This window comes from Pleurodeles waltl, chromosome 9 (genome assembly GCF_031143425.1).
Source record: "Pleurodeles waltl isolate 20211129_DDA chromosome 9, aPleWal1.hap1.20221129, whole genome shotgun sequence".
In the NCBI taxonomy this organism is placed as follows: Eukaryota; Metazoa; Chordata; class Amphibia; order Caudata; family Salamandridae; genus Pleurodeles; species Pleurodeles waltl.
Window position 1 is genome coordinate 174,809,004 of NC_090448.1, and position 72,089 is coordinate 174,881,092.

Genomic DNA, 72,089 nt, shown 5'->3' on the forward strand with positions numbered 1-72,089 from the left:
TCATGGTAACAAAGTAAATACTTTTGAGGGGTTATGCAATCTGATCATGAGAGAGCACATCTTGACCAATTGTATCCAAGAAAGGTTACGGCAGCATCTAGTGGACTCTAAGCTGACCAACCCTGGAGAGCTGGGGGAGGCAGCTGAGTGGTTGAGAACCAGGGTGGTTGTCAAGTCCCAGGGGAGTGACTCCAAGAAGGGGGGGGGCAGGTCCCCAAAAACCTAAGGCGGGATGTGGTAAGCCCACCACAGAGACTCCCTCTGTACCCCAGAACCCTAAGAAGGAGGAGAGTAAATCAGACTCCCACTCTGACAAGCAGAGACAGGGAGACCCAGGGTTAAAAAAGCTCTTGGACAGTATGGCTTGCTTTGACTGTCAGCAGACAGGTCACTTCAGAGGAGATGCAGCCTGTCCAAAGAAGGTGGTTAGCACTGGACTGTCCAGTGTAGCCATGGAGGAGGACTTCTCAGATGATAAAGTCCTCCTAGCATTGGGCTGCGAGACGTGACCAGATGGTAAGCTGGTGATCCCTGAGGGTGGGAGTAGGCACTTTCACCCCATTCAGGTGAATGGGATCCCTACCACTGGCCTGAGAGACACCTGTGCCAGTCACACTACAGTGAGTGACTGGTTAGTGACCCCAGACATGTATGTCCCAAGAGAAACCAGGAAAGTCACCTCCAAACCTGTAGCCATAGTGCCCCTAGAGAGGGAGGGTATCCTTGGCTGGTTTAGGGTGGTAGTCAGTGCTGACCTCCCCCTAGATTGTATCCTGGGCAATGACCTCCCAGAGGTGAGTCTGGTCCCAGATGGGGCGGTCGCCCAGGGCGCCCCCCAACCCAAAGTCCTGGGGAGTCAGTCCCTACATTTAGGAGACGGGGTCCCCAAGAAAAGGAAAGAAGAAAAAGAAGGGTGGGCCACTCTTAAAGAGAGTTCCAGGGAGTCAAAGGCCTTCTGCCCCACTAGGGTGGGAGCCCAGAGTTGGCACTGGTGAGGCCTCACCTGGCCCCAATGAAGTCCTGAGTAGTCAGACAGCTATCTATATGCAGGGTGTTGAACCTGCACTGACAGAAGGGAGAGTAGAAGGACGGTGTCTGCCACAGGCAGTGGTAGCCCCCCACTCTAGACAGCAAGAGGGGTGTCAGGACCCCACAGTTTTCCCTAAAGCAGCTCAGCCCCTGTCAGTGGAGAGCTTAGGGTATGGTTCTGGGTACTGACAGCTGTCAGTAGCCACTGCTGGGTGCTACCCTTCCTGGCAGCACTGCACTTGGCCTGGGAGGCAGACCCCAGGGCCAAAAGCAAAGTAGGCCCCCTGACCCTGTTGGTCATGGTGAGTTTGCTCAAGTGGTGGGTGACTTCTTTGTGTAAGCTAGGTGTTGCTCTAGCAAAGTTAGGGATAGGGGAGGAGGGCACCTCACTACCCAAGTTGACAGAGAGAGAGGAGGAAGACCCCCCTAGAAGGAAGTTTCAGTTTGAGATGGGTCCTTTCACTGTTGGGATGGATTCACTACCCAGGGGGAGTGACCATGGCAGGAGGATGTAAGGCAGAGTAGGCCCTGCAAAAGGACAGCCTGTTCTCTTCACTGTCTTCCTCGTCTGACAAGGCAGGAAGACTCTCCCAGGGTTGGGCTGAGTCTCCTGGGCGTGTGGGCTGGGGGGGGCTTGTGTGAGAGAACAGGGCTGATTGCAGAGGCCCCCTAACGTTTTGCCCCCATTTTCCACTTTTTGCTGGTGTTTTCCTGACTCTGATGGTGCCCAGGGTACTGCTAACCAGTCCCAGGGCCTGTGCTCTGTGTAAACCCAGCATGCAAATTAGGCTAATTATAATTGGCTAAGTCAACGTACCTATAACTCCCTAGTATCTGGTAGGGCATGTAGGTTTAGGGACCCCAGCATAGGTAGTGCACCCATAGGTGCACTGCTGAAGGGCCCAGTGTCATTTTAAAAGCAGGCCTGCCTTGCTGGCTGCTTTTAAATAAAAGTTACATGCAAATTCGACTTTGGAATTAAAAGTAGTTGCAAAGTCTTAAACTACCTTATTTTTACATATACGTCAACCCCAAGGTGTGCCCTATGTGCCCCTAGGGCTGGGTGCCATGTAACTATAAGCAGGGACCTTATAAAAGTCGTTTTATAAGCCCTGGTGAGGTAAAACAGCCAAATTAGTTTTTCCCTCATTGTAGTGAATGGCCTCCATAGGCTAGAATGGGGAGACTTTATTTAATTTTAAAAGTCCCCTTAAGTAACAGATACCAGAAGTTTGGTATCAAATGAATTGTTATAATAAATCCCACAACTTCTAGTTGTTGGATTTAATATAACTTGTTCAGATAAAGAGTTTTAAACTTTACCTGAAAAGTTGCCAACTTCAGCCCTGCAGTGTTTTTGCTGCTGTGCTCTGATTGGCCAGCCTCTGGCAGCCTGACCAGGCTGCCTTGAGGAGGTGTGAAGTGGCGTGGCTCCACACAAAGAGATGTGCCTGGGGGAGGAGATCTCCCCTCAGCAGATAGTGAAGCAGGAATGGGGAGAGCTGCCAAACTGGTCTTCAAAGGCAGGGAAGGACATTTGGAGCAACCCAGCAACTACATCACATCCTACAAACCCAGACAATTAGGTGCCCCCTTGATTAGATTAGGAGAGGGGTGCATTTAGGATTTTTAGCCACACCAGTGGGTAGGCTCAGTCAGATGTAACCTCCAAAAATCACTTTCAGCCATGATGGATTTTTGAGGAATGTTGCTCCCTGGGGTTGATTTTTGCCACACTTCCCAGGAAGTGGTCATCACAAGGGAAAGGACCCTGCACCTGATTGGAGAACCAGGACCCCCCTTTTTTTCACCCAGGAGCAGGGATTAAACTGGCAGACCTGCACCCCCACCTCAGATCTCCATCAGATTCCAACAAAGAAGAACTACAGGAGAAGAAGGACTGCCCTGCTGGAACCATGACCTGCAGCTGGACACTGCACTCTGGAGGACTGCACCAGCTGCGCATGTGGGCTTCCCCACTAAAAGGACTTTACCTGTCTTCTACTGCTTCAAGAAGGGACTCCCTATTTGCTACAGATACAAAGGAGCTGCCCAGAGTCCCCTGCATCAAGTCCTGCAAGCAGAGCCCAGCTGACCAGTGTCCACTGGCCATTTGAGGATTCTGACCAGGTGCATTCTGGGAATTATAGTTCCAACTACTCCCAAGGAGCAACTCAGAGCTTCTGGAACCTTGGATCAAGTTGTGGACACTTCAAGGACACAAAAAGGACCTCTAGAAGAATATCCATAAGTTTGGAGACGTTTGAAGCAACTCCATAAGTTGAAGAGGTGCATTGTAGGAGTTGTAGTCCCAGACCCCAAGAGGCACACAAGAGCCTCTGAACCCTTGGCTGGTGCTGTGGACCACTTTCCTGAATCAAACACTTCTGAAAGTAAGTGTGACAGTGTTACGTCGTGGGTGGCCTAAACTCTGGACTTTGTTCCTTTCCAGTGTGACCTTTTTTAACCCATTCAGCACTAGTTGCTTCTATGCGCTAGAAAGCATTAATTCTTAAAAATTCATATCTCCGGTTCCCCTTATCCTATTTTATTCGTTTTTGTGTCATTTTAAACATAACAATGTAATCTATTTTTATAAATTGATTTGGGATTTTTAAACTGTTTCCTGTTTTTTATTTAATTACTGTTTTGTGATATTGGAATGCTTTACACTCTGTCTCCTAAGTTAAGCCTTGTCGCTTGTTGCCAAGCTACCAAGGGTTGAGCTAGGTTTAATTTACTGAGACCTAACCGGACCTAAGTGGAGGTTAGTGGCCTATTGCTAAGTGTAGGTACTTACCTGCCCTTACCAATAGCACATTTTCCAACAGGTACCCTCATTCATCAACAGACATCAGGGTTTGCATGACCAAAATGGAGAAGTAGCTTCCCATTGGGCAACATGTTGAGGGCCTTCTACAAGTGCTTGCAAATCTCTGGGACTTCCCAACATACAGGGGACTAATAGTGTCTACTGATGCAGTCAGGGCATGTCATTGTAAGGGGTACCCAACATTAGTGGTGATTTCCCTCAAACTTGAAGATTCATTGTGTTGTGGCTTTTAGGGGCATGTCACCCTGACATGTTGCCCATGATGTCTACAGCGTACATTTCCTTGCCAAATGTGTGGCATATCTGAGCTACATTAGTAGTACCTCCATGACTCAACTGGGACAAATTTCACTTGGTGAAGAGTGTATTCGTTATTTGTTTCCAGAGTGACATGGTATTTCCATGTTACCTTCTCCAGGCTACTGTACTGTTGTTAGCAACATGACATGTTCTGTGAGCATCATTTCACATTGTTGTGGTATTGTGTATGTGGCAAATGTATGTCTGCATGACCTTGGGTGGCGTCTGTGGGAATGCAGTTGGCATTGGCCTACTATTGCATGACAATGGGTAACTGATGTATGCTTCATGAGGCAAAGCATTGAAGTTACATGGCCTTCTATTTGTTCATTGGTTACTGAGATTGCACAGCTTCAGCCATGCAATAGCAGTTGTCTGGGATCCTGATTGGCCTGTGGGCAACTGTTGGCAGTCCATATGGCATGCATACATATGGTATTGTACATGGAGGGGCCACTTAGGTGGAGTTTGTTACTGGGGCCTACTTGACATCATAGTAATGTCTGGTAATCACAGCTGTTCTTCAAGTGTGATCATGGATATAAGGAGATAAGCAAAGGAGACATGGAATAGCAGAGTGGGAAAGCATCTGGCCACGAGACCTCGGGTCAAGACACCACTGACATACAGGGACTCAGTGGCCCAGAGGGTGAGGGCTATGCCACAGAAGAGACTGGATCTACATCCTCATCACCGGATTCTTTCTCCAGTGGCCACTCCCTTGTTGTGGTGGACCCATTGGAGCATACCCCTGTACCATCTTTGTCTGCCACCCCTGGTACTATTTCCACCCTCCCTGTTGCTCCCTACCCAGTAGGCTATGCCCAGTCAGCCAAGAGGGTGGGCATCTCCTTTGCCGCATGCACCTTCAACCAGCCAGTTACCCCTGCTGCCCTGAATGAGCAGGCTCTTGACCTCCTGAGGAGTATCTCTGTGGGTCAAACTGCCATTGTGAACACCATCCAGAGATTTGCCTGCCATGTTCAGCAGACCAATGCTTTCCTGGAAGGAATTCATAGTGCCATCTCTGGACTACAGAGATCTTTTCAGACTCTGGCCTCTTCACTGTCAGCAGCCAGTCACTCCCCACCTTCCATCCCCCTCCACCTCCCTTTTCCCAGTCCAAATTCTCCATTTCCCTACCTATACCAAGCACACAGACAGATCTGCACGCATGACCTCAACACAATAAAGCAGCACACATAAACTGTGCAAGCACTCAAAAAACACCCATACACACAACATCAGCCACCACTCCCTCAGAAACCCTCACCACTCCCACTGGCCCACCCACCACATCTACCATACCTGCAGACACCACCCCAACAGACTCACAGACATCTACCACACCCACCACACCCACCATACCCACAGACAAAACCCTAACAGACACATAGACATCCACCCCATCAGCCATAGCTGCAGATACCACCTCAACTGGGACACAGACATCCACCACATCCAGCATACCCGCAGACACCACACCATCAGACACACACACATCCACCAGTCCAACATCACCCAGCACCTTCACCTCCCAGTCCCAAGACAGGTAGACACCCACACTCACACACACAACAGACACCACCCAAACAGAAGCATATCTCACATATGCACACACCCAAGGCATCCACACTGACACATCAGACAACCAGTCCCACAACATTCAAAATCCAACCACTTCTGATGACCATCCCTGTGTTCCAAAGAACAGTTTCCTTTTTGAACTTGCCCTTTCCCCTGTTCCCTCCATCCCGTCCCAAACCCAAAAGGCCATCACCCACATCCCAACCCGTCCCTTTCACCTTCAAGTCCCCCTGTCACACCTGACAACTCTGCAAGCACACATATCCTTCTCCCTCAATAAAGGCCATCATTACCTAAGAAGAGCCCCCCTCCCCTCCCAGACCTAGCCATCCCAAATGGGACCCCCTCCAAGGATGATCACTGAGGTGCCTACCTGCCCAATTATTCACCCTTCCTGTGGAAGTTCCCTGGCAGTAATAGGAGTCAAGTGTGAACACAGTGATGTGCATGGACATTGCAATGTAGACTGGCCAAAGACCTTTGCTTTTGAGCATTTCAAGTTAATAAACCCTAATGGTTGTTTTTTGCGTACACATTTGTCCTGCAATTCCTTTTCTACCTTTCTGTTGTTCCTCATTTACTTGTGTTGTCTGTCTACAGTTTTATGTGTTTCAGCCTGCTTGCTGATCCATTTTCTTTTGTTTGCAAACTCTGACTTTGTGGGCAGTGCTGGTGTCACCCAGGACAAGGATAGATTTTGACTGTATGGATATGGGGGTGTAAGTGCAATTATGGTGTCATAGCATTGTGTATTTTTTGGTATAGTAAGTATTTCATTGTGTGTTTTCCAATGTGAGCATTTATGGTGTGAGACTTGTCCCCCTATTATGGATTGTAGATTTGTCATATGTGTGGCAGTTTGAGTTTTGTTTGTGCAGACATGGAGGGTGTTCAATTGTGCTATCTTTCTTTGCATTTGACTGAGCATATTTCTATTTTACTGTGTGTACATTGCAGCCACTTCATCTAGATGTCCTGACCATGCAGTTTCTGTTATATGTATTTTCTTGACTTGCACTTTCACATTGTGCAGATAGGCATGTCACTTGGCTCTAGTATTATTTGTCCCAGAGATACCTGAAGGACTAGTTTTTATGCAAATGTTATTTTATGGGCAAGTGCAAAGTTATATATGTCCCAGTGCAACATCTTCCCCTGAGTGCTCCTGAAGCCACCACCTTTATTGTGCAGGTATTGTTTGCATAGTGAGCTTTGGATATTTGTCCCTCTCACTATTGTGCATCCCATTGACCTTCCATTGTTACAATGTGGGTGAAGTGTGTATCCATTACAGGGCTGTTTCATGGAAGTGGTTTTTGTGTTCTTTGACACATCCATACATATGTGTGTTGACTGTGGCGACAGTCCTTGGCATGTGAGGAATGTGAGGGTCCCAATTGTAGTTGTAGATGTGATGTTGCTGTGTTGTTGGTGTTGTGTGACACAATGTTGTGTACACTTCGCTGTCTCTGTGCCTGAGATGGTCCATGTGTTTTTGTGAAGTGTTGCAGTGCAGTGTGAGTGACCTGCCCTAAGGTGGTGTTTTATGGCTGTGTATGTGTCCTTCTTTGTGATTGACTCAGACTGTGTGCACAATGACACATGTACTTGGTGCCCATAGCGTGACCCCCGCATGATGTGGATGACGGCACCATGATCTGTTGTTGAGTGTAATGACACAACACAGATAGGTGTGTATACTAATGGTCGGTTGTATCCATTAAGCATGAATTTCGGGCTCCATCAATGAGCAGCAACAGTGGCAGGACATGTGTGATGGGTTCCATGGAGGCTTAGGATGTGTAAAGCCGCCTGCAGGTGAGTTGCTTCCTTTACACTGTCCATTTCTGCCTGCTGAGACACCGCCACAGTCACATTTGAGGTGTGCAACCTCATAATGTGTCCGGAGCAAACACTGTCTCCACTAGCCTGTTTGTGCTGCATCAGGGCCACAGTGGTCTGTGCTGCTTTGCCCTTCCCGCGCAACTGCACCAGTCTTTGCTCCATAGGCCTGCCTGACTCATAATACAGTGGTGTGACCGCCAAGTTGATGGCGGTCGGACTGCCACCGTTGCGGTGCATGGACTGCCAAACTTGTAATGAGACCATATGTGTCAGACAGTAGACTACAATACAAACTAAACTAAAAAAACTTAGGGCCTGATTTATGAAAAGTTAGCGCCACCTTTGTGTCATTTTTTTACTCAAAAGCTGCGTAAACTTAAAATATAATTATCACGTAAACTTTCAAAATATGATTATATTTTGTACGTTTACGTGGCTTTTAGTGAGAGGAAAAAATGATGAGCATGGTTGCTAACATCTATCCCTTTTTTATATGAATACCCTTATGCAATGAAAAAATCATAAAAAAAATGTTTCTGAAACTATATTAGCAACAACTTCAACTAAAAAAACTTGTCGCCAACAAACTTAAAAAAATACTTTTTTATCAAAAAAGCTTCAAATAATGTTAATTCTGGTTTAAAAAAAACTCCTTTATTTAAAACTATTTCAATAAAAACAACCTGTCCAATGTGAGCATATGAAACCAACTTGCTTGAGTATATAAAAAGTGTATAAAACAAACAAAACACATACATAAACTCTCTATACTACATAATAATCTCCCCCACCTTTCCATACATAAAGAGACAGTTTACAAGGCTGGCGGTCTTGAGACCACCAGCCTCGCAGTGGAGTTCAAACTGCCACACTCCCAGCGGTTGACTGCCATATTACCACCCTGGCGGTTGGCCTGCCAGGGGACCCTCGTCCCCACCAGGAACATGACGGGCTAACAGTAGCTAGACTCATGGTGAGCCATGGCAGCACTGACTTCAGAGCTGCAATGCTGATCACCAGTCCCTTTTCCCCCAGACTTTTCATGGCAGTTTAACCACCATGAAAAGGGTGGCAGAAAGAAAGTACCCCCCTGCTAAGTTCCCTTGAAATGTGCACTGTCTGCTTTTCATTATATGGTGGTGGGCAGTGCAGGGCGCCCCCTGTGGCCCCCAGCACTTTCTTTCCACAACCTTTTTTATGGCGGGCACCATGCCATGAAAAGACTGGCAGAAAGAGTGGTTGGAATCAGCCAGGCAGCTGAGGCCTATGCCATTGCACAGAGGGGGCACCCTCGGAATGCGCACTTTTTGCTGCAGCAGACAGTGTGTGTTCTGAGGGTGCTGGACAGGGGCTTCCTTGTGGCCCTCAGGACTGCCTTTCCCTTAGCCTTTTCATGGTGGAAAGGGGACTCGTAATCAGCATGGTGGCGCTGAACTCAGCTTTGCCATGGCTGACCACAACTCCGACCACCACCAGCCCACTGGGAACCATGTTCCTGGCAGTGGTGGCGGACCCCTGGTGGTCCGACCACCAGGGTCGTAAAGTGGCAGGTGGACCGCCAGCACTGTGGCGGTGTGACCACCACCACTAGTCTGGCGGTCTTGAGACCACCAGACTCGTAATGAGGATCTAATTCCACACATGTGAATCTTCACAGCAGCTTTGTCCAGTGGCTCTCCGATGATGACACTTCCTCCTCAGACACCACATGCAGAATTTCCCCACTAAACTTTACAATTTCAAGACATGTTTTCAGGAAATTTCTTTTTATTCTGAAAGTAAATGACAACTGGCTCCAGTCCTTTTCTTGTATCTGAGTTGCGCTCCAGTGTGGTCGGCCACATTTTTTACTTTGACCTAGCCTCACATGACTGGATGTCCACCATTTGGGCTTTTATCTTTTAGGTGGTAGTTTTTACCTTAGAATTGAAAAATCATAATTTGGGTTCAACTAATTAGATTTTTGTTGTGAAATAATTCATTAAAATGTCCTCCATTTTTCTAAATTGGTGTAGGCTTTTTCTTGCATGGTGCTTTTACTTCATTACTTCTTTGTGTGCTGAATAAATACTTCACTGATGACCTCTAAGTTAAGTGTGACTGCCTCTGGTTCAAGCTACCAGAGGGTTAATAACATGTTCATTTAATGACTTCCGACACAGAATTGTGATATATGAATCATGTTTAGGACAAAGATAAACACAATCAATTACAAAGGAAAAGTTAGTAAATAAATATTACCTTTTTCAATTTAGGGTAAAAATTAAAGTAGTATTAATTTATTCAAATGTGAATAGTAAAACAAAACAAACAATGGTTCTAAGCAGCTGTGTAAAATTAAGAAATATTATTTCCAAAGTAGCATACAGACAAATAATTATTTCTGTGACCTTTCAATTAAAGTAGCTGTAAATGCCCTTAAGACTGTTTCAGAATCAGAAACAGAAAGAAATATGGCAACCTTCATAAAATGAAATATATTTAAATGAAGTAAAATTGTCGAAGATTGTTGAGATAGTATAGCATCCCTTGAACATAAATCATGGAAACAATTATGTCAAGTATGTGCCCTTTAGGGACAGTGTGGTTTTCTAATTAGTGGCCCAGTTTTGTCGACTGTATCCTATTCAGATGCAGTGAACTGATGAACATTACCTTGAATGTAGAGATATTCCAACTGTTAAACATGCTTCTATGAGACAATTCTAGTAAAATGCTGGAAAAGAATATTGCAAATAAATTGTAGCATATATTATTTTTGCTGGGACAGGTAAACCAGTCCAAAAAAAAGATGTTCATTGGAGTACTTTTGCTGTGTTGGAGCTACTCTGAGAGCCTACACATCATGCACATTTCTAGGTTGAAGCAACAAACCCTTGATTTCTGATTGCCGAGTAGTTTCACACCAACTACTCCTTATAGACATTGTAGTCTCAGTGACTCGTAGTTCTTATGTATAAGTAGGGTGTTATCAACTATTTCCATAATATTCAAGACATTTATTGTACGTTGCAATATTGACTCATCATTATCAGTTCTTTGGGATTTGATTATTTATCATTTAGAAAAATGAACACAAGGCATTAGATTAGCAGGAGTCTATAAGAAAATGTATTGGTTAAAACCACACCTACTCAGCTTTGTGAATGGCATTTCAAGCAATTGTATATAAATGTGATAAGAATTTTAGAACCTGCAACAGCTTTGCATCCTTTGGGCTTCTTTCTGATACACTGGTATTGCAGTTACAAGTATTCATTGTGTGCATAACCGAAGATTTTACAGTCATTACAGAATCGTTTTGCAGTTACTATTGTCCACTGGGACACACATACTAATTCCTCAAAAGAAATGACATTCTTAATAGCTGAGTCAGTTCACAGTTGTATGAAATTGGGTTGTTGGTTGACTGGTGTGTGAGCCCGGTCAAGCAGCAACCACTTTTCTTGTCAGGGTGAGCCACAAGCTCCTTGGTACCTTGCCACAGGGTAGTCAGGCTTAATTCAGAGGTAATATGTAAAGTATTTGTACAACACTTCAAATAGTGATAACGTGAAAAACATACACAAAATTGATCCATGTCAGTTTGGAAAGATCAAGTTATTTTAAGAAAATAAAACAAGACCAAAATGACACAAATCCACTTACCAGAACCCGAGATACCTAATTTTAAAACTTTTCGTGATAATAGAGCCAAAAAAGCACATAGCACCAACTGTGGATATCTGGTTGTGGGGGACCAGGAAAAAGTCACAATTTCAGGTTGACTGAAATGGAAGGAGGGCTGGTTTCAAGGACCCAGTTATTTCCACTGATCAAACTAAATTGCATCCTGGTTTGTGGAACATTGGGATGAGGCAGTTCCGAGGTCGAACAAGACTGCAATGCAAGGTCCTGCATCACCTTCGAGAATCCCATTGACAAGGGCTTGCGATATGATGTCTGGTGCTGAGAATGTACCTCACAGTTAAGGTGATGAGTCTGTTCTGAGGAGCTATGAGGCTGCAATGCAGAGTCCGTCAACATTGTCAATGCAGCCGACAAGGAAACTGAGGGTCTGCAATGAACATGCCTCATGCAGAAGCAGTTCAAAGGAGGCTGCAGAGGCAATTTGGGTCTTTGCAATGGGCCCAATCCATGCAGCAGCAGCAATGTCTTGGTTCTGCTTAAGGTTGGGCTGCGCAGCAGAGGAGATGCATTTGGTCTGCTATATCCATAGAGGCGGCAGCGCACCTTAGGTCCACTTCCAAGGTACCAATACCGGGGCGGTACCACTTGGCAGAGCAGACTCAAAGATGTTCATATGGTGATTCAGCAAACTTGCTAGTCAGCTGCATGCTGGACTGCTACACACAGCAGATTTCAAGTGTGAGAAGGAAATGCACGTTAGAATAGGGTCCTCACATTGTGATGTGTGGCTTCAAGGAAGAATTTCCATAATTAAATCTGCATTTGTTCAGGTTGATCAATTCAGCCTCTGCTGTTGTTTCTGATGAGGCATTTGTGGGCCTCAAAGGATGTTTATATCCATCTAGCAGTGACAATATTTACCCTTCAAAAAAGTGTCTACATCGTGAAATGAAATGGGATTTCTTGGCCTGGCTGTTTAAAAGAACATCTGTACCAGAAGGGGAGTCAATCAGAGCAAGCAGAACTTCAGCAGACTAGGGCATAATATCCCATCCACTGTATTACAAGTTCATTGGGCTATAATGGAATTGTAATATGGCAGACAGGATATTGGTCACAGTGATGGAGTAACTGCCTCCACCAAATTCTAAACCAGTTCTAAGCTGTGGAAAATTGGAAGCATCTCCGCTGCACAATCTGCATACACTTTATTGCTGTAACACTCCATGGAGGTCCAAATCCTTAATGAGCTTTAGGAAACACATAAGTCTGTACACACTGCCTATGTGCAGAGAATTGGGTCTGTCCTCTAGGGCATATCACATATGCAATCTTCTCCACAATTATTCAACCAGTAATCTTTTTAAAATTCAAAGAAACCCTGAGTATCTGGGTGGCCTAAAGCTCTGGACTTAGTTTAACATTGAGAAGCTAAAAGGAAACATCCCTGGGTGTTTCAAAGAAGCAAAAATAATAATCATCTCTCCCCATTCAAGGCTTGCAGAGAATGGGCAGGGAAGTTGTTATGCTTCAGACAACAAGTAAGGAGGAATATCCTGGCACACACTAGTTACTAGACATCTCAAGAGGGCCCAAAGACGCATCAAAGCCTCTGTATTAGGAACCCCACAAAGTCTGTAAAAAATTAAACAAAAACAGGGAACCAGCCATGGGCAAACAAAATATGGCAGGGATAGCAAAAACAGCTCTATTGATACTCGCAGGGGGCACTAGGGGAACCATTGTTTAGTGTCCCTTTCCCTTGAAAATTCCATGCAAATTTTTATTGAAATATATTTGCTTGACCACCGGCAGCACCAGAGTCAGTGCCACAGCTATTGTTGTTGAGATGATTACAATCCCCTCACTTCAGTCAATGACTTTCCTGAACAATTAAACAAACCCTGCTTTGCCTTACGTTTAGGTAGAGCCAGATTGGGATGTGTGATGATTACCTGAGTTCCTTCTCCAATTTAGTGGTTTGTGTCTAGAGTTTTGGGAGGATGGACAAGGACCTTGACCTCTCTCCCCTGTTGTAGTGTTGAACAATAGATTTAGGGCCTCATTATGAGTTTGGTGGTCCCACCATGGGACCGCCAAGATCACGGAGAGGACACCACCGCCATGGCAGTGATATTCCCCTCAAGTGTTTTAGAATGTTCTCACTGGGCTGACTGGAAGGAACACTGTAAAGCGCGTTCCCGCCAGGCTGCCCAGCGGGAATAGTGTCAGAATATTTGTCTTGGCTCCTTTAAGGGAGCAGAGACCAATATCCTAACACTCCAGCACCCTTAAGAATGCAAACTGTCTGCAAAGCAGACAGTGCGCAATCCGACGGTGGTGGTCAGAGAGGCCCCTGCACAGCCCATGCCATGAGCAGTGGAAGGGCCCCTCTCTGGCCCCCAGCACAGGCTTTCTGCCAGCCTTTTCATGGCGAGCCGACCACCAAACTTGCAGGAAGGACGTTGCCATCATAGCACCCCCACTATATTACAATGTTCCCGCTGGGCTGACTGTTAAGGAAGCCGAGGCAAATACTAGCACACAAGCACCCTTGAAATCTGCAAAGTGGACAGTGCGCATTCTGAGGCTGCTGGGCATGGGGACCCTGCACTGCCCATGACATGGGCAGTGCAAGGGCCACCCTGCACTGACTTTCTGCTAACCTTTTCATGGTGGGGTTCCTTTGCAGACAGTGAGCATTCTGTGGGTGCTGGTGTGCTACGGTATAGGCCTCAGCTTCCTTAAGGGAGCATTGACCAATACTATAGCACTGTTCCCACCAGACTGACCCGTGGGAACATCTTAATACAATATTTCCACTGGTCAGCCCGGTAGGAACATTGTAATATGGCAGGGGGTGAGGTAGCTAGGTTGACAGCCACCTCATCCCTGCAAGTTAGGCGGTGAACTCGTCTGACCACCAAAATCATAATGAGCCCTAAAGTCTGCAGAATGATAGTGTTGAAAGACATGACTTAGAAAGAATGGAAAATGAATAGCTCAAGAGAGTCAAACATCATTTATTCACATGTGAATTGTGACTGACAAGAGAGGTAGAAGCTGCTCATCAGCTTTGGGGCTTCGTTGAGCTTGTCTTAATGGAGAACAAAATGAGATGTTGGTGGCCTTGAAGGGATTTAGAAGCAACTGGAAAAGGTGGGGACAGTGGCGTCTGACGTCAATGGAAATCTTAGAAAGTAAAATGTCTGGTAGAGAACCTACAGCAACTACAATGGAGACCAGAATGAGCATGGCGGAATCTGGAGTCAATGGAGGCATAGTTTTGATCTCTGGCAGATATTTAAAAGGTGTAATTGGGTGACATTTGAACTGAATGACAGGATGGACTCCAAGCAATGAGAGAAGGACTGTAAATATGCCTTTGTTGTGATTTCCCTCCAATTACAACAAGGACATTTCACTGTTGTGATGTGAGCACTGCATGGATGTCCTGTTGCTCCTGAGGTATAATGGCCATACATTTCCAGGTCCACAAGAGAGTCTTTGCTGCTCTGTATTATGTGAAATTTATGTTGAGGTTCTAAAGTGGATCTACATTATATTACCCCATAACATGCATAGTTGTCTTCATGAAGGACTGTCAGAAAACTGAAGGTCCTAGTCTTCCCAGAATTTAGCCCTTACACAATACAGAAGACAATAGCTCCTACAGATCCGTAAGAACATTTAGCTGTTAGGATGCAAGCATTGCTCTGTAGTCTATTCAAACTGAGGAATCTTGAATGGTGATTCACCAGACTGGAGGCAGCCAAGGAGTATTTGGACTGTCTTCTTTTTTGTACATGTGTTTATCCATTGAGCAGTGACATAATAATCAAAGAAGACAGTCTGAAGATAGCATAACAAATGTTCCTAGTTGGAAGAATAGCATTACACATATACATTTCATGCCCATGAAAGGACGAAAATAACCTGTATACATGGGCAAAGTGCAAGTGGATTAAAAGTGCTTCTATTAGAGACAGTCTGTAAAATCTGTATAGATGTAAATAAAGTGTATGCATACCGAAAGATCTTATCTATTCCCCCCCTGAAAAAAACAGTAAACACAATAGCAGCAGTTAAGACATCAATAAAATGCAGAAGAGAGCAAAAGTGCAACATCTTGCAGACAAAAAACACCAATTCACTTTATATTCATGGCCAACAATGGAAGATTAAACTAGAAGATCTTTACCCAGATCTATGGAATTGAATAAGCAGCATTTGAAACAGGAAAAGGCAAGAGTGCATAATTTCAAGCTGGTGTATATTACACAGATAGAAGTCATCCATTACACAGCATTACAACCAGTGCGCTTCCAGACTTAAAGTGCATCATATGACCATACTATTAACGTTTGTGGCTAATGGTTCCCAGACAGCTGTGTCCCTCATTAGGGCACCAATCCACCAAGCATATGCCTCCTCAAAGTACGAGGATCTCCTAAGCTTATCAAGCCAGCCTTTAACCATGGGAACATTTGTGGACTTCCAGTATTGGAGGATCAAAGAATGAGCAACAGATAGAGCAGCAAATAGGAAATATTATACCTGCATATTAAGTTTCTGGGTAGCAGTAGATACCCCAAACAAAAATTCAGTTTTAGTCATAATCTGTAAACATTCACTAAGGGTTAAAAAATACATCTTGCCAAACATTACCCAGTTTGGGACACAGAAAAACGTATGCAACCAATCGCATTTAACCTGTTGCATGCATCTAAAACACTGATTCAGAATAGTCGGAAATATTTTATGGATAATGTCAGAAATTGAGTTGTTGGTTGACTGGGGTGTGAGGTGTGGGCAAGCAACAGCCACAATCCCTTGAAGGGTGAACCACAAAAACGGACTATTTTAACCTGTGCTTAACCCTCGGTAGCTTGGCACAAAAAGCAGTCAGAGACAATGTGTGAAGTAATTATGCAGTACACAAACAGCAACAGTGAAAACACAACACAATAGCCAATTACAAAAATAGAGAAACTTTTAATAGATTACTTGGCACCAAACCTATGAAACTCCAATAATGAGAACCAGAGTTCTGAATTTTTATAGTTTGAGGTTCAAAATAGCAAGTCCTCGTTTTGGAAACTGGCCATCTGGGCTCTTTTAGCACCACAACTAAGGGTACAGGAATGGGTGGAGACCTCTTGTGGGGTTCAAGATTCACTCCGGTTGGGTCCAAGTGCAGGTTTAAGATGGGAGGCCTGTTATGTTCCTGTGGCTCAGAATAGGGGACCAGCTAAACTAGCCCTTGAAGTCACTTCTGAAGTCCTGGGTGCAGTTGGTGATGCAGGGGTCTACAGCAGGGCTGGCCTCTGAACGTTCCAGCAGGCTCCAGACAGCAAAACAGTCCTTCTAGGTGCAACAGCAGTTTGGCAGAGTGCACAGCAGGTCACAGCAGCAGGCAGTCCTCTGAGAGTCCTTCTGAAGGTCCAGTAATCAACTGAAAAGTGGGTGTGGGAGCCCTATTTTATACCCTGATGTTCTGCTACTATAAGTTGGGAGAAGTTTCCAGAAGGGTTCTCTAAAGTTCCAGGAATTGCCTGCCTCTCCTGCCCTGGTTACTAGCTGGCTCCATTGACAAAACAGGGTTGTTAAGCCTATTGTGTGGTAGCAGAGCCCAGCCTGTTCAGTTGCAAGTGGTGCTGTGCTTACCCCCGCCCCCCCATCAAGCCAGTTAATGGCCTATTCAGGCTTTGCTAATCCACCTATTGTGTGACTGTCTGGGGTGAATTCACAAGGTCTCAGCTGTCAGTTACACCCAATCATGTGACCTAAGGCAGGTTTACAGGCGCAGGGGGCTAAGGGCAGGAAAATGCCAACCTTTTAAAAATGGTATTTTCAAACTTGTGATGATAAATCCGACTTTACTATTAAAGAGGGTTTATCATTACAAGTTCATGGGTGTCAACATGGCATATCTACCACATCTGGTTTAGGAATTGCAACTTATTAACCTTAATAAGGAATCCATGTGTTACCATATGGGAGGGGTAGGTCTCTCAGTAGTCAGAAACTGAATGTGGGCGTTTTCTTTTAATTACTAGGGCATGTAAAACTAAGAAGTACATGTACATGCCCTACCTGTTTAATTACCCAGCACCCTGCCCTATGGGCTACTTAGGGCCTACCTTAAGGGGGACGTATATATAATTAAAGGTGATTTTATAGCTTGGAAAGGGATTTTAAATGGCATGAGGACATGGAAGTGGGCCACTGCCTTCAGGCTGTAATGGAAGCTCTGGGGGAAGTTTTAAGATGCTACTTAAGTGGGTGGCATAATAAGTGCTGCAGGTCCACGGTTAGCATTTAATTCACAGACCCTTGGCATTTAGTATACCACCATACAAAGGACTTACATGTAAAAAAAATACAGTATGCCAATCAGGTAAATGCCAATCAATCCATTTTTTAGGGGAGAGAGCACAAGCACTTTAGCACTGGTTAGTAGTGGTAAAATGCAGAGTCCTAAGGCCAACAAGCAAAATCCAGCAAAAATTAGAAGGAGGAAGGCAAATACGGTGGGGGTGACCCTGTAGAGAGGGCCATTTCAAACAGATAACAAATGGGGTATAGCAGACCATCCACCTAGAGAAGAATCCCATTCTTTTAAAATTTGCAGCTCTGAAGGATTTAATAGAGATATGTTCCCATTTGCCATGGGACACCTGACATCCAACTACCTCTGCAAATTTCTTCAGATGGTCTTTAACTGAGAGTGAATAAGAGGTGTTCCTTATCACCTTGTATCAATTGCCAGTCCCCCGCAATTCAATTTGATCTTGCAGCTGTACAAGGGCCTGAGAGGATTCACTCATCTCCTGACTATTACTAATAAGGACTCACAAAACCTGCAAAAAGCTATGTCAGAAATGATGACATTCTGGCTCCAAGCGTTGTTGCATTTCTACCCAGGTTAATGGCCCATTTCCAAAAAGAATGTCACCTAGTGTTACATACCCATGAGAGTTACAGACCCTGAGCGACGGCTTGAAAATAACAATACCTAAAGTTTTACAATCCTGTTGCTAAACAAAGTTGTGACAAGATGGCAGTAGAAAAAATCCAGCTGGCCAAGTCCTCCCTCTTTCCTATCTGGTTGCAAGATGGAATACTATACTCGCGAGGCCCTGCCATTCCTCGTAAATCTAATAATAAAAGAATCTAGCTCCTTAAAAAAAACCTTATTTATTTTCATGGGAGATTTGAAAAAATAAAAAGGAATAAAGGTAAAATAGACTTCATAACAAAAGGCACTCTTCCAATTAATGTCAGTAGGAGAATCACCCATCTTGGCAACAGGGTTTTAACTGTAGCGATTATAGCTTTATAATTAGGAAACAAATCTGAATACTGATTTTTTACATAAATCCCTAGATAACGGGATGGCCATTGTCTATTGCATTGGTCCTGTAAATTGAAGGGCGGCACAATTGATGAGGCATTGAATAAGAGAAACTCGTTTTTTCCAGGGTTGATCCTATATCCTACTACCTTTGTATATTCCTGAATTAAATGAATTGCATTCTCAATATTTACCCTGTCTGCTTTAAAATGAAGAACCATATTGCCAGCAAAGAACTTGACCTTGAGCTTCCCTTCGAGTGGGGTTTAATCAGACCCTCCAGTTTTCGGTGATTTTGTGAATCAGGATTTTAATGTGAAATTTTGGGAGGCACATGATAGGTGCTATTTTTCACTTTTCTGCCGCGATAAAACAAGTTTGTTTTATCATTGTATCTGACATCGTCCTCAGGGACGGGATAAATCACTGTCTCACAGCCTGGCAGACAGCAGCAGAGAGGCAGTCTCCTTCCACCCTCCTCTCTGCTGCAGTCATTAGGAGTGAGAGAAAGGATTCTAGTGTGTGAGAGATACAGCTTGGAATCCAGGCCTCTTATATTAGTGAAGCAGATATTGCTGCAATTAGTACGTGTACCCAGGTTTTCAGGTTTATTTGTGCAAACTCTCTCTCTTGTTTTGCATCTAAGGTTAATACTTTGTCATTAACTCTTCATTTATATACATCCTTCAATTATCTTTATTTATATATATATATATATATATATATATCCGAAACAAATCGCGCCAACAAATAAACGACGCGCACAGCAGCCGGTGCGAGGCAGGAGGGCTGGCCGAGCCCTCAGTGATATATATATATATATATATATATATATATAAATAACATATTGGCGGTCACCAATAGGAAGTTATAGTTAGGAACTAGTTTCTATAGAAATAAAGTGTTTTTTGTTTAGCTAAAAATGTTGGTGCTGTCAGACGAATCTTCACAAAAGTTTCCAAAAAACAACAATGGTCACTTCAGCTACTGTCTGGAAATTTTCAGAGGGATCCGTCAAACAGGGGCTGAAAAAAAGAGGGTCCCAAAACTAATTTTCCCAATTTATTTTTCCATGGAGATATTGAACAATGATAACGTCCAAACCACTGGACGGAATTACACCAAATTTGGCAGAAAGGTAGCTCTTGGTCCAGAAAGAGGCCTTTTTGTTATTTAGTGTAAATCAGTTCAGTTGTTTTAGAGAAATTAAAGAAAATCCAAATTTTTATTTATAGGGACGTAAAGGCTTTGCGAAGAATCACGATCTCGTGTTGAGATCTGATTGGCTGTCAACAATTCAGTGATGAAGAGTTGGAAGCCATGTTAAAACACAGCTTCAGCCAGTCCCAGAAAAAAGGGTAAAAAGCACAAAAGGGTCAGGGTAGAGTCAACCTGACCCCTTAGCTCTGGTGCTGGGGTCCCAGAAGAACCCTTCCCAGCACCCCAGAGCTAAAAAGCATTTTATTTTTACATTTCCACCGTGATTCATGGCAGATCTTCGGATCCAGCAAATTAAAAAAAAAAAAAAAAAGCACTGGCTCCAAACCTTCATTTGTAATAAGCCCCAGGGTGGGCCAAGTCCTTGGGGCATTCCCATTTTGATGTGGGGGGACAGCCACCTCCCCAGGGCAATTAATATTATGTGTGCGGCGGTCTGCCTGGCCCTACACAACCCCGGGGACTGTTACCTCTCCCGGCAATAAAAATTATGGGGTCATTACAACCTTGATGGTCTTCAAACCGCCAGGGCTGTTTTGACGGAAGCACCGCCAACAGGCTGGTGGTGCTTCCAGGGGAATTGCGACCGCGGCGAAAGCGCCGCTGTCACACCGCCGGGAGCGGTAGTTTCCCGTCACTTTAGTCCCAGCAGTTTAAATCCCCCAGGGCAGCGCTGCCCAGGGGATTACGAGTCCCCCTCCCACCAGCCTTTTCATGGTGGTTTGAACCGCCATGAAAAGGCTGGCGGAAAGGGGACTTGCGGGGCCCCTGGGGGCCCCTGCTGTGCCCCTGCCACTGGCATGGGCAGTGCAGGGGCCCCCTGCCAGGACCCCCTGCAGCTTTTCACTATCTGCATAGCAGACAGTGAAAAGCACGATGGGTGCAACTGCAACCGTCGCACAGCCGCAACACTGCCGGCTCCATTTGGAGCCGGCTCCCGTGTTGCAGCCGAGATCCCCGCTGGGCCGGCGGGGATCTCAAAATAGACCCCGCGGGAGTGTGGCCGCATTGGCGGCCGCCCGGCGGTTCAACCTTGGCGGGCAGCCTCTGCCGCCCGCCAAAGTTGAAACGAGGGCCTATGTGTTGGGCCACCTTGCACCCTCACCTTGACCCCTGCAGCCCAGAGGACCGCCTCCGCCCTGGGACTTTTCACTAATTTGATGCACAGCCCCTCCGCAGCCCCCGGGACCACCACCTCCCTGGTATGATAAAGAATTGGAACAGGGGGCCATGGGGACCGCCACCTTCCCCGGGCTTTAAAGTAATATGCAGGGGTCCGCACAGCTCCCACCCCAGCAGCCCTGGGTACTACCACCTCCCTGGGGCTTAAATACAATTAAATGCAAGGGGACCAGATCCTGATATGTCCCAGGGTGCCCACCCCTGGGACATAGCTGTTTGTTTTCGCTTGATGGGAGCTGACAGCTCCCACCATCCAAAAGCAAACAAAGTTCACCTTCTGCAAGAGAGATCTGTTGAACAGCTCTCCCTTGCAGAAAGTTGAGTTTTCATCTGTCTTTCCTGCATGCAAATATGCTATTAAAAGCAGCTCCCTGCTTGGGGGAGCAATAGCAGCTCCCAAAGGATGTGAGGAGCTGGCTAGGACTGTGGGGCCTTGAGGTTCCCACTAAGGTCCTGTCCTAGTAATTGCAATGGTCCCTCCATGCAATGACTACAGTAAGTAGTCACCTGTGACATAATGGTTCAGTTCACAGACCCTCACACTGAAATTTGTGGGGTTCAAGTCCAGCTATGTATGTTGTCATTTCTCTTTATTAATGTATTTAAAACTTTAAAAGTTTAATTTTCATTCTAAAACGTGATCTCATTATTTTTAATTGACAAATTCTGTCACGGTTTCGGGCGGGTCTGATCAGGACTTTGGTTGGGACACCCCTTGAGGTCACCGAATATCCTAAAGAGGTAGTATCCTGGGGCAGAGGAGCAGCTAAAGGCATACACGGAAAGGACAGCTATGGATAGGCACAGGAAAGTAAAAGCAAAGCAATCCCTGTGTGAACAAACAGGAAACAGATTACTAAGGGACAAACACGCTGGGTTTGTACACAGAGTAAGGCGCAGAAACTCCCACAGTGACAGGGAATGTCAATGCCTCTGTGCAGTTTGCTCTTACAGATAGTCACCCTGCCAGCCCCATAGAAAGGAGGCAGCAGAAATGATTCTGTCTCTGGACCCTAGAGCACAAACAAGGAAAGTACTTACATACACAAGACAAGCTCTTGTGGGTCCAGCTGGCAACACAGTAGCGATTCCTGAGAAAACAGCAATAGCACACTGTCAATGTTAGGCACGAAAGACAACGTATAACACTGGACAAGGATGGGGGCTGGAATTGCCTCCTGGAAACCAGGAGCCAACCCCAGTACAAAGGAGGACACTTATACACTGGTGAAGACTGATAGAACACTTACCAGACACAAAGAACCAAGAAGAAACAGAAACAGAAGGGAACAAACTAAGAGGCAGAGGCAAGAACTAGGAACAGGATCAGGCTGAAGTAAAGGCAGGACTAGGACTTGAAAACAGGGCGCTAACTTCTGGCTGGAACAAACAGAGATAGGACTGGGAAACTGAGAGCAGGCTCTGGCTGGAACAGGCAAGGACAGGACTGGAATACAGGGAGTTCGAATGAGTAGTAAACAGGACTGGGAAACAGAGAGCAGGTTCAGGCTGAAACAAGGCAGGAGCAGGGCAGAGAAACAGGGAGCACGCTCTGGAAGAAACAAACAGGTACAAGGCTGAGAAGTAGGGAGCAGACTCTGGCTGGAACAATCAGGAACAGGGCAGAGAAACAGGAAACAGGATCAAGCTGGAACAGCACAGGAACAAAACTGGAACACTATCCGACAAGGGGTCTGTAACACAAAGGAATCAAACTCCAATGCACGGCAAGGATCTTGAGGAAATGGCTGCTTATAAGCAGTTCCAAGCTGGTCTGCACAGGAGAGGTCTCAGGTGTGTGTAGTTTCAGACACTTGCAAGTCCTGGAGTAGAGGATCCGGTGAAAAGGAGCAACTGGACTTCTCCCATAGAAAACAATGGGAAACAGAATCCAGATTTTCCTGACTACCAGGCTGTGCATTATGGGAGTTGCAGTCCCAGGAAGCAACTGCAGTACTACACAAGTATACCATGGCCAAAAGAGAAACAAACAGGAGTCAGCAAGGGACTCTAGATAAGTGTTTAGGGTGATTCCCAGGCTTCCGACAGTCCCCTTACAGCTCCCCCTAGAAATGGGACGACAGAGTCGTAACAAATACATTTTCATTTTCAATTTGTCCAGAAATATCTTATTCTACGTATATCATTCACCATAGCCTAAAAACTCACTATCTCTCTCCCTCTCACTTTCTTTTTCTCTCTCTCTCAATTTCTTTTTCAGTCTCTTTCTCCCAATCAAACATCCACTCAGACCTTAAGCACCCACTCACAGACCCATCCAGACACTCACACACACACACTCACAGACCTACTCAGACAGTTATGCACCTACTCACAGACCCCTCCAGACACTCACACACCCAGTAACAGACCCACTGAAACCCTTATGCACCCACTCACAGTCCCACACAGGCATGACACACCCACTAAGACACTGATGCACCCACTCTCACACCCAGACAAACACTCATGCGTCTACTCACAGACCCACTCACACTCTCACACACCCACTCACAGACCCTCTGAAATCCACACGCACTCATTCACAGACACACACACTGACGCACCTGCCAAGACACTGATGCACCCACTCTCCGACCCAGACAGACACTCTCACAGCCACTCGCAGCCCCAGATACACTCTCTCATACCTATTCTCACACCCAGAAAGGCAGGCTGTGGCAATCTCCTGCCACGCATGACCAAAGGGATATGCGTAGCATGGGTTTGGGTGGTCAGTGGGGTTGGCCACATGGTCTGACTACAGGTGAAAATTACTTTACTTTAAAAGAACCATAGAAACTCACTGAAAAAAACTAAAGTTACAGGGACGTTATAGTTAAGAAATAGAATTTAAACAAACATAGAAATTCAGTTAAAAAACCAAAGGTTACAGGGACGTTATAGTTAGGTTCACATTCTTAACATACCAAACCATAGAAATTCACCAGTTATAGTTAGAGGTATCCTAAGTAACTATAACTCGTTCCCTCGGGTAACTATAACTCGCTCCCTTGTCATGCACTGCTAATTAATGTACAAATTACAGTACTTATGACATCTTTGATAATTATTGATAATGTAATTGTAGCATCTGCCGTAAAATTATTGATCAGAAAACTGTGCATGGCAGGAGTGCGAGTTATAGTTACCTTAGGGCACGAGTTATAGTTACTTGAGATAACTCTAACTTTAACTGGTGAATTTCTATGGTTTAGTATGTTTAAATTGTGAGCCTAACTATAACATCCTTTTTATGTGAATTTCTACTTTTTTAAATTCTTTGTTTTTTTTCAGTGAATAAATATATATCTACATATATAATGCAAAACAGGTTTAAGTTAAAGAAAGGAAGTAACAATGGTGTCCCTTAAATTTAGAGACATCTTTATTTTTAAAGACTTTTAACAGCAAAAGTGTAAAAATATGATAAAGTCAGTTCAAAATACAAAAACTGTATATCATTAACGAGCAGAATCATTTCACCTTAGCATATCAGATTATATCCGTGCATTGAGAAGTATTTTTATAAGTAATAGTTTTCGAACATGTATTTAGAAACGTTTATTCTCTCCACCCCCATCTTGACAACATTGTCAACATTTAACTAAGATGCAAGTCAGTTGTTCTGCGCACTCTTTGGGTAGCCCAAGTTTATTTTATATATGAGCAACATTAAGGTTTATTAAATCAAACACAGGAGAAGGTTTCATGCAGCACATATCCTGAAGTCAAGTATTTTGAGATTCTCATATCTAATAATATAATAGGATGGAATGTGAAATAAAACAATTGCTTAGGATCACACAAATTAGTTAAGTGGAGAAGCCGGGATTAAACCCAAATTTTTGGTTTCACATTGTGCAATTCGGATGCCAGCTATGTATGCCTAACTTCCCTTCACCCACCTGACTGCTGATCCCCCAAAACCCGCAACCCCTACCCTGCTGAAATCAATGTGGCCCACCATCACATCACAGGCCAAACTTTGTGGCTCCTGGGAAAATATTGTGCACACTTATAGTTTAAAATAATCTAGACCTCATAAAAGAGTACATAAAACAACATATTTTGCCTCTTAGTTCACTAATGACATTATCAAGGTGGGGGAGTGGGTGCACTAATGTCATATTTGAAAATCGATCAGTTAATAAATGCCGCTCAATTCACCTAAGTAATAGTGCTGCAATACATTGAAACACTTTTATGCATTTTGAAAACCATTTCTTATTTTTGCATGATGTTTTGTGCATGATTTACATGCTAAACATGTTCATGGCTTGGTTTCTTCACAGGCTCCCGATTTGTTTGATTCCCTAGCTCTGAAAACAAGAAAGGGATGGGATCCTGTAGGATCACTGCATAATGTTTATAGCAAGAAGTGGTAGTTGTTGATGTCCAAGACAAAAAGTTTATCATAGCCTGGTTCCTTGGGTTGTACAGAAATGTGTTCTCTCACAATAATATTTCGGCTGGGCCCAAGAGGATGGCCAGGGGAGGGGGTAAATGCAGCTCCCTCAACAAAAACAAATATTTAGGCAGCACCCTTGGGGGTGGGGTTCCCGGGGCCAAGATCGGCCTGGTGAGGGGACCCGTTCTGCTCTCCTACCCCAAAAAAAAGCTGAAGGCTGGGCCTTGGGGAATGTGGTCTCCAGTGCCTAAATCAGCTGGGGGAAGGTGCACTGTGCATGGGTTTGGTTTTTTTATAAAGGTTGGCCGCATGCCCTGGAGCCAACTACTGCCACTCACGGCCAAAGGCTGTGTGTGCTGGTGGTTGGATCATTGTATAGTAATGAAAATTACTTTATGTTAAAAAAACTAAGAAATTGAAAAGACACAGGGTTACAGATAAAGATATATATATATATATATATATATTTTTTTTTTAATGCAGGTGCAATTACATTCCATACTTCAGAACTTGATCCTATCACATCATCATGACATTTTCATTTCAATCTAATATATTACTTTTCTTGCAAACGCCCTTGTCCCATTAATAATTGAGCCGATATATTTATAAGTGTATCTGGAGGCGCGGCCTACTAGCTTAGTCTCTATCTCTCATCCTAGCACAGTCGTTTTACACCTTGTACATCTTCCCCTGGTATCTCCATAATGCTCCGATTTGCTGGGCATACAGCTTTTCTTTCGCTCGTATTGCCTCCATCCTCGCCTCCCATGTGGCACACGTGGGGGGATCTTGGTGATTTCCACACCTGAAGAATCAGTGATTTGGCTATCAAGGTGCTCACAAATATTACTTGTCTAGCGGAAATAGACAGATCTATGTTTTGTGTGATATCCCATAGTGCCACTAATGGACTAGGAGCTAAGTCGTGTGATATTATGACAGTTATCCTATGGAAGATCTTATTCCAATATCCTGCCAAGTGCTTGCATGAGAAGCACATATGGAGCCAATCCCCCTGAGTCGTTTTACAGTGCGGGCACATCCCTGATGCCTCTGGGTACATTTCCTTTATTCTGGCAGGGATATAACCTTGATTTTGGCGGGGATATAATATAGCATCCGTTTGGAATAAAGTGTAATTTTTTTAAGATTCGCCCCTCTAAGTGCTTTTTGTGACACCGCGTTCAATCTTAGTCAAAAAAGTTTGGAATCAGATAGTGAAACATTGCTTAAGAAAGGCTTATCTTATATTCCTAGTACATCTATTGACAAGTTTGGCCTGTTTAGCGATCTTTTTGCTTTCTTCAGGCGTATTAGATCCAAAAAACAATTATTAATAGACCAGCAATAGAGGGTACTAACAAGTCGGGCCTGAAACCTATATCTACATTTATCCCTACACTCGATTCCATTTGACCGGAAATGGGGATTTTTGAGAAATCAGTCTCAACAAAAATTCAAAACATGTTGAGATCCATTCCGAAACCACAGTGTAATCTGACCAAAGAAGAATATGAAGCTCTTTTGACCCTTCAGAAGGATAGAAAATAATGGTTAAACCGTGTGATAAAGGAGGAGGGATTGTTCTTATGGACAAAGATACATACAAACAGAAAATGTATTCTATGCTCAGTATATCGGAACACTATTGTAGAGGCAGAGCTAATCGGGAAAATAAAATGAGGTCCAGAATTGAAAGAATTAGCCACGAGGCACTAGATTAGAGCCTTATTTGCAAACAGGAGTATGACTTTCAGAACCCTAGCTATACTAGAGTCCCCTGGATATATGGAGTTCCTAAAACTCATAAAAACGAGCTGGATCCTCCGCCACAACATATTGTGTCCACTATTGATTCTATTACTGAACCTTTGTCCAAATATGTGGAAGTTTTTCTTAAACCATTAGTGAGTTCCCTTCCAGCTTATGTCAAGGATACTGGACATATGATTTCTATGCTGAAAGGCAAGGCATTTAATCCACATATGCAAATCCTGGTGACCATGGATATTGAAGCATTGTATGCAAATATTTCCCAAAATAGAGCTATGGAGGCAGTGAATGAGGCCTTGGAACTACAGGATATGACAGACCATTCCAAATTTGTTTTACATTGTCTGGAGATTGTTTTAGAAGAGAATTTCTTTGATTTTGAAGTTAATATCTATCAACAACAAAAAGGGAGTCAGCATAGGAGTGGCCTCTGCCACAAGTGTGGCAAATCTCTATATCGGTGCCTTTGAAAACAGACATATATATATATATATATATAAATATATATATATATATATATATATATATATATATATATATATATATATAGTGAAATGTCTCCTTTTTATGAAAATATATACCATTAGTTAAGATATATTGACACATTTTTTTCATTTGGACAGGACAGGAAGATCAATTAGATGAGTTCTGCAGGTGGATCAATTCCTGCGATCCCAATCTCAATTTTACTTAAAATAAAAGCAAGAATAACGTTGAGTTTCTGGATATATGGATACAACATTGTAATCAATTGATTGAGGTGTCCCTGTATATAAAACCTACCTCTAGGAACACTATCCTTCATTTTGACAGTTTTCATCCTAGGTGCCAAAAACAAGGTATTTCATTTAGTCCATTTCTACGGATCTGCAGAAACTGTACTAATCTAGGTGGCTTTAATACACATGTGGATGTTCTCCAGAGAAAAACGGTTGGAAAGAGGATATCTAAGACGCCTTATCAGAGACTCTTATAAAAGAGCCAAATATTAAACAGAGATAGTATGTTTGAAACTCGACATAAAGATAAGGAAGAGAGGTTAATATGTGTAGTGCAACACTCTAATTTGAATGATAAAATCAGGAAGATTATTCTTTCACAGTGGCACATTCTGAATGTGAATAATGATGCTCCGCATTTTCAGTCACCGATAGTGGCATTTGAGTGCAATCACAATATAAGGAATAGGCTAGTTCATTCAGCCATTTTACCTAATAACGATTATTGCCGAAAATCTATAACAGGAGGACACCCGATTAAGGGCAACCACAGATGTGGTGCTTGTCATATAAGCGCGGGGGCAATGTTTCAAATGTTTTGGTGTGGGGTAACAGAGAATTTGAATTGAAGGACATGACTAACTGTAGGTCCTCCAACATTATGGGGGCCATTACGACCCTGGCGGCCGGCGGAACACTGGCGGTGACACCGCCAACAGGCTGGCAGTGTTCTGCCAGTGTATTATGACTGTGGCATATTAGCCACGGCCATGCCACTGGCCCCTCCACTATACCACCAGGCTTTCGCCAGGCAGCCATAATCCCCAACCGCCAGCCTTTCCTTGGCGGTAAACACCACCATGGAAAGGCTGGCGGTAAGGGGGACTCAGGGTGCCCCTGCACTGCCCATGCACTTGGCATGGGCAGTGCAGGGGCCCCCAGGCACAGCCCCATTGCACATTTCACTGCCCGAATTTTGGGCAGTGAAATGAGCGACGGGTGCTGCTGCACCCGCTGCACATCAACATTGCCGCCGGCTCTATTATGAGCCGGCTTCAATGTTGATGTGACTTTTCGCTGGCCCAGTGGAAATGTCAAAATAGGGTGCCCCCAATACCACCAGCATGGGCGGTATTGTGGCGCCCGCGGCTTCGGCGGTCTTTTTTTCAAGACAGCCAAAGTCGTAATGAGGGCCCATATATCTTATTTGTTGCCCATGTGGCCAAGGATATGTTGGAGAGACGGGAAGAGAGATGAGAGTACGAATGACTGAACATAAATCCAATATATGAAATAAAAGAGAAGGAGCCTCCCTTGCTCAACATTGGGAGCTCATGAAACTTACGGAGTCAGATCTTACCTGGACAATATTGGAGAAGGTTAGAGGGATACAAGGAACTGATATCAATAAGATAAGAAAGAAGAGCAAAGTGTATTGGATTTTTACTCTAAATACATGGGGACAGGGATTGAATGAATCGATCCCATGGGAAAATGCTATTATTTAAAGATCTGTACAAGATTAGGCCGATGAATATATGCCATGGATTTTTACCATCTTATTTAATCAGTAGGAGATCCTAAGAATTGTTCCCATTAAGCTCCTACTTTTTGTAATCTAGTTGAGTATGGCCTTTCCTTTGAATAGTGCTGTTTCCTTATTGTTATCTCCTAGACGATTGCTGATCAACCCCATGGGTGGTTTTCTGGTGTATCTAGCGTAGTGATATAGACACTTTTACTTTCTCTTTTCTTCATGCCCTGCAGCAAAACCTGACCTTTTTAGTTCTTTCTGCAGTATTGGTAGGGATATTACCCCTTAGTTTTTCTTGAAACTTGAGGTATATATCTTATTTGTTTATGTTCTAGCACCATAGCCATACTGCTGTGGGCTTTTGGTTACTTCAGTTTTGTGAGCTTAGAAGATTTAGCTCTAAATAATAAAAGATTCCTCACCTTCTTTATAATTCCTTTATTTTTAATGTTTATAATTGCCAATGCCATCGGTTAGCCTCATATTGTGAGCACTCCAAGATGGCGGAGTCTTTGCCCCAAGGTATTCCTGGAACTTTGTGGATAGCTTTTGACTTCCGGTTCCTATCACGTGATATGGTGTATCCTTAGCCATTGAATACCGGGATACCGAAAATATAAATAGAAGTAACTTGGATAGCAAATCTTCTTAGAAATTCGTCCTCATAATAGAGATTGCAGGTGCTATATCATCACAATATACAGGTAAGTTCTATGTTGACTATTTATTTTTCTATATGGGCATGTATCAGTTTGAATGCACATCTGTGGCTTTTTACGACCGCGGTAATAGCGGTCAAGGCGTTTTTATTTTCAGTCTACCTCCTGCCGGTTTCTCTTGTTTATTAAGCTTCCATTATGGAATTTATTTGACAATTGAAGGAAAGATGCATAATCATTGATTCATTTTAGGAATTTAGTAAGTAGTTTTCAGTTTTTCAAATAATAGGAAATGGAGCCTTTTTCAGATGGCAAGTTACAGTGTTTTACTCGCTTAGCAAAGCACAGCCTTGAGCGCACACTTTTATTTTGAGTAGGGCTAATTCCATAATTTATTGCCCACAGATTCCCCTTCATTGGGCTACAATACGAGGGATTCCAATAAAAAAAAGGATGTATACGGACCTTGGCATTATACCGAAATGAAATAAATGAAGGTATTTTTGAGAGGTGTGGTGTGTCCAATATTAGATTGATATTGGGTCTGGTTTTCGGTGCTTGGGGACGTAGTATTTGATCTGTTTTTTATATGTTTCCCACGATGAGTTATCCGGTAACTATCCATCATGCTATATTTAGCTGATAATTTTGGGTGCCTTGGACATGAGAAATTCTGAGAGATTCATACTAGGAGGATAAGTGAGTATGTTAGGTTGAGTCCCAATAGCATGCAAACACAAAGAATCTCGGATTACTGCACTATTTGGGGCTTTTGTTATTGTATTATTTTTCTAAGGAATCTGGAATGGGTATATCTTTACACCAAAGGTGAGCATAGTTTCTTGTGATACCATGGTGAAGAGGGATCACTTTTCTCCCTCCCTCTCTGTTTCCTTTTTTTCTTTTTTTCTTCTTTTTCTGTTTTTTCTGTTGTTTCATTTATTTCTTTTAGCTTATCTCTCAAGTTGTACGTATCTATATATTTTTTCATTCTTGTTGTTATTTAGGTTCATTTGTAAGAGATTAAACTCTACAAGATCAGAGAGGAGAAGCCTACAGTACTACATTACTTTAATAATCATCCCCCAAGGACATTTTGGGATTTGGACAGCCTTGAAGAAGGTGGTTCAGTGTGAAGAACAGACACCGAAGCGCGCGTTGGTGCATCCAACCCATTTTTGATTTAATATTGTACAACCTTGATGCACTTTACTCCTAAATACTCTATGGTGGTCATTACAACCTCGGCGGTCTTTTTACAAGACCGCCGAGGGACCGCCGAGCGGAAGACTGCCAGTAGTGGCGGTTTGCCACTCGGCATATTATGATTGTTGGCTGCTCTCCGTCCTTTTTTGGAGGGAGAGCCGCCAACAGCCATACTGGTGGGCGGTGGGGAAGTGGAGGTTGCTCACCTCCACCGCCACGCCAACAGAACTCCGCCCACCAAATCACGTCCTGTGACTCGGCGTGGCGGTGTTCTGTTGGCGGTGTGGTGTCGGCGGAGCAGCCCCCATGGCTACCGTCCCCTCCCGGAGGATCGACGGAACAGGTAAGTTGATCGTCTGTTAGGGGAGGGAGGTGGGATGGTTTTGTGTGTTGTGTGGTTGCATGGGGGTGTTCGTCTGTGTATGTAGAGGGGGTGTGTGAGTGCGTGTATGCTTGCGGGGGTGTTGCGTGTTTTGGGAATGAGTGCGTGTATGTCTGTGGGTATGTCTGTATAGATGTGTCCATGTATGTTTGTATGTGGGTGTGCGTGTCTGACTGTGTGTGTGGATGTTGGCATGTATGTCGTGTGTGTGCGTGTCTGAGTTGGTGGTGCCTGCGTGCGTGTCGTGTGTGTGTGAGTGATGTTGGGGGTCGGGGTGGGGAGGGGGGCCCTGCCACCTTTGAGGGGTGGCAGGGGTGGTGTGGTGTGTAGGGGAGGGAATCGGGGTGGGGGAGACCCCTATCAGTGCCAGGGAAGGAATTCCCTGGCACTGATAGTGCTTACCGCCATGGATTTCATGGCGGTTTCAAACCGCATGAAATCCATGGCGGTCAGCCGGGTCAAAATACCGCCGGCGGTATAGTGACGGCCGCCGGGCTGGAGACCCAGCGGGCGGAACGGAGAACCAGCGGATGACCATGGCGGTAACCGCCATGGTCATAATACCAAAAAAAAGACCGCCAGCCTGTTGGCGGTCTTACCGCCGCTTCTCCGCCTTCCGCCAGGGTCATAATGACCCCCTATATCATGTAATTCATTTAATATTTTTTGAAAGTCAATGGACTGGGAGTTCAGTTATGGTGAACTGACTATAGATAATAGTTTATTGAAAATGTAATATAACCACGGTTTACTATTGTGATATCATTCTGTATTTTTGCACCATCCAGTTGTTTTATTAGTGAATGAGTGGTTACGTATGGGCATGTGTGGCTAGTTTTGATTGTTTTGAGACTTTTATTGTATTGGGCTTGGGGGATTCTTCTGGTTATTTCTTAGGCTGGTTTATCTATTTATCTATTATATATATATCAGTATGTGAAAGTATAATATTAGGATTGCATTTTTCATATGTTTAGGTTGCAATAAAGTACATTTTGGAAGTACAACCAATGATCTAAGACATATGTAATATTACATTTATATGAGATTATCACACTGATATCAGATATAGTTTGTCATCTTTAGGGTGGCCTATAATGTGTTGAGTTTACCGTGGTGTACTTTTGCCATTTTTGTATTCCTATTTAACTCCCGGTAATATCTTCTACTCTGACCAACAGTTAGGATATCGCCTTAACTAAGCACCCTCCCTGAAGTATTTTATACCATCTGCCAATGCCTAATTGGTTATTATAAAAGGCCTGAAAGAAAGCTTCATTGGAGCCATCTATTACTTTTTCCACTGACTGCAAAAAATGCTGAACTTGGCAGTAAGAGAATTTTAAGCTCTCTGAAATGCCATTTTTCTCAATTATGCACTGGGTCCATGGTTTGATATGATCTCCCATAAGAAAGTCTGCTAGGGTACTAATCCCTGCCTCTTCCCACTTTTGAACATTTCTTTGACTCATTTCTAAACCTATCATCCATGTATCACTAAGTCTCATTGATGGGCGAATCCTACAAATTTGATACCTTATATCTTACCTTATTTGGGAGGCAGGGATGCGTAAGAAATCGTGGAAGATGCATATTCATTTCAGCCAACATTTGATTGAGATAGAAATTAAGATTTGGCTTTAGCACCACTCTTGACGCCCAATCCAGAATAGTAGATTCATAATAGGTTTGAATATTGGGGTGTGCCAGCCCCCCATCTTCCACTGACGAAGTTAACTTCTCTAACGATACCCAAGGCTTCTTATGGTTCCATATGAATTGTCTAATTAATGAATCCAGCTCGTGGAAAAACGTTCTCGGTATTCTCCAAACTATGCTAGAGAATACAAATAGCAACAAAGGATGAATCATCATTTTGGCCAGTTAAGCGAAATCAACAATACCCCAGATCCAATCAGAATTAGAGGCTCTCCAATTTAAGTTGGACGAGATGGAAAACAGATCTCGGCGCTCAAACCTGAGGTTTGTAGGAGTACCGGAAGAGATGAAGGCAGCCTCATCCATAACCAAGGTGGATTCCGATCTCATCTGTAACTGCATTCTTCCAGAATCTGCAAAAAGTGCATCTCTCAATAATGAGAGCACAAAGGGTACTATTTACATGTTCTGCAAACCATCCCCGTACTATACTAGTCAATTTCGGTGACTATAGGATCAAAGAGCAGATTCTTTCACAAGCAATCAACAGGGGCGTTATAGTTAGGAAATAGAAATGTAAAAAGTTTTTCAGTGAATATATATTTATATCTAAACTATGTCCTGCCCGGTACATTGGTCACCTCATGGCAGTGGCAGGGAAGCTGCCCATTTCAGTATCCCCACAGCATCCTTTGCAACAAATAACACTGCACACCTGCAAACAGAAAACCATGTGCTTTCATTGTGTAGGACTACCTATTTCAAAGGGCTGTATTGTGTATGTCCACATTCAAGATGTGGGGTGATACATAATAAAACCAGTTGACGAGTGAGGGTGCACACTGTTCCTTATTGTACAGGATGCTGAGGGGATATATGTACATTTATGTGTAAACAAATATATATATATATATATGGAAAGCGTATTCCCATAGGCCTAAAATAGATTAGGGAGCATTTATATATCTTTTATTAGGTGACTCATACTTTAAACTTAAAATCCAAAGCAAAACCATACAAAACTAATGAATTGTAGTTAAATAAAGTGGTGCAAAAACGCAGCTAAAAACTCAATACTTTGCTGCAGAATTTCACATATTTTGCCACAAACTCTCACATAGTTTGCCACAAATTTTCACATATTGTGCTGTAACGTCCTCCAGGGTCTGGTTAATGGAGGCAGAGCTACAGATTCTTGCCGTCAAGGGCTCAATGAAGAGATAAAAGGATAGATGACACTGGACACGCCTGCCTCTATTGACCTGGACTGCTCCAACATCCTTGGTTTTAGTTATAACACGTGCCTCTGTGCCCTGATACAGGTTTTCAGATCATGTTGACCACTGCATCTGGGAACTCAAACCTGCTCAAAGTGTAAAACATTGCATCCTAATTCACTAAGTTGAACGCTTTTTCAATTTTTAACATTATAATTGCCGCAGCATCTTGGCGGTTAGAAAATAATTCATTGGACTGGATCAGGAAGTGCATATTTGCCGCCATCAATCTATTTGGCAGGAAGCTACTTTGTGGACTAAGGTTTGCCCCAAGTCATTATTGTGTGATGCCCAAACCTTTGTGAATAGCTTACAATCTGTGTTTAACAGACTAATCAGGTGATAAGAATTCAGATTGAGAAGAGTCTTCTCTTTTTTCAAAAAGATAACTCCTTAAAGGTGGATGTTATAGCCGTCGCTTCACTAATTGAATTAAAATGGTCCATCAGAAAAGGGAGCAAATCATTTGAAAATGCTTTCTAAAACTCTGGGACATACTTAAGAGCCCTTAAAACCATCTTAGCACTGCCATAGTGCCATTTTTTATGCTAAGGTGGCACTACAGTGGCTTTTTCCACTCACTATATTTACAAAGTATAGCAATGCATCCATTGTGCCACTTTGTAAACTCTTGCACCGCATTATGTCTGCGCCAGGCATAATGTATGCAAGGGGGGCCAAGGCTCACAAAAAATGTAACAGATTTCACTGCACCATTTGTGTATCACCCCACATCTTGAATGTGGACATACACAATACAGTTCCAATAGAAACCTATGGGCCTCCTTGCACTTTGCTATACCAGTGTTAATATTTTTTACACTAGTTTAGCAAAGCGCCCAGTAGTGTTACAAATGTTGATGCTATTGTACTAATGACTGCCATGGTGCATGGTATTATAAATAGGATGCAACCATGGTGTTGTTAGATGCCCGTAGGGGGGCATATTCTGCAGGGCTGCTGCCACCTCTTGCTCTGAAATGCTGGCTGTTAAATTAATCTTTTGAGCGGAGTCCAGTTGTGGCAGCCTAGTTGACTCAATTTTAGCAATTGGAATTGCATGAGCTCCTTGACAAATGGCTCTATAATGATGAAGAAATATTCCCACAATATCTCTATTGTCTGACAGAACTAGATTTGAAGCATAATTCATGATTTATGGGATACTTTGTAAGTCTTGTTTGACCCATGTGGACCAGGCCAGATACCTACCGATCATCTGCCTTTCCTCATATTGTTTCTGCTGGAAGGACATTGAGCTATTGAGCTCCTCCAACATAAAGAAATCCATCATGTTCTGTTTAGCCTATGTGAGTTGTTCTCTTAACCTCGCCCTTTTCTCTAGTCCTGTCCTACCTAAGGCAACTTGTGACTTATCAACAGCTGACTGCAGTTCACATATTCGGGCCATGCACTCTCTATGTTGCTTGATCTAATCGGAAATCACACAGCTTCAGACCATATCCTTAAAAGTTTTCCACATTTCAACACTGAAGCCGATTGCCGATTTAATTTAAGAAACGAGCTATTAAACATCTGGTCCTCAGACAGCAAGGCCTGATCAGATAGAAGTGTTCCATCAAACTGCCCCTTTCACCAGGCAAAATTCAATACTTTGAATATGAGATGGATGCATGTAATAGAGTGATCAGAGAAGGCATTAGACATTATGGCCCTCATTACGACCCTGGTGGGCGCCGTTATTTGGAGAAAGGTACTGCCAACAGGCTGGCGCTACCTTTTCCCAAAATATGACATTGGCGGTTTGGCACAAGCCAAACCGCCAATGTAACACTCCGTCCGCCAGAGCGGTAACAGCCGCTGGGCTGGATACTTCGGTCTTCAACCAGGAGGCTGTCACAATCCCACCCTCGGGATTATGACCCTGTCTACCGCCATGGTTTTTTATGGCAATCTTACTGCCACGAAAACCATGGCAGTAGGAATTATCAGTGCCAGGGAATTCCTCCTTGGCACTGATAGGGGTCTTCCCTACCCCATCCCCCTCCCCAGAGATCTCCCTCCCCCTCCCCCTCCCGACCCATACCGGACATACACACACCTTCACGCACAGACATATACACTCATACACAGATGCATACTCACATTCTTCCACGCATGTGCACCTTCATACACACACAGCAACACACACTAACATACATACAAGCACACACTCATTCACACGACACAACATACATGTACGCTCACACCCATTCCTGCACACATGCATTCCACACGCCTCACACCCGCATGCACGCATACAAAAACAGTCACACACACCCACAACACCCCCCAACTACTTCCCCTGTCAGAGAACCTGACTTACCTGCTTGCAGGTGGTCCTCCGGCAGGAGACGGGATGTGGCGCTGCTGCCAGTAGCAGTGTCCACCAGTGGAACACCACCAGGCCATATCATGTGTCATGATATGGTTGGTGGTGTTCTACTGGTGTGGTGCTGCTGCTGGCCGCCATGACCGTAGGCAGAATTCTGGCTACTTTCATAATATGGTGAACGGTAGGTAGCGACGGTCTTTTGGAGGCCGTCGCCGTGGCGGTTGGCGGGATTTACCACCTAGGTCATAATGATGACCTATATCTGAGTTCCTCCAGCCTAGAGACTGGGTCACTAGGAAAAAATCGAGTTATGATGCAGAATCGAGTTGGTGAGCAAAACATCTATAATGCATCTTGTTTGGATGGTCCGCTTGTCAGAATCAACCAAATTATGATCCTTATAATCACAGCAAGGACCTAGGAAGTTTTGGGCTTGAGTTGCTTTTTCGTCTTGTTGAAGGTATCCAATCTCAGGTCTTGAATAAACTTTAAATCACCTCCAAAACACGAGGCCCTTCAGCTCCCCATGGCTAGATTGTAAAGACTTCACAAAGAACCAATTTCATCAGAAATTGGGACATAAAAGTTAACTAAAATGAGTGGAGCAGCTTTAAGACGCACTTTTTGTCAAAATCAGTCTCCTCTGTTTATCCGTTATAACTACTCTGATCTCCCAGTCTATGGATCTAGTCAGATACAGTGTAACACCATGCATAGCACACCCAGCAGATGCAAAACATGCATGCAAATATGCCTTTCATTTTGCAATCTTAGGGTTATTATCCTTAAAATGTGTCCCTTGTAAAAAGGTAATTTCTGAATTAAGTGAAGACAATCACTTTATCATTGCTCCATATTTCTGCTTATTTAAAACCCCGTTGGCATTACATAAGACAATTCTCATATTATAAACTGTTAGACTTGGTATCCTTGGCGTGGTCTCCCCTAACATTTTCCCTCTGTTTCCCAGTTTGTTGATGTGTGCTGGACTCTGATTTTGCTGTTTTTGTTACTCTGGGCACTTTACCACTGCTATCCAGTGCTAAGGTGCAAGTTCTCCTATGTAAAATGCATGTGTAATTGGCTTCCTATGTTTGGTATATTTGATGTACTAGTAAGTCCCTAGTACAGTGCACTGGAGGTGCCCAGGGCCTGTAAATCAAAAGCTAATAGTGGGCCTGCAGTACTGGTGTGCCACCCACATTATTAGCTCTGTAAACATGGCTCATACCTGCCACTGCAGTGTCTGTGAGTGCAGTTTTATACCCACTTGCCAGGTCTAAACCGTCCCTTTTCTTACATGTAAGACACCCCTAAGGTAGGCCCTAAGTAGCCCCATGGGCAGGGTGCAGTGTATGTTTAAGGTAGGGCATATACTAATGTGTTTTATATGTCCTGACAGTGAAATACTGACAAATTAGTTTTTCAGTGTTGCAAGGCCCATCTCTCTCAGAGGTTAACATAGGGTCTGCCTTTAAATATGATTACAGTGTATATTACCTTTTAGAGCAGATAGACATGTGGAATTTGGGGTCTCTGAACTCACAATTAAAAAATATTTTTTTTAGTGAAGTTGATTTTGAGATTGTGTGTTTGAAAATGCCACTTTTAGAAAATAGGCATTTCCTCACTTTAACAGTTCTGTGACTCTGCCTGTTTGTGGATTCCATGTCTGGGTTAGTTTGACAGTAGGGCTGTTTGCACCTCTCTCTAGATAGTGACACAAAGGGAGCTGGGGTGTAGCCTGCATATCCTCATGAGCCATCTGTGCAAGGAGGGAGGGGAGGACTGGTCACTCACACCTGAAAGGGCTTTGCCTGTCCTCACACAATGCTGTCTCCGACCTCCTGGTGAGTGTCTGGGGCCTGGCCTGGGCAAGGCAGGATCTCCCAAACAAGAGAGACTTTCCTTTGAAGTAGGCCTACTTCAAAGGCAGAAAGGGGTATAAGAAAAGCACCCAAAACCCTGAAAATTAGATCACTTCTGGAATCAAGAGGATCCTCTGCCAAGGAGAAGAGCAGAAGAGCTGAGGAGAAGTCCTGCTCTGCCTGTGACTCTACTTTGTGGAGCTGTCCTGCAGTTGTTACTTCTGCCTGTGAAAGTGGACAAAGACTGGACTTTGTTGTGCATTCCTACTGAATAATCTCCAAGGGATTGAACTGAGCTTGCCTCCTGTTGTTGAAGCCTCAGGGCCATCAAAGACTTCTCCTGCCAGCACCTGAGACTCCCGCCAAGTGGTGCCCTATCCAGTTCCTGGGCCCTTGAAAGGTGAGGCTGGCAGACAAAGACTGAAAATCCACGCAGAGACCGCTGTGCAGGAAAATGTTCAATGCACCTTCCGCAACGCGCTGATAAATGACACTCCACTGGTTTCGCAGCTGAAACCAACACTCGAAAACGCGGCTGGAGAAAAGATGCGCAACACCCGCTAACAGAGGCTGATAATGACGCGAACCCCACGCAGCACAGTTTTGTGATGCTGTGCGACTGGATTTTCAACGCAACATCACTGGGTTCGGAAAAACAACGCAAAGCCTGCCCGGACCCGAGGTGCCTGTCCGGATCGATGCATCGCTCTCTTGCAGGAGAGAAGAAACAACGCACACTGACCGACTGCAGGAGGAAAGACGCACAGTCTTGCTTGTGAATGAGAAATTGACGCATCACTGCCCTTTTCCGACACACACTCGACTGTGCAGTGTTATTTTGATGCTACCCAGGTATTTGTGTACGCTAACAACGTTCTCACTATTTTCTAAAGGATTTAAGACTTTTATTCTTTGAAAATTCATAATTTGACTTGTGTATGTTGGATGTTTGTCATTTTGGTCTTGTTTTGTTTAGATACATATTCCCTATTTTTCTAAACCTGTGTTTTGTCATTTTGTAGTGTATTCACAGAATTACTCTGTGTGTTTGTACAAATACATTGCACCTTGTCTCTGAAAGCCTGCCTGCTCGTGCCAAGCTACCAAAGGGGTGAGGGGGGTTAACTGAGGGCGATTCTCCTTTACCCCGACTAGAGTGAGGGTCCTTGCTTGGACAAGGGGTATCCTGACTGCCAACTAAAGACCCTATTTCTAACATAAACCATGAAGCGACAGCTGTGTTATTATGGCTGAATCCCTCGTCCACGCATATTGATCGAAAGAGGTCACCTGCAGCAACTTAAAAGACTGCAAAAAACAGTAAAGCAAGACAGCCTTCATGTTACCAGAAGTTGTTCACTATCTGATGAAACTGCTCATTTCTATTCACTTTTGTGACCCCCCAGGACTCCATTCCAAACACAGGCCCTCCCTCACCAATGTGAAAGACACAGACACAGTGATCTGCCCACCCTGAAAGGAAGAATTGCCCATGTTATCCCTAACACCATATCTCTTCATGTTAAGTGCTGTGTTGCTGCACCCAGCTACGGTCCAAGGAATGGAATCCCCCTCCCTCAACTAAAAAAACAAAAGAAACAAGGACAAGAGTACCTAAAAAATACACAAAAAGAAAAAGTATCCCTTCAACTCTAGGTATTTTTTACTTCTTTCAAAAGGCCTTGTGTGTCTTCTAATGTAGTGCATAGGTGGAAATGGCTTCTGAACAGGACCTTACGTTTTGACTGCTGCACTGTTGAAGCCCGCAACCTTGCAACTTTAAATTTACCCACAAGTCCTACAAAATCTCTCCGCCTGCATGCAGATGCTGCAGACAAATGTGAAAAGACACAGAGCTGGCTTTTATATGATAATATAAATGCTTTCTTTTGAATAGCCAGTGACAAGATATTTTCTTTTAAACAATAGTCTGACAAAATTGATGGTACGAGCATATTTCGAGTTTAGTGGGCGCTGAGCATGGATCCGATGGGTCCACATGATGAAAGATCAGATGGGGCATCCTCAAGAATGAGAACTTTTTTCATCAATTCCAATAATTGGACAGCATTCTGATGAACCCACTGAATTCTTAGGGACAGATTTATAGTTTTGACTCAAAACTGCGCTAACACAGTTTTGAATCGAAAAGTTTAGCGCTGGCTAGCGCCAATTCATAACGTCACCAGTGCGTCATATTTATACTTTGACGCTGTGTGGCACTAAGAAGAGGTTAGAGTCATATTTCCTGACGCCTTCTATTGTGTCTTGTCATAAAGACAAAATGACGTTAACGCTGGAAAAATGACTCTAATTCGGCATACGACATGTAAATACGTCGCAAAACGGAAATGAGCCATTTTTCCACGCAATAGCATCAAAAACTACGGAAACAGAGCAAACAGTGCAAAGGAGAGGCAAGAAGGATCCGCAAAGCCAGGAGAGACCCCAGGGCGACCCCAGACAACCAGGAACCAGCCAGTAGGACACAGACAGGACCCAGGGGAGAGACAAGAAGAAGAGGAAGTGTTGTTTCAGCACAGAGGAACATGAAATACTGGTGAGAGAGGTGACAGAGCACCAGCATCACCTCTTCATCACCTCTAAATTGCCAATTTGAAGGAGATTGTGGACAAGATTAACAGTGTGGCAGAGGTCAGGAGAACTGCCACTGAGTGCAAGAAACGCAGGCAAGCAGAGGACAAAGGAGAAAATGGCAAGGAACAGGAAGGCAGCACTGCAGACAAGAGTTGGGAGTCCAGAGGAGATGGTTGCAGCCGTCATCCCAGAAGAAATCGTCACTGGTATTGCAGGACAGCGCAGATAACCAGGCAAAACACGTATGCAGGGGAAGTTGCATGGGGGACCAAAATGCCAAAATGTCAAGTGCAAGAAAGGTGAGGCACATACCTACTACACAATGCATGTCAGCCCTCCAAATCAGGCAGTGGAAAGGGCAAAGAGGCACGGCATGGAACTCCCTGCACTGCCATTGCCAGGTGCATGGGCTGTGCAGGGGCATCCAGGGGCACAGCACAACACAACACCAACAACCTTTGCATGGGTATACACCGGCATGCCAAGGCTGCTGGAAATGCTGAAGCAGACCAGGAGGGTAGGGCGGAATGTAAAACTGGTCTGGATTCACAGGTTAGCTGTTATTGTCAGAATGTAAACTAGAGGACAATGCCCAGTCTCAGGCCATTGGCTCAAGTGGCATTCCCCATTGACAACATTTGCCACAACTACCTGTGCTGTGTGCGCTGGTCAATTAGGAAATGACAGTTAGGTGCCCATGGAACAAACACACTCGAAATGAGGGTTCAGTATGATTACTTGATCAATCCCCATCAATCCCTATCCAAGTGCAACTTCTGTCAACTGGTCATGTCCACAGACTCAATAACCATCAGGCACTGTCACATACATAATGATATACACAGCAGTAATTTCATATTCTGATTGGTTCCTGGTTATTAGGGTTGGGTTTGTGATTGGTAGTAGAGTTGAGATTCTGATCGGTTCTTGGTTATTAGCGTTGGGTTTGTGATTGGAGGTAGGGTTGAGATTCTGATTGGTTCCTGGTTATTAGGGTCGGGTTTGTGATTGGTAGTAAGGTTGAGATTCCTATTGGCTTGTGGTTCTAGGGTTAGGCTTGTGATTGGTTGTCAGTATTATGGGTATGATTGGTGATTATTTTTGGGTCTCCCATTGGTTGTGCGATTTAGGGTTACAAATCTGATTGGTTAGGGTTAGGACTAGGTTTCTAATGGCCAGTAGGGCTATTCAAGCCTTGGGCTCAGGGCGTCTCAGCCTGGGTGTCTTGGCTAAGGGTGGAGAGGACAAAGGCAGCTGCTTGTTTGGGCCTGGTAGGATCTAGGGCCAGAAATGCTGCCCAATTTCCCATTTATCAGAAAGGAACTTACTCCCTCCACATCCATCAACATGCAAACACATTATTTACAAAGACATCCAACTCCTGTATCACAAACTGACCACATACAGATTGCAATGTCTCATCATCCAACACAGTACCCCATATACAACACCTACACACATATCCAACACAACTATAACAGTAAAACACCTTCATTCTCACAGCAAATACTACTCTGTCCACTCCCACTAACACAACCTGCCATCGCCTACACAACACAAAACCACATTATACATTACTTTCACCCATCAAGATACACCATCCCTATTCATAGAAACCAACAGCACTATCCTCTATTTGCTCAACACAGACCCCCTTTCATCATGACAATACCTAAACCCAGCCTTCCAACACACCATATACAAATGCCCTTCCCCTCTCTTCACCAATTACACACAACCATACAATCCTCACACTCCACTCCATCACAGATATTACCTCTTCCAGTCATCACAACTAACACAAACTCCCCTGACACACATCCATCCTCTCTTACACTCCTCATACACTAATCTCCAAAACACATCAACACCCCCTGTAATACTCTTAATTCCACTCACCAGCACTAACTCACATACAAATCCCTCACAGAAAATCACTACATCAATATCCCCTCTCACTATTCCACAAACCCAATACAGACACTCACATCAGCACATCAAATCAACACAAACATTCATTATACTTATTGTCACACCCACCCTTATGATTACACAAAGATTACAAATCCTGACCAATCTTTACCCCTACATTCTCACTCTTCACAAACATCTAGCACAAGCACCCCAACACAGCAACATTCATTCACCCACCTCTCATCCATTGCACCATTTAAAGCCTTACATAATGATCCACATGCTCCTCCACCACCCCTTTCCCATACTCCTTCCACACTAAACAGACGCAAACAAAATAGACAACATCCCACTCATAACAACCTTGCATCCCCTTGTCTATTACATAATAAGGCTACCCTACATAAAAAAAAGTACACTCTTCATTTCTCTCTCAGCCACCAAGTACACCACCCACACACACAGACCAAACAAAATTCCTCCTAAGCCTGCTGGAAGAAGAACGTTATATTGAAAAACAAGACTATTGTGACCCTCATATAGTTACTACAACTAACAACACACCTGCTACAAGCTCAAAATATATTGCTCACCCTTATCCCAAACAAAATAACACCGCCACTAACACACTTTTTCTAAACTGCCAGCTCATAAATGCTTGGTCACTCTCAAAAAACAAGCACCACATCTACGACCTGCTCACATACACACAACCTGACTTTCTATTCATAACAGAATCATGGTTGGGAGATGACATGGCCCCAGTGTTGCATGAAGCCCTTCCTCCAGACTATCAAACCATCACACAAAACCATATAAGCAAGATAGGAGGTGGACTAGCTATTATATTCAAACAAGCAATAAATCTCAGTAAAACAGACAACATTTCCATACAAGGTTGTGAAGCCTTCCTCACCAGATACTACCTTTCTCTAACTTCCTCCTGTAACTTTCTCCTCCTTTACAGACCTCCACCTAACAGCTCAACATTCCCAGACACTTTTCAAGATACAGTTTCAGACCTTATTGCATTATACTCAAACCTATGCATTCTGGGGGACCTAAACATTTGGTTAGACAAATCCAGTATGCCCCATCCAAAAGCAATCACTATTGGCCTAGTCGCATTGAACCTACATCAGTTTGTATACAATCCAACACACATCGCTGGACACATCCTAAATGTCATTTTTGCTAAGCCTGAACTAGTTACCACATGGTCAGACCACAATTTGATAACTTTCCTACATAAAACTCCACAAATCAACACATCCCACAACTACTTAAATACATGCACCTGTCAACCTTGGAGAAAACTCAATTTTAATTACTTAGAAAGACAACTAACAGCCAACAGAGATCTAGATACAATTAATTATGTTTCAAAACTTTGAGTGGCTACAGGAAGCTTTTGATATCCTAATACCACTCAGAAAAACTAAACAAGAAAAAAAAACAACAACACCTTGGAGAAACAAAGAACTTAAAAAGATAAAGCAACAAATCAGAAAGTTGCAGCTGACCTGGCTCAAAACAAACAACAGTCAAGACAAACTGCAGCTACACAAACTTAGCAGAATATACAAATCATCAATCAAAAAAGCTAAAAAATATTACCACTCAGACAGAATTAAAAATGCTAAATCTGCAACCAAAGAATTTTATAAAATTTCAAAAACCTAAATGCCTGGAAGGAAGTCATCCCACTACTCAAGATTTCACAAACAAACTGGCAACTCATTTCACAACCAAGGCAGACACATTGGACTCCTATTTAAAACAGAAGAAAACCATCAGTACCAACCCCTTTCCTAAAATACCTCCTAAGAATAAGCCAACCGAGCCTCTACAGTCCTTCAAACAAATATCACAAGGTGAATTTATGAATTTGGTCAAAGCAAGCAGACCTTTCGGTTGTGCTTCTGACCCTTGCCCACCACACATCTTCAAAAACATACTTTTATCTACTTCTGCTGCCACACCTGTAAGAAGAATCATCAATACCTCTCTAACTACGGGAACTTTTCCTGTAGACCTGAAAAGCATACATACAACCGTTATTAAATAAAACAAACCTAGACCCACAGGACACCAATAACTACAGACCAATCACAAATGGACCTTTACTAGGCAAGCTGATAGAAAGAGCATCATTCGCCCAGATGTCACAATTCATTGAAGACAATTCCATACTTTCAGACTGCCAAACTGGATTCCTCCCAGGAAGAGGCACTGAATCGGCACCCATAGCAATCTGGGATGATGTTAAAAACACAGTCAACCGCAATGGAGTTGCTGCACTACTTCTCTCGGCTGCCTTTGATACGGTTGACCATGACACTCTAATTCAAAGACTCCACAAAGCGGGCATAGAAGGGGCTGCTCTCATCTGGATTACATCCTACCTTCAAAAAAGAACAATTACCATCTATTCTCCCCCCTTCTCGTCCAAGCCCTACCTCACAAAAGCAGGGGTCCCCAAGGATCAATCATCTCACCTTTGCTTTTCATCATCTACATGATATCATTACCAGAACTGATCAATGATTTTCAACTCACGTGCTACAACTATGCAGATGACACACAAATACTAATTAAATTAGAATGTCCCAAAAACATTGAACACTCCCAAATCTTCAGTTGCCTCAGAGACATTGATCAGTGGATGACTTGGAGCCATCTCAAACTAAATACCTCCAAAACAAAAATACTCATATGTGGTGACTGGAAAAATTATGACCCACTGTGCACCTGGCCTGACGATCTCTGACCACCTCCTCAATTATCTGAGGAAGTTAAAAACCTTGAAATTACCATGGACTCCAAGTTAACAATGAATGCCCAAGTGGACGAATTAGCACGAACAAGCTTCATCACCTTGAAGGCTCTGTGACGCATCTTCCCCCACCTCGGATTTCCACACAAGGTGCAGGCTACTATCTTGCTTGTACTATCCAAACTGGATTATGCCAATGGACTCTACCATGGATCATCTCTATCTAATATGAAAAAACTACAATGTATTCAGAAATCCGCTGCCAGGCTACTATTACATGTAAAGCCACAAGCCCACAAGCCCACATCTCACCTGCCTTTAGAGCACTACACTGGTTACCCGTTGCCAGAAGATGCACCTTCGAGCTGCTTTGTATCACCCACAAAGCTATATATGGAACAGGACCACTCTTCATCAGAAACAAAATAACCAAATACATTCGACAAAGAAACCTCCGCTCAAGATTGGCATCCCGCCTTAGAATACCACCTTACCAGAAAAAGACTGTAGGTCGTACATCCTTCTCCATTCAAGCAGCCAAACTGTGGAATTCATTACCCCCCAAATATAAAATCCACAGATAACTACCTTGTCTTCAGAAGACTACTCAAGAGTTGGCTCTTTCCTTCATAAACACCATATTCAAACAGCTATTGATTGCATATGCCTGTATTGATAAATATTGTTTATCTGATTATGTCTATAGTCTAGATATGTATAGAGCTTTAGGAAATTAGTATCACTACTATGTTTTAACAATAAATCACACACATACTCTTTAAACCTGTTTAGCTAATGTATATTTACTCACGGTTTAAATATGTATATGTATGTATGTGTATATATATATATATATGTGTATATATATATATATATATATATATATATATATATATATATGTATGTATGTGTGTGTGTGTTCCAGTGTGTATGTATGGGTGTGTGTTTATATATATATGTGTATGTTATTTAATGCTTTACATGTTCATAGGTCATTGCACAGCTCCTAGATAAGTTGTTATATTAGATACTACTTTCCCTGCTCTCATCTTATATCACACTGATCAAATGTTTTATTATCATAAGCATTTGGCTATTCAAAAATTGAGTAAAGATAAATAAATGTTAGAAAAGTACTCTTATTAATTAACTTCAAATATTACAAATCTTGAAAGTCTGTGTTTATACGATACTGCTTTCCTTCTCATATTATACCCATTAATATATTCCTTGAACATATATTCCCTTACTATGCATTTACATATCTATTTATTACTCTAGTCCTACTGTCTTAGAGAAAAATTAAATAAAAATTAAATAACGTCTATAAATAAAATGCAAATTATAAATATGTATATTAATTTTTGTTATTAATAATAATAATGAATAAATAAATTAAATTAAATGATTGATAAAAATGTATACATATACACATATATATATATATATATATAATTATAAATAAATAAAAATACATTTGTACTCTCTTGTAAGCTTGACTTTGTCTACCCATGACCATATGTCATGCCTCTATCAATCTATCCTCCATCCCCACTCTGACTCATCCCAAACCCATTCTACTACTTTCATCTCCTAAATAACCTTGCCTAAGCTCTTCCCTCCTCTTCCACATGTAACTCACCCAAACCTCAGTTTATTACCATGATCTTCCAAACAACCCTACTAAATTCTCCATCATTTATCTCACATTTGACTCATCCAAAACCCCTCCTGCTACTATGATCTCCCTAACCCTTTCCACAGACTCTTCCCTCCTCCATCTCCCCTTTACTCATCCCAAACCTCATCCTATTACTATAAACTCCCAATTAACACTTCTGGATTCTTCCCTCCTATACCCCTCCATTACTCCAGTCAATCCAACTAACAAATTCACATATCCACGGCTCAAATTAACTCATAAATATACTAAAACTGTACTCATATTTCCCTATAGTAATTCCATATGGGTTCTGGAGTAGCATGCTACTTGCCAAAAAGTGCTTCAATGCCTCGTCAGGGGTAGTAAGCGCTATATAAATACTATTACAATACAATGCAATACAATACCCATGCTGGCCATCCCTGGGTTTAACCCCTGTGTCTGTGTCACAGTAACTGCAATGCCACCAGGCAACATCTCAGGTATCATAGTGCTAAGACAACTACTTTGAGGGGGAGGACATATGTGTGTAGGAAGGCCAACACACCCACTCATTCACAAGAGGAAACTGAGGTCTGCCAGGCCCATCAGTGCAATGCTTTGTAGCACACATACACAAACATCAACATGAGAAACTACCAATGGTAACACGTGCATTGTCTCATGGAAATGCCATGCATGTTGTGGTGCTAGGTCTCGGCACAACATAGGCATCAGCACACCAACAATCATTGCAAGGCCTCACCATGCAAATGGAAGCAGAGGGAGGGTTGATGAGGACAAGAAGGTGGCAAGCCACAATTTGGACAAAACCCACACCTAGAAGATGAGATGCAGACAATTGCCCAAAGTGCCATAAGACGCCGGATGTTTCTTAACTAAATGATGCTGCAGTAATATGTATGGTTTGGCAAGGAACAATGTATGAGTGTTCCTTACACGTTGTTTGTATAATGAAGATGATGTGATGAAACCTTATTGTAAAGCTCTTGAATGTTTTCTGTATGTGATCGGATTCTTTGCAGTTGTATGATTTGAATAATAGACCGACCGACAGACTTGGGAGGGTTGTTTGCTGAAAGAAACGGTAATGACGTGTGCGGACCGCAGTGAAAGAACATTGGGGGTCATTCTGAGTCTGGCGGGCGGCGCTGAGGGTATTTTGGCTTTTGCACTGGGCTGGCGGGCGACCGCCAAAAGGCCGCCCGCAAGCCCAGTGCAAAAACCCTTCCCACGAGGACGCCGGCTCAGAATTGAGCCGGCGGAGTGGGAAGGTGCGACGGGTGCAGTTGCACCCGTCGCGAATTTCAGTGTCTGCAAAGCAGACACTGAAATTCTTTTTGGGGCCCCCAAGGGCCCCGCGACACCCCATACCGCCATCCTGTTCCTGGCGGGAGAACCGCCAGGAACAGGATGGCGGTATGGGGTGTCAGAATCCCCATGGCGGCGCAGCAAGCTGCGCCGCCATGGAGGATTCAATAGGGCAGCGGAAAACCGGCGGGAGACCGCCGGTTTTCCCTTTCTGACCGCGGCCATACCGCCGCGGTCAGAATGCCCTGCGGGGCACCGCCAGCCTGTTGGCGGTGCTCCCGCCGACCCTCGGACCGCCGGGGTCAGAATCACCCCCATTGTCTTTAACACGATTGCGCGGTCTGGTCAATTAATTTGAAGGGGGAATACTTTGATGTAATGTCCTTGTTTATTCCTCATGCACATTGATGAACAGGTATACTTTCAGCTGCCGTAGGGGTGTGTACAGAAGGCAATTGTGATAATGCATGCGGACCGAAGAGGAACACCTTTTAGGCATTTTTTGCATTCCTTCGGTTGTTGGAAGTGCGTCAACTGAAGGTTGTTATAAAAACGGGCCTTTTGTCGGCTGGCTCCTTTTATTGCTATTGAAGGCTGTGAGAGACAGATGAAGTTGATGCTAGCAGTCTAAAGGTATTTGGGTGCCCGGACATGTCTTGTTCTGGATTCCTATGGAAGTAGAGTGTGGGATTAGGAGTTTGAACTATTTGGATTTGTGAGAGAGATTGAATTTGGTATAATAATAGAATAATTACAATTTCACACTTACTAATGTCGGGGGCTGTTCATACATTCCTGTTTCCACTGATATTTCACATCCACTGCCTCATGTAAGGGGCGCTTATTTACCTTATGATTGGAAATGTCCTAGTTGTCTGTCATGTGTTACAGTAGACCATGTTGGCAACGAGGATGTGAGTCATATGCTGCGGTCCATTGATTTTGTCCTTCAAATGTGAAATTCAAGAGATGAGTATTTTTTATATGTGTGCGATGTTTGCTGTACAATGATACAAATCACATGTGATGTTGCATCAGAAGTAGTCAGAATTGTCTTTGTAACATGCTCCCTGAGGTAATACTCACATTCCTAAGGGACATGTGATGGAGAATGAAAAAATCAGAGCAGGATTGTGTGATCAAGTAAGGTGTTTATTTACATATCTTAACACGGTGTATAGAGTGACTAGTAAGTGAAAAAGTTGTGTACAATTTGCTGTCTGCAGCGCATTCCTACAGCTGTGTTCTGCTGTTCCCCCTTATTTTCCCTGCCACCATCCTCGGGCAGTTCTGGGTCATATAATGGGATGTTCCTCCTCACACAAATGTTGTGCAGGATAGAGCAGGTCAGTATAATTTTACACACAATGTGTGGGGCATATAGGAGGTTGTCTCCTGTGCTGTCCAGGCACCTGAATCTGGACTTCATTATGCCAAAGGTCCATTCCACAATGGTGCGTGTCCTCCGATTTGCCTCATTATAGGCACACTCTGCTGCTGTGCTTGAGTTGGGGAATAGGGTCATGATCCATGGCTGGATCCCATAACCCTGGTCCACTGCAAAAGATAATGGGAGTGATGATTTTGTTAGTGCTTGCAACAGTAATGTCATGTAGCATGGAAGTTGATAATTTGGGACATCTGTGACTCATGTGTGTTTGTGGTATTGTGTGAGATCCTGGGCTTCTGTGAGGTTTTATCTGCACTGGGTTGTTTGATGACAAATTGTGTTTGGCTCATTGACCTGGGATCTATGATTTTTTTCCAAACTGTTGGTCAGTATGTATGTACCATGGGCTGTGTAGTGCCCAACATGTGTGTTTTTTACTGGTGGGGACTTGATGCATCCACACACACAATGGATTCAGAAGTGGTGGTAACATGGTTGCCCTACATGGCCTGGACACCCCGTCCATTTAGACATATTTCATTGCAGATGAAATGTGACTCTGAGGCCCTTTGATTTGGGTAGGTGACAATGCACAACACATCTCCATAAGCTGGCAGCACTGAGCTGTTGAGTATTGACAATGCACAATTGTCCCATGTGTGACTTGTTTCTAAGCAAGCCTTTGTCGTTCCCTCTGCCAGTAGCTCATGTGCAACCGGAAGTGGATGTATCTGTGCAGGAAGGGCCATCTCCCTATACATATGCTGTTTTTATGGAAAATTGGCATTTTCAGTGTGTGCAGCAGTCTGCAGTTTGCATTAGTGCCACATCAATGTGTGTTCATAGCACAGTCCACTTCCTTATTGAAACCTGGAAACGGCACCTCAGGAGTGACATATGATGTTGAGACTGCCTCAGTATTTCTGTATCACCTACATCTGAGTCAGCATCATCATGCTATGTGTCTCATGGTGTTAGACCTGCTGCAACACACATTGCATAGGCCTTCCATGCTACATACTGTTTGGGAGGGTGGCTGATTGACTATGTAACCTAATGTAATTTTAAATGGTTCATCTTCCAAGTTGTACTTCCAGTGAAGGTCATGTCTTTGTCACTGTGGGCTTTGACATTGGTCACTTGTTGCTCTAGAGTGGCAGCTAATGTTTGTGGCAGCTGTCATTTGTCCAGAGGTGTGTATCCCATTGTGTCAGGGTGTACAACATAACTACCAGTGTCACACCTCAGTGTCAGCCTGCCTACGTGTCAATCTAGTGGGTATGTTTTGTGTGTCCGACAGGGTTGTTGTGCTGTGTGTATATTGCTAAGTTTATTGATTTACTGACAAGAAGGCCATTGCCATATTGTCCGTCCTGGAAGTGCTGATTGATCCTGCTGTGGCGGAATATGAAAGAATCATGGACACTCCTAGGTTACTTGGCCAAGATGTTGGTGAACAATCCCTGGTGGTCGACTATGGCCTGCACATGGATGGAATGCGTGTACTTTCTGTTCTTGAATAGGTGCGCTGTTGCTGAAAGGTGGGACAATCCGGACATGGGTGCAGTCAATTGCACTGAGCACATACGAGAAGCCATGGATTTGAGAGAAGCCCTGTTTTATCTCCTGATGCTGGGTGTTGGGGAACCTGATGTGGCGGGGTGTGACGGAGATTATGGCATCTAACACCTTGGGCAGGATGGCCGAGAATGAGGACTGTGATATCTCAGCGACCAGGGCACCCGTGGTCTGGAAGGAGCCACTCGCCAACATATACAGGACAGCTAGCAGCTTGGTCACCGGTGGTATGTTGTGTGGTGTCTGCAGGTTAGCTGTTAGTTGTGGCTCAATATGGCGCAACAGCTGCTGTATGGCTTGCCAGTTGAGTCAATACCTCCAGATGAAGTCCTGTTCCCTGAGGCCATGGAGGGTTGTCCTGTTCCCGAATAGTCTCTCCTGCCTTCTGCATTGCCTTTGTGGGCCGCGTCGGGATGGTGGTAGTTGCTGCAGTTGGTCCTGTGCTCGGCGTTGTCTTGCAAGCTGCATCAGTAGCACCTCCATGTTGTCCTGTTGGACTGTAATTTAGCTTTTGCGTGTTTTCCTTCAGTAGTGATGTTTGCCTCATTTTAATGCCTGCCCTGACCCAGGTGTTAAAATTTGACGCAAATCGGGTTTAGAGTCATTTTTCGGGGCCACCTCCCACCCATGCGTCATTTTTGCCCAGGTAGATAAATATGGCGCTAGGGTATTTGAGTCATTTTTTGGACTGGAACTTCTACCTCGCATCTCATTGATGCAAGGCGATTTCACGCATCCTTAAAATGGCGTTAACTCCATATTTTTGACGCTAGACGGGTCTAGCATCAAAATATAAATATGGAGATAAGTTTGCACCGAATTTACATTAAAACATTTTTACACAAAAACAGTGTTTAAATATGGGCCTTAGTGCCTTCAGGTATGCCAATAAAGTGTAGATTAGATTTCCTTGCATAATTCTCCATCTCATCAATTTTGTTTTGTGTATCAGCCAACTTCCTTTGAATTAAGTCAATGTCGCAATTAACGGAGTTGTCTTCCAGATTAGATAGTCTCTGCTCCATTTCCTGCAGTTGTGCTGGTATTTGTAGTATGAATTTCCTCACTTTTACTCAGCCGCTGGTAAAGTGAGGCTACTTCTGAGTCTGAGCTAGCTTAAACTCATGAATCACTGACTGGATAGTCTCCAAAGGAAGTTGCACCAAATAGGCTGGACTGGTAGAATAGGGTTTTTAGGACCAATTTTTTTTTTAGGCTGTAGTAATCTAGAGCTGCAGAAGCTACAGAATGCACGTTGTTGCTTTGCATATCAGTCACAAATGCTGGCTGAGGCTGATCCAGCAGCAGGTTGGGGCAACTAATGACCTTGATTGTAGGGCAGATCGTTGAATGATCTTGGGTGCCTCTACTTTCTTCCTCACTACTTGTTGTTACCATGTGTGACACCTCCAGCAGTCTTAGAGGCCTTTGAAATTTCTCTTTTGCCTTTCAGATGCCTTGAAAACAGCAGGTATTCTTTTAACCCCTTATTATTTTTTAATATATTGTCCACATAGTGCAAGGTTGCAGGGTCGAACCCTCGGCAGCAAGGAGAGAAGATTATTTGGAGGTGTCTATAGGAGCCCATCTAGTAACCCTCAACTGAGAAATAAAGCTGACTCCACTCAACTCCACACTGCGGAGCGCTGCACCTACTCTGGTGAAAAACCTGATGAGTTCTTTGCTGAGCCGTGGCCGTGGGTAGCAGTCAGTTCTTCTGACTCGAACTGGGAGTCACAGCTCTGTCAGCTCTAATTCCGGAATTGAACGTTTGCAATGGAGCCAGTTCTCATTTGTCAGCAGGAATCTACCTCATCTCCTGACAGCAACTCAGTGAAGCATTGCAAAATGAACACGCAGGTCAACCTGAATCTTCATATTTGTACAAGCGACGGTCTGTGAAGTGCGCAGCGTTCATGGCATTCTTGACATGGATGCACGCCCGATGAAGGAATCCTGACAAAAGATGGGAGGTGACTCGAAGAGCGCTTAGCAGGGAATCAGGTGGGCTCCGCCCCCTGCCTCCATCACAATTCGCTGGACTGTCTTCCTGATGGATTTTCGATTGCATAACCCCTTGATGTTACTCCAGTGGGTGTTTTTCGTTTATTGTTTTGTTGCCTCTTTATCTGAACTCTCTCTGACTTCCGTAGAACATAGTGGTGTGGAAATTGGGTTATCATGTAATGCATTCAAACACATTTTAGGAAACATTTTGCTTACTGTTTTTTATGTAGAAATCAGTTTCTAAGCTTTGTTTAAAATTGATTGGTTGTATCTCAAGTCTTTACTATTTTTTTCTGACATCTATAGTGGAGAAGGGGTATTTCTTCATCCTGCTATTACACTGTCCTTGATACAGTTTAAAAGGACATGTTCCAATGAATCCAGCGAAGACCTTTTTTTAAGTCAAGTTGCATCAATTGTTGGGGTAAGAAAATGCATTTTCGGAACATTCTGAGTTTCTTTCTAAGTATTGTATGTAACATTTTTGAACGTGTATGATTTGTTGTAATGTTCTTTTTTCAAATTTGATTTATTTATCTCTCTTTCAGATTATTCTTAGGCGGCTTTGTCTGAAAAACACCATTCAGCCACAGTGATTGTTTCAAATGACAACACTGCGATATTGTCTCTTTACTTGCAAATGCTATATTTTGGCCAGATCTCGAAGGGGAACAATATTTTGAGAAGACGGGTTTAAAGATGTGATCAAGATAATCCTGTGAGTTCAATTATATTTTTCCAGCTTGTGCTGTCCAGTATCTCCTTTATTCAACAGGCGTATAATTAATGTCCTTCAGTCTTATTTCATTAAATTAGCACAGAAATATGAAACATTATCAAGAAATTACTGGGAGAAATCACACAAGAAGGATGTGTAAAGACAATGGAGGAGATTAAGGGTAAGCTTGATGAATACAGGCAATAAACTGAACAAGGACCCATGTCTTGTAGTAGAATATCAATGAATTAAGTTCTGAATGCAGGGAAACAATAGCATCGAGTTTTTATAATATATTTGCCGGTTTGACTTTGAATTTAAAATTAGATCTATCTCTTTTCATAGAGCTATTGCGTTGAGACATGTATTATTTAATGAGGCCAAAGGATGTGTAAGAGCAATGCATTATTGCGAAAGTCAGAGCTTGCAAGTTTGAAAAGATGGGAACCCAGCCAGAAGGGGTTTTCATAATAATTAATTAATTAGGAATTCAGAATTTCTCTCTAGTAAGATTGTTCACATATGAACTTTCCTAAGCTAGAGATAGTCAATTATTCATCATCTTGAATAGGCAGAAAGCCTACTTTCCTTTACATTCATTTGGCAGTCCTTTAGTATTTTGATATTGGCCATGAAAGAGATACACAGATTCAGATGTATGTTAACCACCTATTGTCTGAAGGGTATGAGGTGTTTCCAAATATATTTTCAAAAGTGTCAATGATTAAGATTTCAACCTTTATATATGCAACCGTACTAAAATATATTTGTTTTATGTCCTACCACTTCATTCATTTAAACCCCCTCTTCCTGCATCCGAGACTCCTTTCAGAAAAAGAATATTCCTTGAACAGTTTCATTGATATCAAATCTAGGCCAACCAAAACAAAGCACTGGTCTAAGATCCGTCTTCTTATTCTAGACCTTTGTCATCACTCCTTTTCTCCTGCTTCTGAAACCACTCAGTAATGCATTAACATTCCATACATTTTTTATTCTGGTGTTTTTTGCACCAGTACATCATGAAGTATAATTTTTTGACATCATATACCCAATCACATGTGTTCTTCTGATATATTTCATATTTGTTGATACCGTAAACCTGCTAATTATTATTTATTTACCTTCCACACTTGCTTTGTCCATTGATTAGCTTTTACAATACATTTTCCTACAAACTTTCCTCTCACTGCAGGTACACATAAGTTTTACATTAAATGGCATTTTAAAAAATGTGTGAGTTTAGTACTGCAAAAAACATAAGACAATGATACAAAACGGAAGGACCAAGATTGATATTTAGATGCAGCTAGAGTTGATTAATGTGGTATTTTGTGTGCTTTACCTTTCGTGCACCGATTAAAGGTGGCAACATATTTCCAGAAACTAGCAAAAATATACTTACAGTTTACAAACGTTTCTTTTTTTCAAATTAAGCGAAGGAAGTGTAATAGAGAGGTATCGAAATTAAAGTGGAATACTTGGGAACCTTAGTATCACTACACGTTGCTATTGCAATCCAGATATACTGCCAGATTTTTCTTTTGATTCTTTTGCCTCCACACCCACTGACGAAATAATAGGCACGTTTTATTTGTTTCACGGATGATGCATTGTTCTTCATGCTTAATTGAATTAATGAGCCTTAGAGGACAGAGTAAATACGATCAGCATTAGCTTTCATCCATCATTATATCAATCCCTTCACAACAGTTTCCTTTTAATCGTAATGATTTCAAAAACACACACTCGTCCTGGGTTCTTAGGAAAGTGGCATCTAGCACTTAGTTCTGATTCTGATTATGGGTTATGCATAACAGCCTTTAGTAGAGTACTGAGTGTATGCTGGTTCGCCAACGCCTGTTTCACCGAATTTGGTTTCTTTTTCAATTATTCCAAATCAAATCGTATTTAAGTGAAAAACTAAGTTAAACCTACACTTTTGCTTCCACTATCCTCACAGCGAAGAACTTTGACATTATTTTATTTTAATGGTCCATCCGTGAGTAAGCCTAAAGATTTGAAGTGGTAGCGTTAAACTCGAATGCAGATTTCAGACGTGCTTTGCTGGCCCTCTTCACTGTCGGGCAAAAAGCAAAGTCCAGTTCCAAATCAGCCAATGGAGACAACTATGGGTATATAACGTTTTTATGTCGGGCTATCCATAGACTTAACCGTAGAAAGCAGCTTTATATAAGAACTAGGGTGGGAAGAGTGTGGGTTTTGGGTCAGCCACCTTCCGCCATTGCCTCTCCTGTAGTTTTGAAGCTCTCCTTGAAGCCCATGACATTTAGTGAAGGGTACACTAGCCCATTTACGTTCCCATTAGGTTTTTATGATGTGGCAAACTAATTCTGTACTAGCAGAGGATGACTCCCACTCTTCCTCATTCACACATCCAACACCATTGACCATTCTCTTTTCCTGCCCCCCCTTGCTCCCTGTCACCCCGACTCCGTGTTGGCCTCGCCTGCTCATCCCACTTCCCTCACTGACAAACACCTGTAACGATTGATTCACTAAAGTTGTCTTTTTATTATTCAACACAAGACATATTAAAGTTGTTTGGTTTTAATGTGTGTGGCACTTCACCATATCTTTCTTCAGGCACTAGACCACTGAGGACCCCAACAAATGTTGCAGGCAGTTTATGGGGAGATTTTCGGGATACCGAGGCCTGTAGAGTTGCTGGCAGTACTGGAACCCAAGCCGCCAACTTACTCATCACATCTGAACTCCAACTAAAGATGGCCTCCATGAGAAGTTTCTCTATCCTTGCCTCCTCTAACAATGTGACCATCTCTGATTATTCCAGACCCTGACTAGTAAAGCATATTCTGAGGCCTGAAACATGGATGGCAGCTATCCCACTATTTAAGCATGGGGAGATGGACTTTGCTCTTAGTACCTTGTGCCAGCTTCTCTTAATGTTCAAAACTTTGAATGGTAGAAGATGCAAAGAATCCATAAGACATCAAGAAACTCCATTGTCCTGTTTGGTATCAGTTTCATTTTCTCCACGTCTACCTAAACGCTGGAACTTTGTAATAGATCTAGCATCAACAGCTTCTGTTCTCACAAGGTTGTCTGATCTTGGATAAAGAGAATCAGCTTGTCAAAATACATATGTATCAGCCTCTTGGCCAGTAAAGATAATGTGACTGACTTTATCAAATTTTGAAACACCAAGGTGTGGATAACAGACAAGAAAGGCAAAGGAGTGAATGAGAATATCGTCTTCAATTTCTCCTTTTTGCTACTTTACATCAATGAGAAGTCAGTTGACAATAGTGCACTTCAGAAATAAGGTAACTATAAATGTAAAAAAACACAATATTTTATCCGACCCAACTATATCAGCTGAAGGCATCTGCAGTGAACTGAGAACTAAAACTGACACTCAGGTAAGCTCCCTTCAGCTACAACCTCAGCATCCTATCAACTTGTATTACTATGTTTGATGGATTACCTCAATGTTTAAACGTACAATTACCAGAAATGTGTTGAGCTCCCTCTTAACACCCTATTGGTAAAAGGAAAAATTAATTTAACACGGACTAAAGATAACAGATTTTGTGTAACATTTACAATGCAAATATTTTCGCTGTCACAAGAGTTATCTTTTTCAATGGGAATTTGACACACAATTTCATACAGCAATGAGGTTACAAATAATTGACTTGAAATGTATTATTTGATGTCTTATTGTTATATAATATAACAGGAACTATACAGAGATCTTTACAGCCTGGCTGTTTAAACACCTTCCTGATGGAAGGAACAGGTGAATTCTGAAATGCACAGAGAATGAAATTTGACAGAAGTTCATGCATTATAAATTAATTTTTGTTCATGAATAAAAAGTATTTAGAGGCATATTTACAAGGAGTGTGCACTGCTGCTGTGTAATTTATTTTTGATGCAGCGACGGCGCATCCACTGCTCCATATGTACAAAGTGACACATTCTGTGAAATGCATCACTTTTCTGTGTACTGAGTCAGTTTTGTTCTTGCTCAACTACTGGCTGCTTTAGGTAACATTAATCATATGCAAGGTAGGTGTTCCCACTTAAAACCCATGCAGAACTGACACATACATATTTACAAGGTTTTGGGAAAAGTGATGCATCACTTGCAAATTATGTGCTGACTCAAAAATGCATGAAACTTCCTGTGCATCGACAACCCACTGACGCATTGGCATTGGTACATAAGCAGAACATGCCCAAAACACTCTGGAAAGCTCAACTACGCTATGGAGCTACTCCCACTCCAACTTGGAGCACCAAAAATAAGACAGCTCCCACCCCCAACACAATCTCCATCCCCATAGAGGCAGCATAGGAGAAGGGAGCAGATATACCAGTCGAATACTACCCTCATTGACTTCAGGGAGAAGGAGGTCATCACCTACTACAGTCTCAGGCTCCTACACTAGAATGTACCAAGGCTGCAGACAACATTTCAGAGGTCCTCCAACATCAATCAGTGATTGATGTTGGAGGACCTCTCAGTGATTGATTGATTGAATCCAACATCACTCTGCAGGCCAAGCTGATGGCAGAATTACACATGCTGGCATCAGGCTCATTGCAAACCACCACAGCAAGAGTGGCAGGAATATCTCAGCCATTCTTTTCCGCATTCCGCCCCTCCATCCTCAATGCCATCATAAGCCTAACACCCCAGTGCCCCATGTTCCCCATGTTCCTCATGTTCCCCAACACACAGTAGAAACAACTGGAAAACAAGCATGGGCTTCTATGCCATTGCTGGGTTTCCACATGTTGGGGGCAATGGACTCCACCCATGTGCAACTGGTGCCTCCACTTGTATTGAAACTGGAAGCACCAATATTCCCTCAACATGGAGGCCATAGTGGACCATCTGGGGGTGTTCACAATGTGCTGGCAAAGTACCTTCGGAGTGTTCATGATGCATACATCTTCAGACTTCCCATTATCAACGAGCTCTTCCAGATCAGGAGATATGGGAAAGGCTTACTGGTTGGTAAGTAAATTTCAAGCACATGAATCACTTCATTACAGTCAATCATGTTCTATAAATTATCCACATTTGGGTTGAGTGATTAAAACAGTGTATATGTAGCAGATGTGTGCCTCATACTTGCAAACTAACACATGACACATATGCAATATAATCCTACAAGTCACACATGTCAAAACCTCCACTGTGTGCTTCATGTACAAGAACCCTGTACTGCTGGGGTGCCCATTTCTATGACACTCCAGTGAGACACGTATCTTAAACATACATATGAAAATACGCAAAGACACCCTGTTTGCCTTTGCATGGCGTTATAGATAATGGACAAAGGCAAGGCAGTGCAAAGTGCTGCATTACCTTATTCTGCATCAAGGATGTGTCAAATGGGCATCACATTAAGTTTATTCATGCAACACCTAATATATCTGATACATTCCCAGATGTACAAGGAGATGGTAAACTGCCCATTTTTCATAAATGTTCCTCCCCAGCGAAGGTGTAACACGGACAACATCATTTCACTGTCATCATTAGTTACTCTTCATATGTGTGCTGCATTCTGCAGCACACATACAAAGCATCAAAAGCCTACCTTGTTTGTCCATATGAAGAAAGGTTTCCCTTATTGCATAAAAACAAGTGAGTCACCAATGCAGACACACCTGCACCATGGTGCAAAGGGGCATGTGTGTTGTCATCATTCACCAATCTGTGATAATGTGCATCCAGAATGAATACAAATGTGCCATATTTCCTTAATATGAGCCATTCATGCCCTTTTCATTTCATGCAGGGCAGTGCAGCTAAGTGACTCCCTGGGCTGCTATGTGGAAACAACCTGGAATTGAGGCAGTGTGCATGTTTCAAAATGGTGGAAAGATCCTCAGCAATGCAACAGCATGTCAAATGCTGTTTTGCAGTCTGGCGTTGAAGGAAGAGCCTCCATTTTTATGTCTGTGCATCCACTGGTAATTTCCACGGTCATGAGGCATGTCATGTATCCAATACCTCTGAAACTTAGAGGACCAAATATTTGACCATACCCAGCTGATGTGCAGCCTGAGAACTTGTCTCCCTCATCATAGTAACACAACTGCCATCATGTGCTTGTTCCAGTTTATAATAGAAAAACCTAATCAAGCAGTCATCCAAGGTTTTATAATGTGCATCAAGATAGGCCCTCATGCACAAAGTTTAAGTCATACACGAGGCAGCTACACATTCACCAATCCCATAAGTTGTCTATCGTAGTGCTATGCTGCGCATTGTCTGCACACGCAAGTGGCAAATCCACAACAATACATCATGCAGAAAAATGTTTCCAACACTGTTAGACCTGGCATTCTTGGCATGGCCTTCCCTAACCTTTTGCCTCTGCTTCTCAGGTCGTTGCTGTGTGCTGGACTTAGTTTTTTCTGTTTTTGTTACTCTGGGCACTTTATCACTGCTCACCAGTGCTAAACTGCAAGTGCTCCCTATGTGAAATTGTATGTGTAATTGGCTTTTCCATAATTGGTATATTTGATTTACTAGTAAGGCCCTAGTTAAATGCACTAGAGGTGCCCAGACTCTGTATATCAAATGCTACTAGTGGGCCTGCAGCACTGATTGTGCCACCCACATTGGTAGCCCTGTAAACATGGTTCAGACCTGCTACTGCAGTGTCTGTGTGCAGGTTTAAACCACCAATTTGACCTGGCATGTGTGCCCACTTAACAAGCCGAACCTTCTCTTTTTATACATTTAAGGTACCCTTAAGATAGGCCCTAGGTGGCATGGGCAGGATGCAGTGTATGCTAAAGGTGGGACATATACTGATGTGTTTTACACGTCCTAACAGTGAAATACAGCCAAATGTGGTTTTCAATGTTGCAATTCCTATCTCTCTCATAGGTTAGTGAAGTTGTTTTTTAGATTGTTAGTTTTGAAGTGCCACTTTTAGAAAACAGGCATTTTCTTGCTTTAACCATTCTGTGACTCTGCATGTTGTGGATTCCCTGTCTGGGTCAGACTGACAGTTAAGTTGTTTGTGAACCTCCTCTAGACAGCGCCACAAAGGGAGTTGGGGTGTAACCTTCATATCATGATGAGCCATCTGGGCTAGAGTGGAGGGAGGAGTTGTAATTTACATCTGAATGGGCTGTGCCTGCCATCATACTATACAGTCTCCAACCCTCTAGTGTGTGTCTGGGACCTGGCCTGGGCAAGGCAGGATCATGTAAACAATAGAGACTTTTCTTTGAAGTTTGGCAACTTCAAAGGCAGAAAGGGTGTAAGTATAGGACCCAAAAACCCAGACTTCAGATTTCTTAAAGATTTTCTTCTGGAACCAAAAGGCACCTCTGCCAAGGGGAAGAGCTAAGGAGAAGTGCTGCCCCTGTCTGTGACTGTGCTTTGTTTGGCTATCCTGCAATTGCTGCTTATGGCTGTGAAAGGGGACAAAGACTGGACCTTGTGGCATATTCCTGTTTGAGAAGAATTTCCAAGTGCTTGGACTGAGCTTGCCTCCTTGTTTTTGATGCCTCAAGGACAGAAAAGCCTTCATCAACCTGTCTCTGAGCCTGCATGCTATGGACTCTGTCTTGTCAGAGGGTGCCATTCCAGTTCCTGGGTCCCTGAGAGTGGATTTCTGGTAAAATCCTGTGAAACGATGCCAGACGACACCATGCAACTTTGCAAGCACACCGCTACATGGAACCCATGATGCCGGCTGCTCCCAGCCATGGTCCTTGCAGAAGTGCAGAAGATGACCCTACTAACATCGCAGGCCCTGCATCACTGATGCTGCTGACATCCCAAGAACTCACAAGATCGGAGTGTCGTAGCCCCGATGTTAGTGACACCGACTCCGTTGTAGCGCCTGTGACGTGAACGCGACACAGGCGACCTGTGAGGTTGCATTGTGACTTCTCTAGACTTTGACTTTGCCGTAGGTGCCCAGGGACCGACTCCTCGTAACCAACGCAACCTCACCTCCACCTCTCCATAGCAAGTCCTCTTTGTGACGCCTCTGCTCTTTCTCCTTGCAGCACTGGAACCGACGCTGCCTCGGATCTAGCAAAGCCTCACTGCCCAACTCTGTGCACTGGCCTGTTTTCCACACTTTTGCTTAAGTAATGCACTTGGGGGTCTGTGTGACTCTGTAAACTGCACTAGTAGTGTCACATTGTGGGAAACGACTCCGTCACAATACCACTTAACATCAAATTACAGCATTAATGCTTCTAGACACTATTTTTTTGTTTTTATTTGCTAAAGTCACATTTTTAATTGTGGATTTTTATCATATTTGGTCTTGTTCTACTTAGATAAATATTTACTATTTTTCTAAACCTGTGTGGTGTCCATTTTGTAGTGTTTTACTGTATTGTGTGTGTGTTGGTACACATTCTTTGCACATTGCTTCTAGGATAAGCCTTTCTGCTCATGCCAAGCTACCAAGGGGGTGAGCAGGGGTTAACCACGTGTGTTTCTCCTTTGCCCTGACTAGGGTGAGGGTCCTTGCATGAACAGAGGGTAACCTGCCTGCCAACCAAAGACCCTATTTATAACAAACACTGTCCTCAATAAGTGAGGCATGGTAGTTCTAAAAGTTTGACAGATGCACTGTACAGCACAAAACTCCTAAAAATCTCTTACTTTTTGTACTGCCAACACAGCGGACACAGTGCACTGCCATGTGTAGACTATCATGTAGCACAATGAAATGCGCTCATAAACTCTCCATGGCTACTGCTGTCATATCCAGATATGTGTGAATGAATGGGATAAAATCATCTGCAATTGCAAAATTCTGAACATTCCGACACGTTTGAGGTCAGAAATGCCAGCAGGAGTTCCAAAAAATAATTTAGAAGTGTGATAGAAGTGTAAGATCAATTGCTAACTGTCTATCCATACTATTAATGACTCTCTAAGGTCATGGCATTGGCACTCACAAGTTAGACAAATAGTAAGTGTGACATCAAGACCAGTGCACTTGTATATGTAGTACAGTGTCAGTCATAACAAAACTGTAAGTGTGTGTATGTCAAACAATGTCAGTACACCTCCTGTACTGTTTGAAAAGTAATAAAGTCAATCAGGATATAAAACAGTATGTAAATGAATGTGGGCACAGCAATCATTATGAACATTGTCTGATTGCTCCCCTCCTATCCTTACTGCTGACCAAGGATATGGTCTACAGCCATGGGTCATGAACTCATGTGCGCGTTCCCAGTCTGAGGCACAGTGCAACTACAATCATGCTCTCAGCAGGGCCTGGTACATTGTTGAGCGGACTTTTGAACTACTCAAATCATTCTTTCGAAGTCTTGGTTTGCCCCGGGGGAGATTACTCTACTCCCCACAATGGTTCGAAAAATCATACCGGTAGGCTGCATTTTGCATAATATCTGTGTGCGAACCAATGCCCCCTGGGATGAGGAAACTGAGGACAAGGAAGGCCATGCTGAGGATGAAGAAGAAGATGAGGGCCAACACCAAAATGGGGCAACGATTGCCAGGACACGGTGGAAAAATCAAAATGAGCAATTTCTTCTCAGATGCATGAGACTATTCAAGCCAATAACAAATGCACTGAGTACCTGACAAAAAGGGTAATAACATTAAAAATATTTTGTAACACTAACAATGTGTAAGCATTCTTAATTCCAAGTTACTGTAAACCACTAAAACATTTAGCCGGTCATTACAACATTGATGGTAAAAGCCGCTTACCGCCGTGCAGAAGACCGCCAACACACCGCCGCAGCTGCAGAATTCTGACACAGCTATTATGACCCACATCTCGGAGCCCGCCAAAATTCAGACACCCACACAAGTCCGCCACACCAAAGGTCAGTGATAAACTGGCGAAAACAAAACCTCCACCGTCACGCCAACAGAAATACGCCCACACTATCACGACACATGAATCCATGCAGCGGTCTTTCAACCGCGGTATTCCATTGGCGCTCAAAATACACACACATATACAAAACACAGCCACATTGGACAATTCGAAATACACACACCTGATACACATACACACACCACTCCCACACACCCATTACAATATAAAAAACACACCCACATCACCCACAAACCCCCACAACAAAAAATTCAGAAAGAAGGCCGGAGAGAGACACCACCAGCAAGTACAACAGCATCCACAGGCACATAACACCATCACACACACAACTTCCACGCACCTCACACAACACACCATTACATATCACCACACTTATCACCACACACTCCACCCCACACATCACCTACACCACCCCATGGCACGTCAAAGACACCCCAGGTTCTCGGAGGAGGAGCTCAGGGTCATGGTGGAGGAAATCGTACGGGTAGAGCCACAGCTATTCGGAGCACAGGTGCAGCACACCTCAATTGCAAGGAAGATGGAGGTATGGCAAAGAATAGTGGACAGGGTCAACGCAGTGGGACAACACCCATAAAATCGGGAGGACATCAGGAAAAGGTGGAACGACCTACGGGGGAAGGTGCGTTCCGTGGTCTCAAGACATCACCTGGCGGTTCAGCGGACTGGCGGCGGAACCTCACCTCCTCCCCTACAAATAACAACATGGGAGGAGCAGGTCTTGGTGATTCTGCATCCTGAGGGCCTCGCAGGAGTAGGTGGAGGAATGGACTCTGGTAAGTCAAAGCTTTACTATTATATCCCCCACCCTACCTGCATGCTATCACATACCCTCACCCTCGCCCCCATCACTCCAACTCCTCTCAAATGTCCCACTATCACAAACCACCCATCCCAACACCAAGCCCTGCATGCAACACCAAAGCATGGACACCCATCACCAAAGCATGCCCACTGCACATAGCCATACACCCCCCTAAACCATTATCACAGAAGGTCCCACACAAGAATGGAAGCAGTGGGGTACAGGGTGACCCACCTATTGCACACCAAGGCACACAAAGATGCAATAATCATGCCTTTCCACCCCTGCAGGACCCCTACCCAACGTCACCAGACAGGAGGGTCCAGACATGTCCAATCCACCCACAGAAGAGGCCCACAATGATGACAGCAGCTCTGTCCAACTGGATCTAGATGACCAGCCCGGACCATCGGGGACCTCTGGACAGTCGGTTCCCCTCACACAGGCACAGGCCACGACAGACCTTCCCACCTCTGGAAACGCCAGCACAGCACCCACCCAGCGGGCCCATACCTCCGTCCCCAGGACACGTCAATCAGCTGTGTGTCAACCACTACAGGGAACCCAGGATAACCTACCACCCCAACAACAACAGGGACCTCGGGGCAGTGGGCACACGGTCCAGGGGATGGAGGCCCAGGTACACAGGGGAACTGGGAGGGCTGCCGTGCGACAGGGGGCGGACAGGCCAAGGGAATCCACTATCCACGAGGCCCTCTCCTCCATCATGGGAGCATACCTCCACTCCCAGGAGACGATGGCAACGGTACTTGCCAAGTTTCAGGAGACCCAGCGCATGCAGGAGGAACAGTATATGGGCTTCAGGGAGGAACTCAGAACCATCATCTCCACCCTGGGCATCATCGTAGGGGTGCTGAAGGAAGTACTCAACACCAGGAGGGACACTGTGGCACTACAAGGGGCCCCTGACACTAGCATGGACGATGAACTGCCCACCACCTCCGCCGGCGCTAGTGGACAGGACGCCCTGCCACAGGACCACCACACCACCACACCACCCCCTGCAGATGGAGAACCACCCCGCAAACGGTCCCTGAGATCCAGGAACATGACAGAGAAAGATGCCAAGACCCCCGCCAAGAAATGAGACCACCCTGATTGTCATCCTACTGTCCCACTTTGTCACCCTGTCCACAATTAAACTGCCCCAGCTCCACTTCCTATGCCCATATGGGCAATGCACCTGTGAGACTAATAGACTGGACTCTGCCATGGACACTCCTCCGCCATCACCCCTCACCATTTAACTTCCCCCTCCAATATTTTGCATTTAAATAAACACACCTAAAGCACAAAATGATCTGGAGTGAGTCTGTGATTTCGAAATAGTGTATTTGCAATTACAGTGACAAAATGTTTTTGAAATAGTAATGTCAACATACCTATGTCACACAGCTCTAGTCCATGAGGAATTTAAGCAGATGTCACACAGTGGGACCCACATCTGTGAAACCGTAAGGGAAAGTGACAACTCAGTGACCATACACTGGGTGAAAACGACAGACAGGAGAGAGGTAGTAGGCAGGATTGTATTCTTACCTGTGTTTCACTGGAAATATTGCTGGATCACTGAGTTCCCTGTTCTACATGTCTTCTCCCTCTGCTTCATCCTCATCACTGTCCACAGGCTCCACAGCTGCCACAACACCGCCATCTGGACCATCCTCCTGCAGAAAAGGCACCTGTTGTCGCAAAGCCAAGTTGTGAAGCATACAGCAGGCCACGATGATCTGGCACACCTTCTTTGGTGAGTAGAATAGGGATCCACTTGTCATGTGGAGGCACCTGAACCTGGCCTTCAGGAGGCCGAAGGTCCACTCGATCGTCCTCCTAGTTCGCCCATGGGCCTCATTGTAGCGTTCCTCTGCCCTGGTCCTGGGATTCCTCACTGGGGTCAGTAGCCATGACATGTTGGGGTAACCAGAGTCACCTGCAAATGGCGAGGGACAACTGTTAGACACACACTGACCTGTAGGGATATACCCAGACAACCATTCCCACTGTCTTGCTTCCAGGTGCTCACCTAATAGCCACACACGGTGCCTCTGGAGTTGACCCATCACATAATGGATGCTGCTATTCCGCAGGATGTAGGCATCATGCACAGAGCCAGGGAACATGGCATTTACATGGGAGATGTACTGGTCTGCCAAACATACCATCTGTACATTCATAGAATGATAACTCTTCCAGTTTCTGTACACCTGGTCACTCCTGTGGGGGGGACCAAAGCCACATGGGTCCCATCAATGGCACCTATGATGTTGGGGATATGTCCCAGGGCATAGAAATCATTACCCACAATTTACACAGAACACCAATCATACACAAAAGGTGGCCTGTATGTGTGTTGAGACTAGGCCTAGGTATGTGTGACGCAGTTGAAAATGAGGCCATGTGGGCCCCTGAAATGGCGGCTGCCTGACCTCTAAAGTGGGACAATGGGATGTGAGGTAACTGCGCTGGCGTTGTACACCGGCGCGGTAGGCGGTCGGAGACCTCGGCGCAATGCTGCATTGGTTAACATTGGACCCTATGGGTCCCAGGAGCCAATGACGATGTACGCCGGCGGTGATGGTACGCACCGCCGCGGACGTGGCCGCCATTTTCTATCTGTTGAATCACTCGATACCTGATCTTCGACAGGAGAGGACCTACACTGCAAGTGCTGCTGTGACCTCGGTCTGGAAGAGACAATGGCTTGTGCGTCTGGGGAAAGGGCCCCTCCCTTCACATCGGAGGAGTTGGAGAAGCTCGTGGATGGGGTCCTCCCCCAGTACACGCTACTCTACGGTCCTCCAGAAAACAGGTAAGTACACAGGGAGCATGTTGTATGGGCTATGCCTGTGTGGAGAGGGCTGAATGTAAGAAGGAAGGGGGCTGAGTGCTGCGTGAATGAAAGACGGTGAATGCATGTGCCACATGGCAAGGGTAGGGATGGGGGCCAATCACTTTGACGGTGCAGTTGGTAATGACTTCTCTTCTTCCCCTGTACATTTCATGAAGGTCAGTGCCCACCAGAAGAAAGATATATGGCATGCCATCGCCAAGGACGTCCGGACCCTGGGGGTCTACCACAGACGGAGCACCCACTGCCGGAAAAGATGGGAGGACATTAGCCGCTGGAGCAAGAAGACGGCGGAGGCTCAGCTGGGGATGGCCTCCCAATGTGGGACCATGACCCACCTGATGTTTAGGATCCTGGCGGTGGCCTACCCGGAGTTGGATGGGCACTTGAGGGCATCACAGCAGACACAAGGGGGTGAGTACACTCTCATTCTGCTGACTTTGCGCGCAGTGGAGTTGTCTGGGTGGGGGAGGAGGGCTGTGGGTTTCCCTAGGCCAGGGCGAGTTCCGTAGGCAAGGCCCCTCCGTAAGGCAGGCCATGTGGCACCCCAGCCCACCTCTGTAGAGTGCCAAGTACACCTAGTCATGCCCCTGTGTCATCTATGTGTGCAGATGTCGTCCATAGGCTTGTAGGCCATTTCCCAGTAATTGAACAGTAGAGCCCAGGAGCGCGGCGTAGTGCAGGGGGCTTCTGTGTCTGTCTTGTCCGCCAACTGTAGCGGCAATCCATGCACTCAACATGTCTTTCTTCTGTTGTCCCCCCCTTTTTGTGTTCTCCCTGTTCTTGTGTGCATTAGCATCATCAGGCGGAGGAGCAGTGGCACCGGAGCACGAGGAAGCTGCATTCCACATGGCCCTGGAGGGTGAGACTACGGACTCGGAATTCACCAGTGGGACGGAGGGCGAGGGGAGCTTCACGGCGGGGACAGGAGCTGACACCAGCGACACGGACACATCCTCTGATGGGAGCTCCCTTGTGGTGGCGGCAACATCTTTGCCCCCCACTTCAACAGGTACAGCCGCCACCCCCCTACCAGCACTGCCCTCCCAGCAGCCCCTCTGCCTTTGCCCCGTGCCCGCTCACCCAGGAGGGTGGGCATCACCTTTGCCCCAGGCACCTCAGCCCCTGCCCCTGTCACCCCTGCTGCCCTCAGTGAGGAGGCCATTGACCTCCTCAGGTCCCTCACTGTTGGGCAGTCTACCATTTTGAATGCCATCCAGGGTGTAGAAAGGCAGTTGCAACAAACTAATGCATTCCTGGAGAGCATTCATTCTGGTCAGGCGGGCCTTCACCGAGCTTTTCAAACTCTGGCCTCAGCACTGATGGCAGCCATTGTCCCCGTCTCTTACCTCCCCCCTCCAACTTCCTCCACCCAGACCCAATCCCCTGTACCTCTGCCTATCCCAAGCACACCATCAGACCAGCCTGCACACATCTCACCACACAACGGAAGCTCAGGCAAACATAAGCACCACACATCCCACAGGTACTCATTCAAGCAACACACACATGCAGGCACACCAACATCCACTGCCTCCACTGTGTCCCCCTCCTCGTCGTCTCCCTCCTCCCTCCCAGTCTTGTCTACACTCACACCTGCATGCACTACCTCTACAGCCACTACGTCCCTCACCAGCACACCCACCAGCACACCCCGCTCATGTGCAGTCACCACCCCACTACCATTCACACGTCCCCTGTGTCCTCTCCCAGTGTGTCTGTGACGCCCCCTCCCAAGGTACACAAACGCAGCCACACACCCACCCAACAGCCATCCACCTCACGACAGCCTCCAGCGCATGCACCTGCACCCAAAGTCACCAAACGTTCACCTCCTACTACCACCACCTCTTCCTCCACTCCCAAACCCCCTCCAGCTACCCGTCCCAGTGTGTCCAAGAAACTTTTCCTGTCCACCCTTGACCTCATTCCCACACCTCCCCCACCCCGTCCATCTCATAGGTCCCGAAGTAGCACCTCAGCCACAACATCTCCGGGACCAGTGGTGCCTGTAGTCACCGGTTTGTGGAGTGCACCGGCCACCAGGACAGCCAGTGTGGCACGGAGCCACAGCACAGCCAGTCCCCCACCTGTGAAGCATCAGAAGTTGGCCAGTGACCGGCGGGAGGGGGGAAGACTCCAGCCACCAAAGCCGCTCCCAGGGGTCCCGGTGAGAGTGTGGAGTCAGCTGTGACACCTCCCAAGATGGGGAAGGGCCACAAGAAACCCGGCAAGTCTGGGACGAGCTGCACGGCGGAGAAGACTGCCATCATCCCCGCTGTCCAGGAGGCCACCGCCAGCCCCAGCCCAGCTGCCCAGGAGGCCACTGCCAGCCCCAGCCCAGCTGCCCAGGAGGCCACTGCCAGCCCCAGCCCAGCTGCCCAGGAGGGCACTGCCAGCCCCAGCCCAGCTGCCCAAGAGGGCACTGCCAGCCCCAGCCCAGCTGCCCTGGAGGGCACTGCCAGCCCCAGCCCAGCTGCCCAGAAGGGCACCGCCAGCCCCAGCCCAGCTGCCCAGGAGACCACCGCCAGCCCCAGCCCAGCTGATCCGTGAAGGACCGCCAGCACAAGCCCCGCTGGGCCATGAGGGACCGCCAACTCAAGCACCGCTGAACAGGGCACCGCCAGCACAAGCACCGCTGAACAGGGCACCGCCAGCACAAGCACCGCTGGGCCATGAAGGACCTCCAGCACAAGCACCGCTGAACAGGGCACCGCCAGCACAATCCCCGCTGGGCCATGAAGGACCGCCACCTCAAGCACCGCTGAACAGGGCACCGCCAGCACAAGTCCCGCTGGGCCATGAAGGACCGCCAACTCAAGCACCGCTGGGCCATGAAGGACCGCCAACTCAAGCACTGCTGAACAGGGCACCGCCAGCACAAGCCCCGTTGGGACATGAAGGACCACCAACTCAAGCACCGCTAGCCCATGAGCGGCAGGGGCACTGACGCAACTGGGTCCGTCACGGGGTGAGTGATGCACTCTGGGCACCAGTCCCCCTCCAGAACCAGTGGAGAGATCCATCCACTACCTCTGTCCTTCACAGGATGAAGCACTCTGGGCACCAGTCCCCCTCCAGAACCAGTGGAGAGATCCATTCACTACCTCTGTCCTTCACAGGATGAAGCACTCTGGGCACCAGTCCCCCTCCAGAACCAGTGGAGAGATCCATCCACTACCTCTGTCCTTCACAGGATGAAGCACTCTGGGTACCAGACCCCCTCCAGAACCAGTGGAGACATCCATCCAATACCTCAGTCCTTGGCAGGATGAAGCACTCTGGGCACCAGTCCCCCTCCAGAACCAGTGGAGACTGTTATCAACTTGAGAGACTGTGGCTTTGCACTCCCCAGGATATGGCAGTGGGCAACCCACCCACTGTAGAGATTTGAGAGTCTGTGGCTTTGCATTCCCCAGGATTGAACAGTGGGAAACCCACCCACTGTAGAGACTTGAGAGACTGTGGCTTTGCACTCCCCAGGATTGAACAGTAGGCAAACCACCCACTGTAGAGACTTGAGAGACTGTGGCTTTGAACTCCCCAGGATTGAACAGTGGGCAAACCACCCACTGTAGAGACTTGAGAGACTGTGGCTTTGCACTCCCCAGGATTGAACAGTGGGCAAACTACCCACTGTAGAGACTTGAGAGACTGCGGCTTTGCACTCCCCAGGATTGAACAGTGGGCAACCCACCCACTGTAGAGACTTGAGAGACTGTGGCTTTGCACTCCCCAGGATTGAACAGTGGGCAACCCACCCACTGTAGAG